Raw genomic sequence first — 72,089 nt, forward strand, 5'->3', positions numbered from 1 at the left:
ACAAACTTCTTGCTTGTTTCTTCCTGGAGATAAAGAAGAGTCCTTGTGGAATGAATGCTTCACAAGAATAGGTTTGTGATCATCTTTGCACAATATGAACACAGGCCCATGATGGGGGAAATCAAACTCCAGGTGATATAGAGAGTGAATTAGTTATGATTATTTTGGTTGTAAATGATAAAGAAAATAAACTCCATTTGTTTTATCTCAGATTATTGGCTCTCATCAACAGGTCAGGGAGAGAGTTATCATCCATGATTGGATCCAGCAGCTCAAATTGCTTCATCAATATTAATTTTTCTCTACCTCACTAATCTGTTTCCTTCTGTTTGGACTTCTCCCCTAAGAAGGGTGACTCCTCTTGGTGACTCTTTGAGTTCCAAGCTTTCCTCCTTATGTCTGCAACTCCACTGCACTCAAGCAAAAGTTCCAGGAATTAGCATTCATTGACTCTGACTGAATCATATTACCATCCCTTAGCCAAATCTCTGTGAGTGAGGAATGTGATGTTCTTGGTGGCTGAATCTGTACCACAGGACTACCTCTTGGTTTCAGAACTGCAGTCATCCCACTTAAACTATATGGGCAGAGACTAGGTGAGTAGTTGATCACCAGGGAGACAGGTTCTGCTGTAAAAAGAAAAGGATGCCTGCCAAGTAACAAAAAATGCTCACTATACTAAAGAAAGTATTGTTGTTGTTGTTGTTAGGTACCAACAAATCAGTTCTGACTCATAGCGACCCCAAGCACAACAGAACAAAACACTGCCTGGTCCTGTGCCATCCTCACAATCCTTGTTATGCTTGAGCCCATTGTTGTAGACACTGTGTCAACCCATCTCTTCGAGGGTCTTCCTCTTTTCCACTGACCCTGTACTTACTAAGCATGATATCCTTCCCCAGGGACTGATCACTCCTGATAACATGTCCAAAGTATGTGAGAAACAGTCTCGCCATCCTTGCTTCTAAGGAGCATTCTGTTTGTACTTCTTCCAAAACAGATTTGTTCATTTTTTTGGCAGTCCATGGTATATTCAGTATTCTTTGCCGACTTCACAACTCACAGGCATCAATTCTTCAGTCTTCCTTATTCAATGTCCAGTTTTTGCATACTCATGAGTCAATTGAAAACACCATGGCTTGGTCAGGCTCACCTTAATCTTCAAGGTAACATATTTCCTTTTCAACATTTTAAAGAAGTCTTTTGCAGCACATTTACTCAACACAATGCTTTTGATTTCTTGCCTGCTATTTCCATGAGCTCTGACTGTGGATCCAAGTAAAATGAAATCTTCTACATCTTCAATCTTTTATCTGTTTATCATGATGTTGCTAATTGATCCAGTTGTGAGAATTTTTGTTCTCATTATGTTGAGGTACAATCCATACAGAAGGCTGTGGTCTTTGCTCTTCATCAGTGTTTCAAGTCCTGTTCACCAATCATGTGCAGATATTTTTAAAGAACATGAATATAATGAAATATTTTATTTCCTAGACGGTGTTATGCATTTCTGTGATTTATATTGCTTTTCATTATTAAACCTAAATTTGGATGGCTGTTAGTCTATAATCTTAACTAATTGCATTTCTAAACTTGAAAAGAAATATTTATAAATGACTAAGAAATCGAAATCCACATGACATCTGTTGCTCACAGCCAGAGCATTACTCATGCACTTGTTTTGTTCAAAATCATTTACATTTAACGTAAGAACAATTAACTACACACATCATGAACGATAATCACATATTTAAATATTCTTCACAGCACCAGAACACTTTCAAAATATTACTGCAGGAAGTTAGTATCACGTTGTGAGGGCAATTTTAACAAAGTAGTACAAAAGGTGATTTTAATTTTTAAAAATGCCTTTTTCAGGTGGGAGAATATGTTTAAGGATAGGAGGAAAATAGCCATGTTTCCTTACTTTCAACTTCGGTATTTTTTTTTTAACCCTCAGTTCCTGTTTTTAAAAAAAAAAAAAAAAACGTTTTTTGAAACAAAAATGGATTATTGCTAATATCCCAGTGTTTGGGAAAACTAAGATAATATGTAAATTTAGTCATGAATTAAATCAGTGTAATATTTTGTGCTGTTGGGAAAGTTATCCAGATCTACTCGATAACTGACATTCCAATCTGGGTTAAAACCTAGCTGCCATAGCTGTCTTGAGGCCCTTACCAAAGTAATTTCCATGAGGCCAAGGGGGTGGGGACTGTGGTAGTGATGTCGTGAGTAGGAAAAATTTCACTTAGGAAGCATAAGGCTGGAAGAATCGAAAGAAGATTGGTTAGTTTCCTGCTTGTAGTCAGAATTGTTTTTAAGTTTATGGTTTTCTAAAAATCTTTAGAGATAACAACCCCATAGTATATAACCCTGACATGATTTACACCATCATTGCCAATTTTTTCTTAATGCTAAAACAAGGAAATGATCATTATTAAACCTTATTCACTTTTGTCTCAGTGAGAAAGAGCAGATGCCTAGTGAATTTCAATCAATATCTCTTACGATGTTTGGAAATTATATTTAAGTTATTGCTTCTTTCTTCTCCAGGTTCTTTAATTTTCTAATAGGGCTTTTTCCCAGACCTTTAATTATATAACTTATTTTTCTTTGACAGAGCCCTGATGGCACAGTGGTTAAGAGCTCAGCTGCTAACCAAAAGGTCAACAGTTCAAATCCACCAGCCACTCTTGGAAATACTGTGGGGCAGCTCCATACCTCCTTCAAGATCTCTGTGTCACTTTTCAGCTGTCAGAATTAAACAAAATACTGCAAATATAGTTTGCAAAAGGGAAATTACTTTGCTACATCCTGTTTTTAATCTATCATTCCCAAATATTTAACAAAACAAAATGCAATAAAAAAATGTAAAAGAATGATATTATGATGAAATAAAACACTAACCTAATTACCATATTTTAATTTTTTTTAAACTCTCACTTAAAAAAAATAATAGATTTTTAGTGAAAGTAATAGAGTAAATAAATCTCATTATTTGAAAAATTCTGGGCTTTACATTTTTAATACAATATATTATGGCTTTTAATCTTATATTTTATTATAATAATTCTCAAAAATGTAATTAACTAAGTTATGTAGATCAATGCAGGGGGAGCTATTCATTGACTTATGCACTAAAAAAATATAGTTATTTTTTAAGCCCATCTACCAAGAATAGATAATATTTCATTTTTGTTTTAAAATTGACTAGTAGATTTCAAACTTTCTTGAGAAGAGCATATCACTCTTATCACTCTTTAAACTTAAAGATTGCTATTTTTAAAATATAAAAGTATATAGATTCGTAACCCATTGAAACTCTTCTTTTGGAAAGTTGCAGAGAGTACAGATATGGGTTTCCAATTTTTGAAAATCTGCAGATATGTGAATTTTAACATGTGAAATATTTACCTTGTTTTCAGCAACAAAGAAAACTTAATGTTAGTTATATTTCCAAACATCTCTTTTTAGATGTTTTGGTCAATATCAATTTGTTTTGAAAACAATTGCTGTTGTTGTTAGGTGCCTTTGAGTCAGTTCTAACTCACAGGAACCCTAGCTTCAACAGAGGGAAACACTGCAAACTCTTGTATTATCTTCACAATCATTGCTAAGCTTGAGTCCCTCGTTGCAGCTGCTGTTGTCAATACAACTCGTTGAGGGTCTTCCTGTGTTTAGCAGGCCCTCTGTTTACCAAGCATGCTGTCATTCTCCAGGGACTGGTCCCTCCTGATAACATGTCCAAAGTACATGAGACAAAGTCTTGCCATCCTTGCTTCTAAGGAGCATTCTGGCTATACCTCTTCCAAAACAGATTTGGTTGTTCTTCTGGTAGTTCATGGTATATTCAATAATATCATCAAAACAATAATTCAAAGGCATCGATTCTTTGTCAGTCTTCCCTATTCATTGTCCAGCTTTTACACACATATGAAAGCAATAGAAAATACCATGGGTTGGGTCAGGTGCACCTTAGCCCTCAAAGTGACACTTTTTAACTCTGTAAAAAGTGTTAAACACTCTTTTACACTGTAAAGAGGTCTTCTACAGCAGATTTGTCCAATGCAACATGTTGTTTGATTCCATGACTGCTACTTTCATGGGTGTTGATTGTGAATCCAAGTAAAATGAGATTCTTGGCGACTTCAATATTTTCTGTGTTTATCATGTAGTTGCTCATTGGTCCAGTTGTGAGGATTTTGTTTTCTTTATGTTGAGGTATAATTCATACTGAAGGCTGTGGTCTTTGATCTTTATCAGTAAGTACTTCAAGTCCTCTTTCAACAAACAAGGTTGTGTCATCTGCATATTGCTGGTTGTTAATCAGTCTTCCACCAATGCTTATGCTGTGTTCTTCTTCATATAAGCCAGCTGGGATTATTTGCTCATTATGCAGACTGAATAAATATGGTGAAAAGATACAACCTTGACACACACTTTTTCTGATTTTATAGCACGCAGTATCCCCTTATTCTGTTCAAACGACTGCCACTTGGTCTGTGTACAGGTTCCTCATAAGCATTGTTGAATGTTCTGGAATTCCCACTTTTTGCAATGTTATCCATAATTTGTTGTGATCCACACTGTCAAATGCCTTTGCATAGTCAATAAAACACAGGTAAATATCTTTCTGGTATTCTTTGCTCTCAGCCAAGATCCGTCTGACATCAGCAATGATATCCCTAGTTCTGAGTCCTCTTCTGAATCTGGTTTGAACTTCTGGCAGTTTTCTGTTGATATACTGCTACAACTGCTTTTGAATGATCTTCAACAAAAATTTTGCGTAGGTGTGATATTAATGATATTGTTTGATAATTTCCACATTCTGTTGGATCACCTTTCTTAGCAATGAACACAAATATGGATCTCTTCCAGTCAATTAGCCAGGTAGCTCTTTTCCAAATTTCTTGGCACGGAGGAGTGAGCACCTCCAGTACTGCATCCATTTGTTGAAACACTTCAACTGGTATTCCATAAGTTACTGGAGCCTTGTTTCTCACCAATGCTTTCAGTGCAGCTTGGAATTCTTTCTTCAATACTATCAGTTCTTGATTATAATCTACCTCCTGTAATGACTGAACATGGACCAATTCTTTTTGGTACATCAACTATGTATATTCCTTCCACCTTCTTTTGATGCTTCCTGTGTCACTCAATATTTTGTCCATAGACTCCTTCAGTACTGCATCTTGAGGCTTGAATTTTTTTTTTTCAGTTTTTTCAGCTTGAGAAATGGTAAGCATGGTCTTCCCTTTTGGTTTTTTAACTCCAGGTCTTTGGACATTTCATTATAATACTTTACCAAGAAATTTCTTTTTTTATTTTCATTTTTAAAAAGATAGTTTTCAAGCTTATTTAATTTTAAAATGTCTCATACTTTTCATCTTGCTAGTATATACACTCTATCATAGAAAAAATGATAATTTTGGGATGGTTATATTTTAGCAGATGAAAAACAAATAATCTAACAACAAACCTGAAATACATTAAATAGTTTACAAAATATATCCTGGCTTTCCTGGGATAATCTAAACTCTATCATCACAACATCTTGTCCATTAAGGGCCATCTTTTAAGATAAAAAATGTTTCATTTACACAGTAATTATATGGTCATCACCAATAGAAAGGAATAACAGAATAATAGCATATGAGATAAAATTATAATTATTTATCACTAAGAAAATCCTTGCCTATGACTCTGGCTGTGTTTCACTTACAGAAATGTGGCAAGATATTCTGTGCTTTAACCCAGAATATATATTTGTCATAAATGCGTTATATCAGATCTTATCAGAATTCCTTAGAAGAAGCTTGAATTTAACAGAGAATCTCTTTAATCAGTATGTACTTTGCCAACACATCTTTCAAACTCTTAAGTGGCTTCCTCACCTAGTTTCTCAGTCATTTGTATAGGTTTTTATGTGCGTCCAAACTTGAGACCAGGGAATCTAACACCTAATAATTTAATACATTTTGAAATCAAGGGATTTTGAATATTTATATATATATATAAAGTATTTGCAATGAAGAAGTCATTGGTTTTGTAAAATTCTATCAAATACTTTTTCAACACCATGAACAGCAACTATACACATGGACCTAGCTAGATGGAATGCACAGGAATCAAATCAATTACATCTGTGAAAAGAGAAGATGGAGAAGCTCAATATCATCAGTCAGAATAACACCAGGAGTTGACTATGGAACAGACCATCAATTGCTATAAGCAGGTTCAAGTTGAAGCTGAAGAATTAGAGCACATCCATGACAGCCAAAATACAACTGTTAGTATATCCCACCTGAATGTAGAGACCATCTCAAGAATAGATTTGACACACTGAACACAATGACCAAAGAACAGATGAGTTGTGGAATGCCATCAAAGACATCATAGATGAAGAAAGCAAAAGGTCATTAAAAAAACAGGAATGAAAGAAAAAAAAAATGTCAGAAGAGACTCTGAAACTTGCTTTTCAACATAGAAGAAACAAAGCAAAGGGAAGAAACGATGAGACAAAAGAGCTGAACAGAAGATTTAGAAGGTCTGCTTGAGAAGAAAAAGAAATCTATTATAATGAAATGTGCAAAGATCTGGAGTTAGAAAACCAAAAGGGAAGAATACGCTTGGCATTTCTCAAGCTGAAAGAACTGAAGAAAGAACTCAAGCTTCAAGTTGTAACATTGAAGGATTCTGCAGAAAAATACTGAATGACTCAGAAAGCATCAGAAGAAGATGGAAGGAATACAGAGTGTCACACTACCAAAAAGAATTGGTCAATATTCAACCATTTCAGGAGGTAGCATATGATCAAGAACCAATAGTAATGAGGGAAGATGTCCAAGCTGCACTGAAGGGAATGGTGAAAAACAAGGTTCCAGCAATTGAGGGAATACCAATTGAGATGTTTCTACAAACAGGTGCAGCCCTGGAGGTGCTCACTCATCTATATCAACAAACTTAGAAGATAGCTTTCTTGCCAAATGACTAGAAGAGATCCATATTCTTACCCATTCCAAAGAGAGGTGATCCAACAGAATGTAGAAATTATCAAACAATATCATTAATATTACTCCTAAATAAAATTTACTGAAGATCATTCAAGAGCAGTTGCAGCAGTATATCTACAGAGAACTGTCAGGTTCAAGCTGAATTCAAGAGAGGACATGGAATGAGGGATATTATTGCTGATGTCATATGGATCTTGGCTGAACGCAGCGAATACCAGAAAGATGTTTTCCTGTCTTTTATTGACTATGAAAAGATATTTGTGTGGATCATAACAAATTATGGCTACCATTGGGAAGAATGGGAATTCCAGAACATTTAATTGTGCTTATGAGGAATCTGTACATAGACCAAGAGGCAGTCTTTTAAACAAAACAAGGGGATACCGAATGTTTTAAAGTCATGAAGGGTGTGTGTCAGGGTTGTATCCTTTCACCATACCTACTCAATCTGTATGCTGATCAAATAATCTGAGAAGCTAGACTATATGAATAAGAATGGGTGGGACATCAGGATTGAAGAAAGACTCACTAACAACATGCAATATGCAGATGACACAACCTCGCTTGCTGGAAGTGAAGAGAACTGGAAGCAAGTGCAGATGCAAATCAAAGACTACAGCCTTCTTTATGGATTATTTCAACGTAAAGAAAACAAAAATCTTCACAACTGGACTAATTAGCAATATCAGGATAAATGGAGAAAACATTGAAATCTTCAAGGATTTCATTTTACTTGGATCCACAATCAACGCCCATGGAAGTAGCAGTTAAGAAATCAGATGACATATCACGTTGGACAAATCTGCTTCAAAAGACCTCTTTAAAGTGTTGAATAAAAAGGGTGTCACTTTGAGGACTAAGGTGGGCTTGACACAAGCCATGGTATTTTCAATTGCATCGTATGCATGTGACAGCTGGACACTGAATAAAGAAGATCAAGGAAAAATTAATGCCTTTAAATTATGGTGTTGGTGAAGAATATTGGATAGACCATGGACTGACAGAAGAATAAACAAATCTGTCTTGGAAGAAATACAGCCAGAATGCTTTTTGGAAGCAAGAAGGCTAATTCCATCTCATATACTTTGGACACGTTATCAGACGGGACCAATCCCTGTAGAAGGACGTCATGGTTGGTAAAGTGTAGAGTCAGTGAAAAAGAGGAAGACCTTCAAGGAAATAGACTGACTCAGTGGCTTTAACAATAAGCTCAAGCATAGCGAAGATTGTGAGAATGGTACAGGACTGGGCAGTGTTTTGTTCTGTTGTACACATAGTCACTACGAGTTGGAACTGACTCAATGGCACTTATAACATCAACAACAATACACCATAAAAGTGAGGGAGAGCAATGGTGGTTTGGTGGTTTAGTGCCTTCTACCCTATGAAGGAGACTCAGGTTCAAATCTGGCCAATCCACCTCATGTGTAGCCGTAACCCATCTGTCAGTGGAGCTTGCCTGTTGCTGTGATCCTGAACAGATGTCAGTGGTGCTTCAAAACTAAGACAGTCTAGGAAGAAAGGCCTGCTGATCTACTTCCCAAAGCCAGCCAACGAAACCCTGTGAAATATGAGGTCCAAACCTGCTGTGCATGAATTCTCCATGGGTCAGGGAGTCAGGGTTTGATTCAATGGCAGCTGGCAATAACAACAATAATAACAACAACAGTGGAATATACATACATATATATGGATTTTTCTTTTCTTTGACTTACTTCCTATTAAAACTCTGAGAAACTGTTAAGAGTTTATTTACTGATCCAAGTATTCCTGACAATGCCATTGCCCAAAATTTCTGGGTCACTGTGTGAACTACAGTTTTGCTAAGACAGGGGAAGTTTTGCTTTTAGATGAGTTTTAGATAAGGATCAATAAGCATGTAGGCAATTTAATACAAACTATTTGGCTATAAACTGCCTCTGTAGACATATGTTTCTTTAATGTGTTCTCCTTAATGTGATAAAAGTAATTTCATTTGCATTCATATGTATTAGTTGCTGTTTTTATTTAGCAACAAATTTTAAGGACTGGGAATACTTTTATTTTGCCCTGGCTCTTCTCTCTTCCCTGAACTTGTATCTATTTATTCATAAACACACAGAGAAGACAGCAGGCGAACAATGATCCATCCTCAATTGAACATTATACTTCTACATCAAGGATAAAGAGGGTCCAGGGAAATTAATTCTTTGCCCTAGGAAGTTTATTAAAAATGCTAAATACGGAGCTGATGGCAGCTTAAATAGCTTGAAGTAACTATGGGAATTCTTCTAAAATCCTGCCTGTTAAGGTAGATTTGGTTTAAGAAGAGGCAAAAGATCAAGTCAAGAAAAATAGCACAGTCATAAAACATTGCTGACCCTTTGTATCAAAGATAGAAAGTAAAGATAATTTTTGCACAATAGACATTACATGACAATTAGAATTCTGTTTAATTCTGAGAGCCTGAATTATTTCTTTAACTTAAAAAGAACCCAAATTACCTGAACCTACCCTTGAACAGAAATATATATATATATATATATATATATATATATATATATATATATATATATATAAGTTTCAGGATTGAAAAAATGATGCTTTGTTAAACACGTACATTCATGCATTAATAGAGCATGTCTTCTGCAAATATCTGCTGTGAAAACCGCACTGATTGAAAGGCTTCTGGGAATAACACAAGGTCTCTAGGACTCTTTCATTAAGGGGTGAAGAAATAAATAAAAGGTTCATCACCTCTCTTTCTGTCTCTTTTTCTCTTAATAGATAGATGCATACAGATAAAATATATATATATATCTAAATCTTTATATACATTTATATATACTTATAAAACCGAACCTGTTGCCGTTGAGTTGATCCCAACTCATAGCAGCCCTACAGGACAGAGTAGAACAGCCCCATGTGGTTTCCAAGGAGCGCCTGGTGGATTTGAGCTGCCGGCCTTTTGGTTAGCAGCATGACCAGGGTTTCCATGTATATATACATAGCTCCCTTGAGGTGTGTGAAAAGTTGCACAGTGTGATATTAGGAAAAATACATGGGACTTTGTACAATATATAATAAGCATTTCAAGGCTGGTACAAAACTATGGTTTTAAAACTCTAGATGGTTAAGAAAAGAAAAATTTCATAATACTAAGTTCATCAGGGGAGGCTTCTTGGCTGGAAGGGCCTCAAATGCCAACCTAAAAGATGGAAAATTTCCATCCATAGTAGAGAGGGGGAGAGAAGGCATTTCAGTGGGACATTAGCAAGTATTCTAAGATACTGAAGTCAAGACATACAAAGTGTAAAGCACATGGTCCAGTAAGGTGAGTACAGCAAATTATTAGGGAAGTAATCTGGCATTCATGCACTGTGAAGACTGGAACTCTGCTAGGAATATAGTAGAATTTCGCCATCTGTTAAGAGGCTCCGGAAAGCTGGTAATCATGCAAAAAAAAGAAGATATGAAATCAGGGTTGGATCAAGTTGCTAATAAGTAAACTAAAAGGTTTCTTAGCATTTCTTATTCCTTTGCTAGAAATGTTATCTGGACAAATATTTTGCTTGACTGGTTCATCCTTATCATTCCCATGGCAACTTAAATACCACATACTTAGAGATGTCTTCCTCTTGAGCACTCTAAAGTTCTCTTACATATTTCCAGTTGTCTTATCACAGTGTTTTGTTCTAATTTCTAATTGCTTTAATATTATCTAAAATTAACTAGTTTACTTATTTAATAACTTGTGCCCCAGACCACACTCCAAGAGGGGGAAAAAAATCTTATTTAAGAATAAGTTTTTATTTTTGTTAAACACTTAGTGTCAAATAAATATTGTTTGAGAAATCATGTAAAGGATAAGAAAGAGGGAAGAATCAAAGATAATCTTGAGTTTTACATCCTGGAAAACTGGTGCCATGACCAAGAATGAAAAATGAGCTTATACAGGGCTGTGGGTTCTCAGCAAAAAACTGGCATTACTCAGTGGTGTTTTCATAAGCCTTATTAATTACAAAGTAATTAGGAGGAAGAGGAAAGGTTAAAATTTGTCTCAGGCTGGTCCCTCGGATAGGTTCTCATCCCAGGTAAGATGAAAATGAAAACCTTTTGTACACACGCATAGTCCTTCGATGTGTCATAGATGAAGGACAAAGAGGCAAAAGGACTCGAGCTTATATAACTCCGACTGGAGTAGTTTACATTCTGGGATGCATAGAAAATGGGGAAGGGGAGAAAGAGGGAGTGCCCCTTGACACGGTCTGGGCTCAGGCTGTGTAAGGTCTTATGGTCATTATTCCAGCCTTGATGGAGTCAAAGGAAGAACATTTCCTTCCCTTCTGGGATCTAAGATTAAATCTTGCTGTTATGTAATTATGTAGTTAATTGCATACCTTACCACTAAGATCCTAGGGTAGACTTTCAGCATAAGTTCAGTGTAAAGGTCACTCAAGCAGTGGGGGAGAAAATTGCTTTCTGCTGCCTCTGCAACTGGCCAAATCTTACCATTAAAACCTTAAGGACCAAAAAAGAAATTTCATTAGGGAAAAATCATAATCTCAGCTTCGGACATGAATGTGCTGAGTCTGAAAACATCTAAATTGTGATGTCCAGTAAACAGGTAAAAATGTGAGACTAGCATTTAGGAGAGTTTTGAAGCTGCAAACACACAATAAGAAGTCATTTCATTAATTGTTGAACCATTGGCAGGAATGAGATCCCCTAGAGGAAGAGGAGTCCCTGGGAGGCACAAACAGTTAACAGCTCGATTACTAACCAAAAGTTGGTTTGAACTCAGCCAGAGGAATCTCTGAGGACAAACTTAGCAAGCTGCTTTCGAAAGATTGCAGTCTTGAAAACTCTATGGGGCAGTTCTACTCTTCAACACCTGGGGTCACCATGAGTCAGAATTAACTCAAGGTCAACTAAACAACAATAAAACAAAGAAAGAAGGAGGGGCCTCCAGAGTAGGAGAAGAGAACAAAGGAAAATCAATAGGTTAGTCACATCACAGTGAGAGAATCCAATCCCAAAATCAGGAAATAACTGTGAAAATGTTTAAAATATTGGTAGAATGTGGAGAAGAAGTTAGAGAGTGACTGTGAAAAATTAGGGGCTACTAGAAAATCTTGGAATGAAAAAAACAAATGAGGAGCTAATCTTACTCAAATATAAAGCAAAAGTGTAACTTTTTTTTATATCAAGAGAAGGAACTATGACTTTCAAAAATAGGCAAAGAGAAGAGGCTGATGTAAAGTAGAGGAGAGACACGAGAGAACAAAGAAGCAAGCTTAGGAGCAATCACTCAGTTGAGAAAGGGGAAATGTGTCCAGGGCACAGGGTGCAGTTTGGTTTTGGAAAGGAAGGATCTCTTTTTGAGGCAGGTGAAAAGGAATCAATGATGAGTGAATACAAATGTGAACTACATTTGAAGAAGAAGTGCAACTGAGAAAACGTAAGCGAAATGACCTCAAACCTCAATAAATGAGGTGTGATGTCACTCTGTTGAAAGAGGAAGAAAGATACTGAAAGTGACAATGAAAAAGAGGACTGAAATAATAGATAAGTTTGAAATACTTGTACAGGGAAGGAATCAATGTAAGGTAAATAAAATTGTTGCAAGGTAGAGGTTAAGAGCTACAAGAGATTAAATACTACATTACTATAGGAGATTATACCTCACCATAAAGAAAACAAAAATCCTCACAACTGGGCCAATAAGCAACTTCATGTGAAACAGAGAAAATAGTGATGCTGTCAAGGATTTCTGCCCTTGGGAGCAGAGGTCAAGAAATAAAACAATGTATTACATTGGGCAAATCTACTTTTTGCAAAAGATCTCTTTTTAATGTGTTGAAAAGCGAAGATGTCACTTTGAGGACTCAAGTGTGCCTGACCCAAGTAATAGTATTTTCAGTTGCCTCATATATGTGTGAACGGTGGACAATGAATAGAAGCCTGAAAAAGAACTGATGCCTTTGAATTGTGGTGTTGGCAAAGAATATTGAAATACCATGAACTTTCAGAAGAAGGAGCAAATCTGTCTTAGAAGAAGGAACAAATCTGTCTTAGAAGAAGTACAGCCAGAATGTTCCTTAGAACAAAGATGACAAAACTTAGTGTGGACATGTTATCAGCAGGGACCTGTCCCTGGAGAAGGACATAATGCTCGGTAAGGTAGAGAGTTATCTACAAAGAGGAAGAACCTCAATGAGATGAATTGACACAATGGCTGAAAAGTAGCAGAAGTTGTAGGGATGCCACAAGATCAGGCATTGTCTTGTTCTGTTGTGCATAGGGTCGCTAAGAGTCATAACCCATTGGCACTTAACAACCACATAGGGGGCATGTGTCACATATTTCCATGAGCATTTCCAGCAATATCTGGCTGACCAAGAACAAGAGAGGAAGTGAAGATGCAGGGACGGTATTGGCATAGGGAGCGCTGTTTTTTTGTCTACTTGCCTGCTTTTTTTTTTTTTTTTTGCCTGCATTTGAATTCCACAAATGCCTGATCTCTTCATTGGCACTTCCTTCTAATTTTATTTTTAGTAGATACAATAAAATCAATGATCCTGTCTCTCTAGCCTTCTTGGTTGATGAATGGAATAAAAAGAAAAAAAAAATGTGTTAATGGGTAGTGTTATTTAATAATTTAATGATCTTATTTTGCTTCACATATAGGAACTGCAAGAGAATATTTTTCCACCCTTACAATGAGAAAAGCTCAGAAAATCTAGAAAACCATAACTTTTCTTGAGCCCATCAGACATATGAAGTAACTAAAGAGTCAAACTGAACTCCAAAGGGTAACAAACCCCTCCTGGGAGATACAGAACACACAAAGTTATTTATTTTTTTAACCTGGGAAAAGAGCTTGTTGCCACATAAGAGAGTAAGAAAAGATCAGCCAAAATGTAAATCAATTCTTAAAGGCCACGTGTAGGACAGAATTACATTTGGAAAAGTTGGGGGCCCCAGACGCCAAGTAAATTTATATCCCCCAAAAGCATGCTCACAAGAAGGATTGAAAGCAGGGCAGAAAACCAAAGAGAGTTCTTTTCTGCCATCCAGGACACAGGATGTGATCAGCTGCCACAGAAGAAAAACACAAAGCTGCGCCCACGTCTCTCAGACCTTTCTCTCATGGCCAAGCCAAAGCCAGTGCCATCAAGTCGATTCTGACTCATAGCGGCCCTACAGGACAGAGTAGAACTGCCCCATAGAGTTTCCAGGGAGCGCCTGGCAGATTCGAACTGCCGACCCTTTGGTTAACAGCTGTAGCACTTATAGGAAAAATTTAGGCCACCTGTGAGGAAAAGGAAACTCTCCAGTCTCCAGGACCCAGGCAAACAGTTATTGCTTCTGGGTAACTGGGTTGGGTAGAAGGAAGAACATCTGGTGAAGGATAAGAAACATGCTCTCCAACAGGACCCGAGTAAAGGTCCATTGTAGTGAGGAAAGGGTAGAAGTAGGCTTGCCAAATTTCGCAAATAAAAATACAGAATGAGCAGTTAAATTTAAATTTCAGATACAAAGCAAACAATATTTTTAGAATGTTGTTGTTAGGTGCCATCAACTCATAATGACCCCATGTGAATGAGTAGAACTGCCCCATAGGTTTTTCTACGTTGTAATCTTTATGGGATCAGATCACCAGGTCTTTCTCCCACCGTGAAGCCATGGGTAGGTTCGAACTGGCAATCTTTCTGTTAGTAGGGAGTGCTTAACTGTTGAGCCACCAGGACTCTTTGTACAAAATTTTAAATTATTTTTAGTATATGTATTTATTGTGTGTGCACATATATATATAATATATAGTATATGCATCTTCTTATATCATAAGGAGAATATATTTTATGAGAGATACTTGCAAGGACAGTATATTGCATGGGGCATACTTAAAATATATGTATGTATATATATATATACACACACTTGTACTATATACTATATATACATACACATGTACATATATAGTTTATCTGAAGTTCAAATTTAACTGGTAATCCTGTGTTATATCTGGCACCCCTCTTGTTGTTAGGTGCCATTCAGTTCTGACTTATAGCAACCTTATGTACAACATAACAAATATTTCCTAGTCCTGCACCATCCTTACAATTGTTGCTGTCTTTGAGCCCATTGTTGCAGCCACTGTGTCAATCCATCTCATTGAGGATCTTCCTCTTTTTGCTGACCCTCTATTTTACCAAGTATAACATCCTTCTCCAGAATATTGTCCCTCCTGAAAACTTGTCCAAACTATGTGAGATGAGGTCTCACTACCTTTGCTTATAAAGAACATTCTGGTTGTACTGCCTCCAAGACAGATTTGTTTGTTCTTCTGGCAGTCCACGGTGTATATTTAACGGTCTTTGCCAACACCATAATTCAAAGGCATCAATTCTTCTTCAGTCTTCCTTATTCGTTGACATGTGGTACAACTGACAAACCTACCTAGTAACCCTAGGTAGAAGCAAAAGACTTCTGTCCATAGGGGAGAAGCAGAAAATACTCTTGTATTTTCTAGAATCTGGCCAATTTTCAAAACTGAATTTGCTGCAGTCATCTCTCACCTAGATTATTGGGCTAGTCCTTTAACTGATGTAACTACTGTCTTCTTTAGTCACATGTAGTCAATTCTCAACACAGGACCCAGTGTTGCTGGTGAAATCTACATCATATCATGTTATCCTCAGTTCAGATCTTCCAACGGCTTCCAGACCGCCTTGCTGTTATTGAACGTGCCAGGTATAGTCACATCTCAGGGCCCTTGCGCTTGATCATCTTTCTGCTTAGAAAGCTCTTCTCCCAGTTAGTTATACATGGATCTTTTCTCCAACTGTAGTCCTCTGTAATTATGTTAACTAATGGTAACCTTTCAGAATCATGTTAACTAAAATTGTATCTACCACACCTGCCTACGTCTCCCTAGCCCAATATGCTTTATTTTTAACCACCTAAGATATCATATGTTTTAGTTACTTGTTTGGCTTATTTTTTGTCTCTGCTCACTAGGATACTAGGATTCACAAAGATAGAGATTCTTGTTTATTTCATTCATGGCTATATCCCCCAGGACCCAGAAGAGTACCTAGAAATATAATTGATGCTCGATAAAAATATTTTGAATTAATGTATGAATGAATATTTGAATTTAAAACAGAAAGTTGATCAAGTGCTGATATCAAAATGAAAATGCATTATTTTATGATTATATTGTGATGCTCTTTCAGATCCCCACGTGTCTGTCAGTTTGTCTTACTGTGGGGGCTTGCGTGTTGCTGTGATGCTGGAAGCTATGCCACCAATATTCAGATACCAGCAGGGTTACTAATGGAGGACAGGTTTCAGCTGAGCTTCCAGACTAAGACAGACTAGGAAGAAGGACCCAGCAGTCTACTTCTGAAAAGCATTAGCCAGTGAAAACCTTATGAATAGCAGTGGAACATTGTTTGATATAGTGCTAGAAAATGAGCCCCCCAGGTTGGAAGGCACTCAAAAGAAGACTGGGGAAGAGCTAACTTCTCAAAGTAGAGTCAACCTTAATGACATGGATGGAGTAAAGCTTCTGGGGCCTTCATTTGCTGATGTGGCACAATTCAAAATGAGAAGAAACAGCTGCAAATATCCATTAATAATCGGAAACTGGAATGTACAAAGTATGAATCTAGGAAAATTTAAAATCATCAAAAATAAAATGGAACACAAAAACTTAGATATCCTAGGCATTAATGAGCTGAAATGGACTGGAATTGGCCATTTTGAATCAGGCAATCATATAGTCTACTATGCTGGGAATGACAACTTGAAGAGGAATGGTGTTGCATTCATCATTAAAAAGAACATTTAAAGATGTATCCTGAAATACAGTGCTGTCAGTGATAGGAAAATATCCATACGCCTACAAGGAAGACCAGTTAATACAACTATTATTCAAATTTACGCACCAACCACTAGGGCCAAAGATGAAGAAATAGAAGATTTTTAACAGTTGCTATAGTCTGAAATTGATCAAACATGCAATCAAGATGCATTGATAATTACTGGTGATTGGAATGTGAAAGTTGGAGACAAAGAAGAAGGATCAGTAGTTGGAAAATATGGCCTTGGTGATAGAAACAATGCTGGAGATCAAATGGTAGAATTTTGCAAGACCAACGACTTCTTCATTGCAAATACCTTCTTTCACCAACATAAACGGCAACTGTACACGTGGATCTCACCAGATGGAACATACAGAAATCAAATTGACTACATCTTGTGAAAGAGACGTTGGAAAAGCTCAATATCATCAGTCAGAACAAGGCCAGGGACTGACTGTGGAACAGACCATGAGTTGCTCATATGCAAGTTCAAGCTGAAACTGAAGAAAATCAGAGCAAGTCCATGAGAGCCAAAATATGACCTTGAGTATATTCCACCTGAATTTAGAGACCATCTGAAGAATAGATTTGATGCATTGAACACTAGTGACCGAAGACCAGGTGAGTTGTGGAATGACATCAAGGACATCATGTGTGAAGAAAACAAGAGGTCATTGGAAAGACAGGAAGGGAAGAAAAGACCAAGATAGATGTCAGAGGAGACTCTGAAACTTGTTCTCGAACGCCAAGCAGCTAAAGCAAAAGGAAGAATTGATGAAGTAAAAGAACTAAACAGAAGATTTCAAAGGGCCTCTCGAGAAGACAAAGTAAAGTATTATAATGACATGTGCAAAGAGCAGGAGATGGAAAACCAAAAGGGAAGAACACGCTCAGCGTTTCTCAAGCTGAAAGAACTGAAGAAAAAAGTCAAGCCTCCAGTTGCAATAGTGAAGGATTCTATGTGGAAAATATTAAACGACGCAGGAAGCATCAAAAGAAGATAAAAGGAATACACAGAGTCATTACACCAAAAAGAATTAGTCGATGTTCAACCATGTCGAGAGGTGGCATATGATCAGGAACCAATGGTACTGAAAGAAGAACTCCAAGCTGATCTGAAGGCATTGGCGAAAAACAAGGCTTCAGGAATTGATGGAATATCAATTGAGATGTTTCAACAAACAGATGCAGCACTGGAGGTGCTCACTTGTCTGTGTCAAGAAATGTGGAAGACAGCTTCCTGGCCAACTGACTAGAAGAGATCCATATTTATGCCTATTCCCAAGAAAGGTGATCCAACCAAATGTGGAAATTATCAAAGAATATCATTAATATCACACGCACACAAAATTATCCTGAAGATCATTCAGAAATGGCTGCAGCAGTGTATCGACAAGGAACTGCCAGAAATTCAGGCTGGTTTCAGAAGAAGACATGGAACCAGCGATATCACTGCTGATGTCAGATGGATCCTGGCTGAAAGCAGAGAACACCAGAAGGATGTTTGCCTGTATTTTATTGATTATGCAAAGTCATTCGACTGTGTGGATCATAACAAGCTATGCATAACATTGTGAAGAATGGGAATTCCAGAACACTTAATGGTGCTCATAAGGAACCTTTACATAGATCAAGAGGTGGTTGTTTGGACAGAAAAAGGGGATACTGATTTGTTTAAGTCAGGAAAGGTGTGCGGCAGGGTTGTATTCTTTCACCATACCTATTCATTCTGTACGCTGAGCAAATAATACAAGAAGCTGGACTATATGAAGAAGAACGGGGCATCAGGATTGGAGGAAGATTCATTAACAACCTGTGTTATGCAGATGACACAACCTTGCTTGCTGAAAGTGAAGAGGACTTGAAGTACTTATTAATGAAGATCAAAGACCACAGCCTTCAGTATGGATTGCACCTCAACATAAAGAAAACAAAAATCCTCACAACTGGACCAATGAATAACATCATGATAAACAGAGAAAAGATTGAAGTTGTCAAGGATTTCATTTTACTTGGATCCACAATCAACAGCTATGGAAGACGCATTGCATTGGGTAAATCTGCTGCAAAAGACCTCTTTCAAGTGTTGAAAAGCAAAGATGTCACCGTGAAGACTCAGGTGCAGCTGACCCAAGTCACGGTATTTTCAATCACATCATATACATGTGAAAGCTGGACCATGAATAAGGAAGACTGAAGAAGAACTGATGCCTTCGAGTTGTGGTGTTGGCGAAAAATATTGAATATACCATGGGCTGCCAAAAGAACTAACAAATCTGTCTTAGAAGAAGCACAACCAGAATGCTCCTTAGAGGCAATGATGGCGAAACTGCATCTTACATACTTTGCGTAAGTTGTCAGGAGGGATCATCCCTGGAGAAGGACATCATGCTTGGCAGAGTACAGGGTCAGCGGAAAAGAGGAAGACCCTCAAGGAGGTGGATTGACACAGTGGCTGCAATAATGAGCTCAAGCATAACAATGATTGTAAGGATGGCTCAAGACGGGGCAGTGTTTCATTCTGTTGTGCATAGGGTCTCTATGAGTCGGAACTGACTTGATAGCACCTAACAACAACACTGTTTCAGAGATATTGATGAAAATATGGTATATTTATGTGTTATTCCTTCAGAATATTCATTGCATTACAGTATGACTTTTCCTGATTCCTTAGGGTGCTTCAGTAACCCTCATCTTCATGCTGCTTCCATATTGATGTAAAATGCTGTCTGAGATAGGACAGTGTGTAGCCTTTTAATACCAGCATTCATCATACTAAAATATATGCATGGCCTATAACTTCTGTGGAATAGCCTCCAATGTGGAATAGGAGTGATCCCAAGGTAGAGCTTAAAATAAGCAAATAGGTCAAACGTTCAACTTACCTGCAATATTTTTAATTACTTGACATATCTTTTTTGATAATGTTCAGGCCCTATAAAACTATCATGACACTAAACTTTAAATGAGAGAGATACCAGGAGCCCCATGTGTTTCATCTTTTTAATGCTCCAAGTAAAATGAATCTTTTGATTTTTTTTTTCATCTTGAAAATGTCTCTAAAGAGCCAATAGTTTAAATGCAAAGTTCTTCCCTTAAGGAAAAGGTTCGAAGTTTTCATTTTTCCAAGTGTAAAATATTACTTTCTCACATGGAAGTTTTGTCTATTTTATTGCCAAAGTTGGAAAAAAAAAAAAAAAAGTCTCAGAACTTCTTTAATATAGCCCTATTCATCAAACTGATTCTTTCTTGCTCTAGGTTATTTCTCTTTGATATTCCCTTTGGTTGCTAGAAATTTCTAAATTAGTGTTCCATACATCTATGTTGTACACATTATTTAGCTAACTATTACCTTTCATTTGTATTCATTATGTGTGTATGTGACTTTATCGTTGCTCAGCATTATAATAACCATAAAGGAGTAATTTACATTGCCATAGATGCAAAGATAAAAGTATTCCATTTAAAAATCAGCATCTTTTCTTATTACAATCTGTTGAAGTAAGTAACTTCATTAAATATAAATGTCACTAATTATTTTATATTTGGGTATACTACAATATCAGTGAACAACAGCATCCAGCTCTTTTTTGTTTTGTTTTATTTTGTTTAATTTTTAAATTGTCGTATTTTTTACCCCTCAATTTATTATCTTCTATTATTGGGAGAGAAAAGAAGCAATGCCATCAGCAGTACATGCTTACTCTAGGTAAAGAAGTTCCTGTTCTGTATAAATTAAGTGCACTGCCAAATTAATCAGAGCCCAGATCTGGAATCTTTTTTTTCTATTTTTTGAAGAAGAATGTATATAAGTGTTTTGAATTGTGCCCAGTTAGGATTCAAAATGTTACAAAAGGTTAACATACTCTACTCCTGTATTCATCTCTCTGGATGAAGTAACTACAAGATTCACTTTAAGACGTATTTTCAGCATTTGACTAATTACTATGTGAATGTATAGTCCCTATATATTTTGAGGGTACAATGGATGTAATCTCTATCAAATTCACAGATGAAAAAGTACAGCTATCAAATGACAGTAATATTAAAAAATAATAAATTCTGTTTCCTATTAAAAAAAAATTTTTTTTTATTAAATATTAGTACTAAATTTCAGAAAAAGTAATTGGCTTATTTTTTGTCAATTTTTTTTTACTTCATAAAATTTCATTAATTAATGTTCCTATATAACGGTAGCATTGCTTACTTTAAAATAGGAGTAATTATGCTTATGTTTAAATATACCTAAAAACCAAAACATAATTTTTGCAGTTCTGGAAGTCTCTGTCTTACAGTGGTCTCTACTGTGAATATCATTGTCTAATTGTCTGAGACCACCTCCCTTTTCCTTAACCCACAGTGCCTCCCACCCTTTCCTGGACGACAAAGCCCATCGTTTCAGCCACAGAAGCTCTTGTGGGAGGGATAGAGGGGTTGGAATTTTTGGTAATCCTCTGAATTCAGAGATGGAAGAATGAGAGAAACAGGAAGAGTAATGAAACAAATAAAATCCAAACAAATCTACAAAAATAATCCTGAAAAAATTGGAGCCGATTTCAAGAGAAGATTGCCTATAGACACTATGACTATAAATTTTAAAAAGTATGTCCCATTGAGAAAAATATTTAAGGGTTTCAAGGGGCAATACTTCTATATTAGTTTGAAATAGGTGAATCACATTACATTCTTCTGAAAATGTAGCTAAGACAGCAAAACTTAGTAAAAGGAATTTTGATCACATGGAAGGGCAGTGCCTTTGGGCTGTGAAACACTTTGAAACAGGTGAGTGGAACGGGCTAACTGGAGGTTCCAAGGTGGGTGCCTGTCTTAGTTTGCTATGGCTACGGCAACAAAATATCACAGAGTGGGTGGCCTTAAAGAACAGAAATTTATTTTCTGATAGTTCTGGAGGTTGGAAGTCCAAATATGGGGTATTGGCTGTTTGGATTCCTTCTGAGGCCTTTTCGAAAGAACTATGCCAAGACTCTCTCCTAGCTTCTGGTGGCTGTCAGCAATCCTTGGCGTTCCTTTGCTGCTAAAGATGCATCTGACTGTCATCACGTGGTGTCTGTCTTCCACCTGAGTGTAACTCGGTTACCACATCTGGTGTCTCCTTGTGTAAGACACCAATCAGAAGGGCTAAGGATTAGTACACTATTCTGGTATGACCTTGTTTAACTGATAACAAAAGAAAAAACTCATTTCCAAGAAAAATAGCATTCATAGGCCCAGGGGTTAGAACTTCAACATATCTTTTTGGGGGACACAATTTAATCCATAACAGTGCCTTAGGGAATGATGAGGCACTAAACATTGTAAAGGAAGGAAAATGAGTAAGAAAAGAAGACACCAATAATAATAATATCAGAAATAATGAATATTTTCCGAACTTTCTTTAATATTTACACTATCTTAGGGGAAATAAGGAATCTCTGCTTCTTCTTTTTTATATTTCATTGTCTTCTCATTCTAGACTCAGAATTCAGGACAGCATATTAGCATTGTGTTTTCACTGCATTAGAGTTTTTAGGCATTTAAGAGCTATCTAGGAACTAAACAATTTTGAATCATATTATCCCCACTGAAATATATGTTCTGAGTGATAAATAACCAACTTTAAATTGAACTTTTAGAATACAATGCATTTGTAATTTTGAGACCTGCCAATATTATTACATGTGTCATCAGTTGTTTATAAAACAATGTAAAGTTTACAATGTTTTACCGAAAATTTTGTTTATCTCCTACAGATCTGGATCCATAAAGACTTTCCAAGATGGTTTAATTTCTTCAAACCATAAAAAGATCAGAGAATGTTTACCAATGGGATTTTAAACTGAACAGTATTTTTTCTGCTTTGTGATTTTTAAAGTTTAATTGACTGCTATTGGGACACATTTTCAGTTAGTTGATTGATATGAGAACTTTTGAAACATTATAACATTCCATTTAGACCATAAATTATATAAAATTGTCCCTTTATAAAACCAATAAAAATAAATATTTTTCAAAACAAGAATACATCTAGAAAAAATTTTAAACTTTTTGAATATACATAATCAAATGAAATAAATTGTTATTTACTGAATATCTATTCTGGGAAAGGAATAAACCACTGATTAGGCAAAGTATCAGGATAGTTAAAGAGAATACCTTCACTTAAAATCAAGACCTTGCATAGACAAGGTTTAGGACTTAACAAGGCCTCCAGTGATCTTAGAATTGAGCATGTCTCCAAGTTTAATTATTACTACATTTAGTTATCTGATTAGTTATTATCTGATTATCACTTTTCCATTTTTTTATATTACTTAACAGTTATATTATTTTAAAATTAATATTTACTTTTAAACCTAATAAGGCTGATGATCACAATCTATTTCTGCTTCCTTCTTGAAAGTAATAACTGTGAAATCAGATTCAACATGTTAGTTTTAGTTTTGAATACGTATTAACGTATATTAACATATATACATATGTATATATACTTATGTAACATCTAAAATTATCTTGTAGACCTACTGTTATATACAATTCACGCATTGGAGAGATGCTGTCATATAGGAATTCTGTCTGAAATAGCTCAAGGAAACAGAGTCATGCTTCTAGAATGTAGAATTTCATTGCTTAACTTTGGAGTTCGTTTCACAGGAGAGCCCTAGTTTTTTTTACTTTTTTTTTTTTTAATTTCTTACTCAAACAGAACTGAAATACCAAAATCTGTCTCTTGATAATGCCACATGGAAACTGTAGATAAGAATTAGATTGATTCTACCTCCTTTGGAAATGATACTGACGACCATGGATCCCTAAGGATTAAAATATGACCTTAGACAATTTTTATTATTATTTAGTATTGTAGATTAAATTGTGTCCCCCCAAATAAGTTCTGAGGTCCATGTACCTATGCCAGTTGTTGTAGTGCTGTTTGGAAATAGGTTTTCTTTTGTTATGTTAACGAAGCCATGCCAGAGTAGGGTGGATCTTAAACCTAATCACCTCCAGTAATATAAAGAGCAGATTAGACACATAGACACATAATGGTCGTATGAAGACAGATACACATGGCAAATGCATCCACAATCCTGGGGAATCCAAGGATTGTAGGCTACTAGAAGCTGAAAGAGACAAAGAAGAACTTCCCTCTAGTTCCAGACCCTGAATTTGAACTTCTAGCCTCATGAACTGTGAGAAAATAAATTTCTGTTATTTAAAACCACCCCTTTGTGCTATTTTTTGTTAAGCTAGAGAACTAAGAAGAAGCCCTGATGGTGCACTTGGCTGCTAACTAAAAGGTTGGCAGTTTGAACCCACCAGTCACTCCATGGAAGAAAAGTGTACCAGTCTGCTTCCATAAAGACTTACAGTCTAGGAAAACCTATAGGACAGCTGTGAGTCAAAATCCACTGGTCAGCAGCCAGCAATGGATTTTTTTTGGGGGGGTGGTGGTAACTAAGACACTTAGTATATGGATTTTAAATTTTAATAAGCTCATATGAGTTCTAGCAGGTCTTGGACAAGTACTTTCTCGTCTGAACCCCTGCTGAGAATTTGCATTTCTACCCCAGATATCCTGAATCAGAATCTACATCTTAACAAGATCCCCAGTTATTCTTATGCATAACTTCCTGGAAACTTGTTAGAAATTCAAATTCTCAGCAAGGATTTCAACTGGAACAAACCAGTTAGAAGCTCTGGTTATAGCAATCATGTTTTTGTTAGTTTTCTCAAATAATATGCTTCATCAAGTTTAGAATATTTTCAGAATGTGTTGTTTAGCTTACCAATTTTTCTCATTTCTTATCTTTTTCTTATAATTAGAATCAGGAAAAAAAACTGGATTGTTTATAATTTTTTGTAATTTCACAAAATTTCTAGATTTCTCTTCTATATCTGCTGACTCTACAATTTCATCCATAAGTACTCTTGGTTTTTTCAGATATAACTCATATGGATTAAGAGACTTAATATCATTTATAGACACTCTCCTTACCATCTAATCAAACTTTGACATTTTAAGTCTAGGTTATTAGGAAAAAACCACAACCAGTAGAAGAAATAAAAACAAAAACCATCTAGAGACTAGTAAAATGAAGTTATTAAAACTTAATATTATATTTGTTTATATTATCTTAGCTGAAAACATTTCCAGGTCTCAGTAGATATTATGTAATTTGTTCAGTAACCAACACTTTTAAACACATCTGATTTTGCTATTTTTCTCTTTAAACTTCAATGTCTTATTATGCTCAATGCACCAACTCACGTATATGTACCTTATGTGTATACAAAACATACATAAATGTGTATTTTTCACGTTAAAGGAAAATTACAAATCTTTCCAGTTGAAATTTCCTGGTATGCAAGCAATTAGCTGGCATGGAAACTTGATTTTAATTAGGTGACAGATGTTAAGGGCAATGTTTTGATCAAACCTCCTGAGTACAATGAATCTTGAATCAAACAGAAATACCCTCAAAATATCTTTTATAAAGTATACATATAAATTTCTCCTAGAAAACCTTGGGATTTATGAGAGTTAATACGTTTAGTGATCTTTAGAACTAAGCTATATGAAAGCTTAATAAGAGCTTCAGGAAAATATTTTCAGATTCACAAATCTCAATGAAGTTTTTGACTTAATACTACATAAGAATTGCAATCACCTAGTTGTTTTTAGTTGCTGTGGACTTGATTCAGACTCATGAATGGTGTTATAGTAGAGCTTTTCCACAGGATTTTCAAGGCTCTGACCTTTCAGAAGCAGATCACCAGGCCTGTCTTCTAGGCTCCTCTGGGCGGCTAGTAATCTACTGCTACCTATCAAATAAACATACTAAATGCATTACTTTTGCTTAGTTGAATAGGTATTGCAGAATAAAAAAATTGTATCAATGTCTCCGTTAAAAGCCTGATTGACTTATGTTGTTATTGTAGTTAGGTGCCGTCGAGTCACCTCCGACTCATAGCGACCCTATGTACAACAGAACGAAAAACTGCCTGGTCCTAATCCATCCTTACAATCGTTGCTATGCTCGAGCTCGTTGTTGCAGACTAGTGTCAGTCCATCTCATTGAGGGTCTTCCTCTTTTCCACTGACCTGGTACTCTGCCAAGCATGATGTCCTTCTCCAGGATGGATCCCTCCTGACAACAAGTCCAAAGTATGTAAGATGCAGTCTCACCATCCTTGCTTCTAAGGAACATTCTGGTTGTACTTCTTCTAAGACAGATTTGTTCATTCTTTTGGCAGTCCATAGTATATTCAATATTCTTCACCAGCACCACAATTCAAAGACGTCAATTCTTCTTTGGTCTTCCTTATTCATGGTCCAGCTTTCACATGCATATGATGTGATTGAAAATACCATGGCTTGGGTCAGGGGCACCTTAGTCTTCAAAGTGACATCTTTGCTCTTCAACACTTTAAAGAGGTCCTTTGTAGCAGATTTACCCAATGCAATGCATCTTTTGATTTCTTGACTGCTGCTTCCATGGCTGTTGATTGTGGATCCAAGTAAAATAAAATCCTTGACAACTTCAATCTTTTCTCCGTTTAGCATGATGTTGCTCATGTTGGTCCAGTTGTGAGGATTTTTGTTTTCTTTATGTTGAGGTGCAATCCATACTGAAGGCTGTGTTCTTTGATCTTCATTAGTAAGTGCTTCAAGTCCTCTTCACTTTCAGCAAGCAAGGTTGTGTCATCTGCATAACACAGGTTGTTAATGAGTCTTCCTCCAATCTTGATGCCCCATTCTTCTTCATACAGCCCAGCTTCTCGGATTATTTGCTCAGCATACGGATTGAATAGGTATGGTGAAAGAATACAACCCTGACACACACCTTTCCTGACATTAAACCAATCAGTATGCCCTTGTTCTGTACAAACAACTGCCTCTTGATCTATGTAAAGGTTCCTCATAAGCACAATTAAGTGTTCTGGAGTTCCCATTCTTCGCAATGTTATCCATAATTTGTTATGATCCACACAGTTGAATGCCTTTGCATAGTCAATAAAACACAGGCAAACATCCTTCTGGTGTTCTCTGCTTTCAGCCAGGATTCACCTGATATCAGCAATAATATCCCTGGTTCCACGTCTTCTTCTGAAACCAGCCTGAATTTCTGGCAGTTCCCTGTTGATATACTGCTGCAGCCCTTTTTGAATGATCTTCAGCAGAATTTTGCTTGCGTGTGATATTAATGATATTCTTCTATAATTTCCACATACGGTTGGATCACCTTTCTTGGGAATAGGCATAAAGATGCATCTTTCCAGTCGGTTGGCCAGGAAGCTGTCTTCCATATTTCTTGGCATAGACAAGTGAGCACCTCCAGTGCTGCATCTCTTTGTTGAAACATCTCAAATAACATTCCTTCAATTCCTGGAGCCTTGTTTTTCGCCAATGCCTTCAGAGCAGCTTGGACTTCTTCCTTCAAGACCATCAGTTCCTGATCATATGCCACCTCTTGAAATGGTTGAACACTGACTAATTTTTTTTGGTATAACGACCCTGTGCATTCCTTCCATCTTCTTTTATGCTTCCTGTGTCATTTAATATTTTCTGCATAGAATCCTTCACTATTGCAACTCGAGGCTTGACTTTTTTCTTCAGTTCTCTCAACTTGAGAAATGCCGAGTGGGTTCTTCCCTTTTGTTTTTCCATCTCCAGCTCTTTGCACATGTCATTATAATATCTTACTTTGTCTTCTCGAGAGGCCCTTTGAAATCTTCTGTTCAATTCTTTTACTTCATCAATTCTTCCTTTGCTTTAGCTGCTCGAAGCTCAAGAGCAAGTGTCAGAGTCTCCTCTGACATCCATCTTGGTCTTTTCTTTCCTTCCTGTCTTTTCAATGACCTCTTGCTTTCTTCATGGATGATGTCCTTGATGTCATTTCACAACTTGTCTGGTCTTTGGTTACTGGTGTTCAATGCACCAAATCTATTCTTCAGATGGTCTCTAAATTCAGGTGGGATATTTTCAAGGTCATATTTTGGCTCTCGTGAACTTGCTCTGATTTCCTTCAGTTTCAGCTTGATATTACATATGAGTAATTGATGGTCTATTCCACAGTTGGCCCTTGACCTTGTTCTGACTGATGATATTGAGCTTTTTCATTGTCTCTTTCTGCAGATGTAGTCAATTTGATTTCTGTGTGTTCTATCTGGTGAGTCCCATATGTATAGTCACCATTTATGTTGGTGAAAGAAGGTATTTGCAGTGAAGAAGTCATTGGTCTTGCAAAATTCTATAATTCAATCTGCGACATTGTTTCTATCACCAAGGCCATATTTTCCAACTACCAATCCTTCTTCTTTGTTTCCAACTTTTGCATTCTAATCAGCAGTAATTATCAATGCATCTTGATTGCATGTTCGATCAACTTCAGACTACAGCAGCTGATAAAAATCTTCTATATCTTCATCTTTCGCCCTAGTGCTTGGTGCATAAATTTGAATAATAGTCATATTAACTGGTCTTCCTTGTAGTCGTATGGATATTATCCTATCACTGTCAGTGTTGTACTTCAGGATAGATCTTGAAATGCTCTTTTTGATGATGAATGCAACACCATCCCTCTTCAAGTTGTCATTCCCAGCATAGTAGACTATATGATTGTCTGATTCAAAATGGCCAATACCAGTCCATTTCAGCTCACTAATGCCTAGGATATTGATGTTTATGCATTCCATTTCATTTTTCATTATTTCTGATTTTCCTGTGTTCTTACTTGCTACATTCCGGGTTATGATTATTAATGGATGTTTGCAGCTGTTTCTTTTCATTTTAAGTCTTGCCACGTCAGTGAATGAAGGCCCCAAAAGCTTTACTCCATCCACGTCATTAAGGTTGATTCTACTTTGAGGAGGCAGCTCTTTCCCAGTCATCTTTTGACTGATAGAAAGCCCTATATAGATTGATGGTCTATATTAGAGAGAAAAAAAAAAATACAAGAGACATTATCATCCCAGAGCCTCAAGCACACTATGCATCCTCACCTCCTACTTTCAAGAGAAAATGGAAGTCATTATGTGTAAACCTCTTTTGAAAGCTGCATTTTACTCAAAGCCCCTAGGTGGCAAAAATGGTTTGTTCTCAACTGCTAAACTAAAGGTTGGTGGTTCAAAACCATCAGAGGTACCGTGGAAAAAATGCCCAGTGATCTGCTTTTGTAAAGATTAAAAAAATGGCCGTCTAGTTGATTTTGACTCATAATGACCCTATAAGACAGAGTATAACTCCCCAATTGGGTTTCCAAGGAGCAGGTGGTGGATTCAAACTTCTGACCTTTTGTTTAGCAGCTATAACTCTTAACCACTGCACCACCTAGGCTCCTTGTAAAGACTAGAGCCAAGGACACCCTATGGAACACTTTTACTGTCTAACACGAGTTACATGATTCATAATAATCTACCCGACAGCAACATATTGCTGATTACAACTATAGCAATATCCTTACATCTTTTCCTCTGATTTGCTTTTTCCAAGCCCCCTCTCTATGTACTTTGCATCTCACTTACTCTTTCTGCCTCTAGAATCTTAACCATTTTTCTTTTTTCTTGTTTTGATTTACATAATTAAAACCACAAACACAAAGAAAAGTGAAGCCAAACAAATATCAAAAACACATTGCCTCTTCATTTTTTTTTAATTTCTTCTTTTTGTCTTATCATAACATGAATTTCCTAAAGGCATAGAAAAGTACAGGTGATCAACAGTTGTTTGTTTAATGAACAAGTGTTTTCCCTTTAGGTAATCTATTTATCTTCATTATTTCCTACATGAGACTTTAGAATAAGAAAACATAACTTACATGGCTAGGCCAGAGTCCCTACTTCCCCCTTCAAACACATTATTTTGCTAGGCATATACAAAATATATATAAAATATTGATAAAATTATTATTACAAATATTAACACAAATACAATTGATTGGTAATAAAACTCCCTTGTGTATGAAGCAAACATTTTACCACTTTACTCTAGACAATGCACTCTTTTTTACTTAACAGTGGTAAGATTTCACCAGCTTTCGATTACTCATTTCCCTCCTGTGTCTGTGACAATTGAGAGTAGGAAAGAATAAATTAATGTAAAATATTAGTACATCCACGGACTAGACATTAAACTGTTAATATGGGAAAAAAATTGAAGACATTGTATAAAGAATTTTAAAACATTGTATACTTTGGCATGATATCATATTTCTAGATAAAATTTATATTTATTTTTTTAAATGATGCATTATTAACATAACATAAAATAACAGATATAAGATGTCAAGATTGAAGAGGTTTGGGAATTGTGCATACTTATATGGCTGCTAACCAAAAGGTCAGCAGTTCGAATCTATCAGTTGCTCCTTGTAAACTCTATGGGGCAGTTCTACTCTGTCCTATAGGGTTGCTTTGAGTCAGAATTGACTTGAAGGCAACAGGTTTGGCTTTTATTGGTTTATATAACCACTGTAGGGTCACTATGAGTTGGAATCAAATCAAAAGCAATGGGTTTTTTGTTTTTTGTTTTTTGTTTTTTTTGATACAACCACCAACCAAATCAAGAAACAGAAATTGTCATGACCTTGTAAGTTTCCTTCTGCACCATTCTAATGAATTCCTTGCCCCACCTTCAAATTATGTTATTGTTAAGTGCCTACGATTCCTTTCGGACTCATAGTGACCCTATGCAAAACGGTTCCAAGGAGCATTCCAGCTATATTTCTTCCCAGACATATTTGTTGGTACTTCTGGCAGTCACTTTGTATTCAATATTCTTTGCCAACATCATAATTCAAAGGCGTCAATTCTTCTTCAGTCTTCCTTATTCGTTATCATGCTTTCCTATGCATATGAGGAGACTGAAAACTCCATAGCTTGAGTCAGGTGCGTCTTAGTCCTCAAAGTGAAATCTTTACTTTTTAACACTTTAAAAAGGTCTTTTGCAGCAGATTTGTCCAAAGCAATATGTCATTTAATTCCTTGTCTGCTACTCCCATGAGCATTGATTGCAAATCCAGGTAAAATTAAATCCTTGACAGTCTTTTCTCTGTTTATCATGATGTTGCTTATTAGTCCAGTTGTGAGGATTTTTGTTTTCTTTATGTTGATATGTAACCCATACTGAAAACTGCAATATTTCATCTTCATCAGTAAGTGCTTCAAGACCTCTTCACTTTGAGGAAGCAAAGCTGTGTCGTCTGCATATTGCAGGTTGTTTATAAGCCTTCCTCCAATCCTGATGTCCTTTTCTTCTTCATATAGTCCAACTTCTCTGATTATTTGCTCAGCATACAGGTTGAATAAATTTGGTGAAAAGCTACAACTCTGTTGCACAGCTTTCCTGATTTTAAACCATGCAATACTGCCTAATTCTGTTCAAATGACTGCCTTTTGGTCTATGTACAGGTTCCACATGAGTACAATTCAGTGTTCTGGGATTTCCATTATTTGCAATGTTAATCGTAATCTCTTATGATCCACACAGTCAAATGCCTTTGCATAGTCAATAAAACACAGGTAAACATCTTTGTGGTATTCTCTGATTTCAGCCAAGATCCATCTGACGTCAGCAATAATATCCCTGGTTACGTGTTCTTTCATGAATCTGACTTGAATTTCTGTGAGTTTTCTGTTGATGTACTGCTGCAAGCACTTTTGAATGATTTTCAACATAATTTTGCTTGTGTGTGACATTAGTGGTATTGTTCGATAATTTCTGCAATCTGTTGGATCAGATTTCTTTGGAATGGGCACAGATATGGATCTCTTCCAAGCAGAATTGTGCTCATGAGAAACCTGTACTTAGACAAAGAGGCAGTCATTTGAATAGAATAAGGGGATACTGGATGGTTTAAAGTCAGGAAAATGTGCGTCTTGGTTATATCATTTCACCATACTTACTCAATCTGTATGCTGAGCAAATAATTTGAGAAGCTGAACTATACAAAGAAGAATGAGGCATCGGGATTGGAGGAAGGCTCATAAACAACCTGCAATATGCAGATGACACAACTTTTCTTACTGAAGGTGAAGAGGTCATGAAATACTTACTGATGAAGGTCAAAGACCACAGCCTTCAGTATGGATTACACCTCAACATAAAGGAAACAAAAATCCTCACAACTAGATCAATAAGCAATATTATGATATAAGAAAAAAAGATTGAAGTTGTCAAGGATTTCATTTTACTTGGATCCCCAACCAATGCCCTTGGAAGCAGCAGTTAAGAAATGAAAAGATACATTTCACTGGGCAAATCTGTTGGAAAAAAATCTCTTTAAAGTGTTAAAAAGCAAAGATGCCACTTTGAGGACTAAGGTGCACCCTGACCCAAACCATAGTGTTTTCAATCCCCTCATATGCATGTGAAAGCTGGACAATGAATAAAGAAGGCCTCAGAAGAGCTAATGCCTTTTAATTGTGGTGTTGGCAAAGAATATTGAATATACCATGCACTGCCAGAAGAACGAACAAATCCGTCACGGAGGAAGTACAGCCAGAATGCTCATTAAAAGTGAAAATGGGAGACTTCATCTCACCTACTTCGGACATGTTATTAGGAGGGACCACTCCCTGGAGAAAGACATCATGCTTAGAGTAGTACAGGGTCATCAAAAAAGAGGAAGACACTCAAAGAGATGGATTGACACAGTGTCTGGAACCATGGACTCAGCCATAACAATGATTGTAAGGATAGTTCACGACCAGTGTTTCATTCCATTGTACATAGAGTCGCTATGAGTTGGAACCATCTCTTCAGCACCTAACAATAGTAACAGCTAGTCTATTAATTTTTTAATTGTAATCTGTGGTAGCAGATGTTTTAACGCTGGTAGTTCAATTTATCATGCTCTTTTCCTCTTTAATTGTAGATGCATTATATGTCCTCTTCAATAAATCTTTGCATATGCTAATTTCCCAAAAAATATTTTATTTTTAATTTATTCTTCTAGAATTTTATGGTCTGGGTGTTATATTTCTGTCTATAATTTATCTCAAGTTGTTTTTGTTTATGGAGTGAAAAAGTGGTTGAACTTATTTTTTCCTTCTAGATATCTACTTTTTTCATTAACTTTTCTTATAAAAACTGTTGTCCCTATTTGATAGTAGACTTAGCATCTTGATTTGTTAACTATATAAGTTTGAATCAATACTCAGACATGATTCAACTGATTGATTTGTTTATCCTTATGCAAATATGATGTATTGATTACTGTAGCTTTATAATCTTGAAATCCTATGTACGTCCTCTAATTTTGTTTTTCTTTCCCAAATTCTTTTTGGTTATTGTAGATCCTTCAATTTTTTATGTAACTTTTAGAAATAGTTTATTTTTTCAATAAGCATAGTGAATTTCCCATCTGATAATTCAATTTAGTAAAAACTGACTTCTGAACAATATTGAATCCCTATACCACTTCTTTATTTAGTTTTTTTCCTAGCAATATTTTGGAGTTTAAAGTTATTTGATGATATTGTGAACTGTATATTTTCATTTTCAAAACAATCTATTTTAGCAAATTTACTTATTATGAGGATTTTCTTGTTCTTTCAGCAATTTAATGTTGTCTTTTCATTGTTTTCTTTCTCGCATTATTTCTGACAAAAGTCAACAATATTCATATTTTTGTATTCTGCTGATATGATTTTTTTCATTAGCTGATTTAAAGACCTGCTCTTTAAGTGTTCACTAATTTAACTATGATATCTCTAGGTGTACTTTCTTTTCATTAGTCTAGATTGAAATATGTTGAGTTTGTTGAATCTATTTTGATCCTTCATCAACTTTGGAAAGTTCTCAGCCATATTCTTCTCAAAATTTACCTTCTCCATACTTTCTCTTCACTTCTTCTCAGACTTCAATTATTTCTTCACTTCTTCTCAGACTTCAATTATAGTATATTAGACAGTTTGATATTATTTCACCCATTTTAGACTCTGATTTTTTTTAACTTTTTTTTAATATATGGATATTTTTCTATTAACTTTTCTTCAAAATCATCATCTATTCTTCAGCTACTGATGGTGTAGTGGTTAAGAGCTCAGTTGCTAGCCCGAAGGTTAACAGTTTAAATCCACAAGACGTTCTGTGGAAACTCTATGGGGAAGTTCTATTCTGTGCCATAGGGTTGCTATGAATCAGAACAGACTAGACAGCAACAACTTTTTTCTGGGGTGGGGGTTATTCTCCAGCTAGGCCTAGTCTGCAGTTAAGTTCATCAAATGATTTCTTCTTCTCTTCTGATAGCATATATATATTATATATATAACATATTATATACATATACCTTTTTTTTTAATTCAGGACAGTTTTACAGTGGCCATATCTCTTTTAAAGTTTCTAGCTATTCACACGTTTTGTCCATCTTTTTCATATTCATATTTATTTTAAAGTCTCTGCTGATAATTCTAACATGTATACCATCTCTGGGATGCTTCTATTTACTGTTTACTCTTTTGACATTGGGTTTTTTGGGTTTTTTGATATACAGTGTAGTATTTTATTTTCTTTTTTTAAAATAAAACTACAGTTGATACTTTACCCCATGTGTCTGTCAATTTGTCGTACTGTGGGGGCTTGTATGTTGCTGTGATGCTGGAAGCTATGCCACCGGTATTCAGATAGCAGCAGGGTCACCCATAGAGGATAGGTTTCAGCTGAGCTTCCAGACTAAGACAGACTAGGAAGAAGGACCCGGCAGTCTACTTCTGAAAAGCATTAGCCAGTGAAAACCTTATGACCAGCAGCAGAACATTGTCTGATATAGTGCTGGAAGATGAGCCCCCCAGGTTGGAAGGCACTCAAAAGATGACTGGGGAAGAGCTGCCTCCTCAAAGTAGAGTCGAACTTAATGACGTGGACGGAGTAAAGCTTTCGGGACCTTCCCTTGCTGATGTGGCATGACTCAAAATGAGGATAAACAGCTGCAAACATCCATTAATAATTGGAAAATGGAATGTATGAAGTATGAATCTAGGAAAATTGGAAATCATCAAAAATGAAATGAAACACATAAACATCAATATCCTAGGCATTAGTAAGCTGAAATGGACTGGAATTGGCCATTTTGAATCAGACAATCATATAGTCTACTATGCTGGGAATGACAACTTGAAGAGGAATGGTGTTGCATTCGTCGTCAAAAAGAACGTTTCAAGATCTATCCTGAAGTACAACACTGTCAGCAATAGGAAAATATCCATACGCCTACAAGGAAGACCAGTTAATACGACTATTATTCAAATTTATGCACCAACCACTAGGGCCAAAGAAGAAGAAATCGAAGATTTTTATCAGCTGCTACAGTCTGATATTGATCGGACATGCAATCAAGATGCACTGATAATTACTGGTGATTGAAATGTGAAAGTTGGAAAAAAGAAGAAGGATCAGTAGTTGGAAAATATGGCCTTGGTGATAGAAACAATGCCAGAGAACGAATGATAGAATTTTGCAAGACCGACTTCTTCATTGCAAATACCTTCTTTCACCAATATAAATGGCAACTATACACATGGACCTCACCAGATGGAACACACAGAAATCAAATTGACTACATCTGTGGAAAGAGACGATGGAAAAGCTCAATATCATCAGTCAGAACAAGGCCAGGGGCCAACTGTGGATTAGACCATCAACTGGTCATATGCAAGTTCAAGCTAAAACTGCAGAAAATCAGAGCAAGTCCATGAGAGCCAAAATATGACCTTAAATATATCCCACCTGAATTTAGAGGACATCTGAAGAATAGATTTGACTCATTGAACACTAGTGAATGAAGAATTGATGGATATCAATTGAGATGCTTCAACAAACAGATGCAGAGCTGGAGGTGCTCACTCGTCTATGCCAGGAAATATGGAAGACAGCTTCCTGGCCAACTGATTGGAAGAGATCCATATTTATGCCTATTCCCAAGAAAGGTGATCCAACTGAATGTGGAAATTATAGAAGAATATCATTAATATCACATGCAAGCAAAATTCTGCTGAAGATCATTCAAAAATGGCTGAAGCAGTGTATCGACAGAGCACTGCAAGAAATTCAGGCTGGTTTCAGAAGAGGACGTGGAACCAGGGATATCATTGCTGATGTCAGATGGATCCTGGCTGAAAGTAGAGAATACCAGAAGGATGTTTACCTGTGTTTTATTGATTATGCAAAGGCATTTGACTGCATGTGGATCATAACAAACTATGGATAACATTGCGAAGAATGGGAATTACAGAACACTTAATTGTGCTCATGAGGAAGCTTTACATAGATCAAGAGGCAGTTGTTTGGACAGAACAAGGGGATACTGATTGGCTTAAAGTCAGGAAAGGTGTTTTAGGGTTGTATTCTTTCACCATACCTATTTAATCTGTATGCTGAACAAATAATATGAGAAGCTGGACTATATGAAGAAGAACGGGGCATCTGGATTGGAGGAAGATTCATTAACAACCTGTGTTATGCAGATGACACAACCTTGCTTGCTGAAAGTGAAGAGGACTTGAAGCACTTACTAATGAAGATCAAAGAACACAGCCTTCAGTATGGATTGCACCTCAACATAAAGAAAACAAAAATCCTCACAACTGGACCAACATGAGCAACATCATGATAAATGGAGAAAAGATTGAAGTTGTCAAGGAATTCATTTTACTTGGATCCACAATCAACAGCCATGGAAGCAGCAGTCAAGAAATCAAAAGACGCATTGCATTGGGCAAATCTGCTGCAAAGGACCTCTTCAAAGTGTTGAAGAGCAAAGATGTCACCCTGAAGACTGAGGTGGGCCTGACCCAAACCATGGTATTTTCAATCGCCTCATATGCATGTGAAAGCTGGACAATGAATAAGGAAGACCGAAGAAGAGTTGATACCTTTGAATTCCGGGGTTGGCGAAGAATATTGAATATACCATGGACTGCCAAAAGAATGAACAACTCTGTCTTGGGAGAAGTACAACCAGAGTGCTCCTTAGAAGCAAGGATGGCGAGACTGCATCTTACATACTTCGGACATGTTATCAGGTGGGATCAGTCCCTGGAAAACGACATCATGCTTGGCAGGGTACAGGGTCAGTGGAAAAGAGGAAGACCCTCAATGAAGTGGATTGAGACAGTGGCTGCAACAATGAGCTCAAGCATAACAACAATTGTAAGGATGGCACAGGACCGGGCAGTGTTTCATTCTGTTGTGCATAGGGTCGCTATGAGTCAGAACCGACTCAATGGCACCTAACAACAACGGTTGATACTTAAGTATATAATATTAACCTCAAGAAATGGACAGGTCTGTTTTTGTTAGGCCAATACAGTAGGACAGAGTCAATATGATCTGTATTTAATCTGTGCTTGAGCTTTCTTTTAGCTATAATATGGTTCAGATCACCATTGTTTTCAAATATTTTGAGGTTAGAACCAGGGCTAGCGATCAGATCACTGCAGACATTCCAAAGATCTTCCTTGCTTCACAGTTAAACCTCTAACTTTCAAAAATGTGTTAGATCTCATGAGTTCTCACTGCTTCACTGCCAAATTTTGGACTTCAGTGCTTGTTTTGTTTTGCTGTGTTTTTAGCTCTTGTTCTTTTACCTTTCTGCCCAATTGCTTCTTTCCTAGCCTTTGCAGAGCCACAGGAGCTGTGGAATTCATGGAAGCTTGGAATTCTTTAGGATCATTTCTCTTGGTTCTCTTGCCACTATCTCAATCTGTTGTATGTGAAAGCCCAGTTTACCTGGTGGGACTTACTGGCTGCTTTTTTTTAACTTTGGCCAAAGCCTTTTATAGCTGGAGATATAGAATCCTCCTAATGGATTGCTTTTAGCATCCTGCCTCCTTCATCACCAACAAACACTGTGAAGAACAATGAGTAATTATTACAGGTAGGTACAATTTCCTCTTTTGTAGGATATTCTGTATTCCATTCTACTACACTAGCTCATATGCCATGTTGAAAAGTTTGTAAAATTCACCTAATTTTTCCTCATTCTTCTCTTTCACTGATTAGTCTTCCTTATGCATTCTGCCAAGGATGAGGACAGTCGTGACTCTGTTTTCTCCTGGGAATGATCTGGAACTTTCTGAGGTTTACTTGGTTTTATATTCTGTGGGTCATTGATTTTCTAATGAGTTTTCCAAAACTATGATTTTGTACCTTATTTAGGTTGTTTTGGTTCTTAGGTTAGGAGTGTTTCGCTTATGTAACATCCATAGCCAAACATGAAGTAGAGTTAATTAATGTTCCTCAAAACTTATTGATAAAAATATATTTCATCCAAAAGATATCCATTACTATTAACACAATAAATAGAGGAAAATTATGTATTCAAAAATTGTATGTGGCTCTGTCTTTATTTGAATAAGCACACAGATATAGAGAGAGAGAAAATGGGAAAATATTGAATCAGACAATTTTAACTTTGAAATGTATACTACTTATAATCTTGCAAACATCTATATTTTTATCAATACATCTAAAAATATTGATCTACACGTAATCAAAGCATAATGCTAAGGTAACTAAGATGATATTGGCTACATATTGAATACCCACAAATGCACTATGATTAGTTACATGTTATTTGCATATACTATCATATTTAATCCTTATAAATTATATGGGGTGCAATTGTTATTTTGATTTTACAGGTGAGAAAACTGAGGCAATAGGAAAGGCAACATTTAAATAATCTGATTTTACTACTGAGCTTTCTTTAGACTGCAGCATTGCTGCCAACTTTAAGAAATCATTCTTAGGTAATAATTAAAATAATTTGAGTAGGTCTACTTTACAGAATAATAGCAAATGCACTTGTTTGAATATAACATAGACATGAACAGAATTGCTTTTGGTAAGTTTTTCTGAAAATTCATACATTCGATTTAATTAATTAAGCAATATCATTGTCATACAAGGTTCCTGGGCTGTGCATACATTTTGCAATCAATGTAAAATGACTCATGGCAACCCCAAATTTGTAACGTATGGAGTTGCCATGAGTCGTAATCAACTTGATGGCAGCATGTTTTTTGTTTTTGTTTTTTTAATTGTCATACAGCATAATTTATTAAACCATTTATATTAAATAATGAAACTACCACACCTACTCTGTCGCTCTCTTCCAAAGAATTATTTTCCACAGCAAAGAATTGTATTGAGTCACTAAAGTATATTTCTCCTGACAGAATAACACCATTTTGAATCAATAACATCAGTTAAAATCCTTTTATCCTTTAAACAAAGTTGTATTTTTTTTTTTCTAAGATACAGGCAAAGAATATAATTTTGTACAAACTGTATCTTAGACATTCTGTGAGCTAAACTCCCAGCTAGGAAAGCTAATGGCCTCTTACATTGTTCTACGTGTGCAGGCATATTATATACTAAGTAACAGATTGTCTTGAAGCAAAAAATAAAATAACCTCAGTAATAAAGCCCAATGAGATGGCTATGGAAAGAAAATATGTTGATAAAAAATTCTCTAATTTTTATAGTATACAGTGCCATATAGTAAATCGTTATCTTCTTTTTTCCCCCAGTACACTTAGATCAGTGTTTCTCAAACTTTTGCAACTGAGGGCTGATAAATGATCTTTAACAGAGAAATGAAGACTCCCTTCCCCCCATTATAGGTAAATTTTAATAATAGAATATATTTTCAAGTAAAAAAAATGTTAATATGATAGTAATTAAAATTAACGATTTCATTTCTGTTAAAGGAATTACATGTTTTACCCAATGAATGCTAAGAATCTTTACGTGAATTAGAGATTGACAGATTGAACTTTAATTCAGCTTCGTTATCTAGTTAGTTTCTTTTCTTACTCTCTGTATAATTCTTTACAAATTCTAACTCACAATTGCAGTTGAGGAAAGACAGCAAGTGTTTAGTGGATTCATAAAGTAAATCTGAATATTTGCCATGGACCCAGATAAAGGCTTTTTCTCCTGAAAGCCTTTAACAACCTTATGCAATATGCTAACATGATGGGTAGTCAGGTGCAAAATGACATACGTCGAAATTTCAATTTGCAAGCTACAGTCTAATGAAACTTTAATCCATCTTTATATTTAAGCAGTGGAGTTTCCTCCTTTCTATGGCATATTTAGATGATCTGTTTTATTTATTATTTTTTAAGTAAAACCCAATAATGCATCATGAATTTATCCCCCACAAAGGAGGAATGATTCAAGCTCTTAGTGTTCAAATTACTCATATTAATAATTTGGTCTTTAAAAAACATGAATATTTTATCCTCAACATTAAAAAGAATGATTTTTATCTAATAAATTATAGGTTCTGCATTTACAAGATATTAAATGTATCCCTGACCACACAATGTAGCAAGCCACATGAGGTAATTGAATTTGATTTATTTTTTTTATTTTTGGTGTTATCCATGCCATGGTTGAATACTATTATGTCATTTCTTCTTAATAAAATGCATATGAGCACTTTTCCCTTCGCCTCCAGGTTACTTATGGTAATATTGCTATAACTCTATTATTAGATATATAATTTTTTTCCAGTAGCTCATATTTTCTCTGCTAGCAAAGTTTGTCATGATAACAAGTTTAACTTTTTTTTTTTTTACTTTTGGGCTTTTCTTGCCATTAGTAACATAAGTTTATCAACTTTGTACTGAAAAATATTTCTTGATTATTCTATGCAACACACACACACAATAAATAAATAATTTTAACAATAATCCTTTTGTTTTGTCCTAAAATTATTTGAGACTTAATAAGTATTGACAACATTGTGTAATATACAGATAAATAGGAAAAAATCTGTATGGTCTAACGCTTACAATAACCATTGTTTTCTTTACCTAATTTTATGCATAAATATTTGTTTTCCTTATTTTCTCATTTCAGCACATACAGATTCACATTCCATGTGTGCTGAGCCCAGTTTACTACTTACGTCTATACTCTTTTGTAATATAATATTTTCATAAATATGGCTATTTCATTAATATTATTATCACCATATTTTATGCTTATCTCAATAAACCAAAAAACAAACAGACAAAAAAAAAAACATTGCTGCATGTTGATTCCAACTCATAATGACCATATAGGATAGAGTAGAACTGCCCCAGAGGGTTTCCAAGCCGCAGCTGATGAATTCGAACTGTCGGCCTTTTGGTTAACAGCTGAGCTCTTAACCACTGTGCCACCAGGGCTCCATTACTCAATAAGATATACTAAATAGCTTATTTTAAAAATAAACTGCTACGGTTTGGTCCTATGTTTGGTAATAAAGGAAATCTACTTGGAAACTAAACACCCATCACTCTTACTGCTCAACATATATTTTAGTTCTATTTTTAATACCTCAAAACATGATTATTATTGTTACTTAACAGCAAATAATTGCTGAGAACTACCCACCCATTTAATATTTTCTTCCAGTCTCCTACTTTCTCCTAACTCATGATCAAATCTACTATTAACTCTTTCATTGTGATTTATTTACAAGTATTATAGCACTCATTTTCACCAAATATATTTAATATTTTCAAATCATATGCTACAAAATGACCAAAAAAATCACTGAGGAAAAGCTGGAATGAGAGAAAAATGGTATACTTGCCTGCACACAAGTCAATTAATACCAAGAAATTAGTAGTTCACTATTTTTTAACCATACTCATTAAACAGTAGAGCTAAAGCATCATGACTGACTTTTTAACACCATATTTGGTTCAGGATTTTGAGACTACATGTTGTTATACTGCTGTTCCATTGATTATGAGGTGAATTTACAGGAAAATGAAATCACATCTGTAATCATTAAAGGGACAATATCTTTAGGTAAATCCCCCACACCTATAAAAGAAACAGAAGGACTCTTTTCTTTCCCTCCTTTATTTTCTACTGCAGTCAGATTTTCTTTTTATGATTTATCATTACTAGGTATTATTTTAAATAATAGTTATATGAACTGGTTTTCTTTGTAGGTGTATGGAAATTATCTATTACTGACATTATTGTACTTCTGGTTAGATCTTGACATATTCTTTTGATAATGACTGTGATTCCATTCCACTCCAATTTGTCATTCCTGACATATAGACCATATCATTGTTGTTGTTTTTGTTAGGTGCTGTCGAGTCAGTTCTGATTCATAGTGACCCTATGCACAACAGAACGAAACACTGCCCGGTCCTGAGCCATCCTTACAATCTTTGTTATCCTTGAGCTCATTGTTGCAGCCACTGTGTCAATCCACCTCATTGAGGGTCTTCCTCTTTTTCCATTGACCCTGTACTCTGCCAAGCATGATGTCCTTCTCCAGGGACTGATCCCTCCTGACAACATGTCCAAAGTATGTAAGATGCAGTCTTGCCATCCTTACTTCTAAGGAGCACTCTGGTTGTACTTCTTCCAAGACAGATTTGTTTGTTCTTTTGGCAGTCCATGGTATATTCAATATTTTTCGCCAACGCCACAATTCAAAGGCATCAATTCTTCTTCAGTCTTCCTTATTCATTGTCCAGCTTTCACATGCATATGATGCTATTAAAAATACCATGGCTTGGGTCAGGCACACCTTAGACTTCAGGGTGACATCTTTGCTCTCCAACCCTTTAGAGAGGTCCTTTGTAGCAGATTTACCAAATGCAATGAGTCTTTTGATTTCTTGACTGCTGCTTCCATGGCTGTTGATTGTGGATCCAAGTAAAATGAATTCCTTGACAACTTCAATCTTTTCTCCATTTATCATGATGTTGCTCATGTTGGTCCAGTTGTGAGGATTTTTGTTTTCTTTATGTTGAGGTGCAATCCATACCGAAGGCTGTGTTCTTTGATCTTCATTAGTAAGTGCTTCAAGTCCTCTTCACTTTCAGCAAGCAAGGTTGTGTCATCTGCATAACACAGGTTGTTAATGAATCTTCCTCCAATCCAGATGCCCCGTTCTTCTTCATATAGTCCAGTTTCTTGTATTATTTGCTCAGCGTACAGGTTGAATAGGTATGGTGAAAGGACACAACCCTGACGCACACCTTTCCTGACTTTAAACCAATCAGTCTCCCCTTGTTCTGTCTGACCATATGATTATCCAGTAAAAATGGCCAATTTTGGATCATTAATGCCTCATATTTAGATTTTTATGAGTTCTATTTCATTTTGACTACTTACAACTTTCTGTTTCTTCTCATTTTGAGTCGTGCCATACTGGCAACTGAAGGTCCTGAAAGGTTTACTCCATCCATGTCATTAAAATCGACTCTTTTGAGAAGGGAGCTCTTTCCTAGTTTATTTTGTGTGCCTTCCAACCTGAGGGGCTCACCTTCCTGCACTGTGGCAGGCAACATTCTCCTGCTATTCACAGCAAATTTGCACACCAACCACTAAGACAAAAGATGAAATTCAAAATCTTTACCAACTTCTGCAGTCTGAAACTGATCAAACATGCAGTCAAGATGCATTGATAATTGCTAGTGATTGGAATGTGAAAGTTGGAAATGAAGAAGGATCAGTAGTTGGAAAATTTGTCTTCAGTGGTAGAAATGAAGCAGGAGATTCCATGATAGAATTTTGTAAGATCAAAGACTTACTCATTGCAAATACCTTTTGTCAACAACACCTGGACCTCACCAGAGGAAATACATAGGAATCAAATCAACTATGTCTGTGGAAAGAGACAATGGAGAAGATCAATATCATCAGTGAGAACAAGGCCAGGTGCCGGCTGTGGCACAGACCTTCAAACTGCTCAAACACAAATTCAGGTTGAAACTGAAGAAAATTAAAACAAGTCCACAAGAGCCAAAGTATGACCTTGAGTATATCCCACCTGAATTTAGAGACCATCTCAAGACTAGATTTAATGCATTGAACATTAATGACTGAAGACCAGGCAAGTTGTGGAATGACGTTAAGGACATCATACATAAAGAAAGCAAGAGGTCATTAAAAAGACAGGAGAGAAAGAAAAGACCTAAATGGCTGTCAGAAGAGACTCTGAAACTTGCTGTTGAACATCAAGTAGCTGAAGCAAAAGCAAAAACTGATGGAGTGAAAGAGCTAAACAGATTTCAAAGGAATCCTTGAGAAGACAAAATAAAGCACTACAATGAAAGGTACAAAGACCTGGTGTTAGAAAAACAAAAGGGAAGAACACACTTGGCATTTCTAAAAATGCAAGAACTGAAGAAAAATTTATAGCCTTGAAGAGCAATATTGAAGGATTCTATGGGCAAAAATTTGAACAACCCCAGAAGCATCAAAAGAAGCTGGAATGAGTACACCAGAACCACTGCACCAAAAAGCATTAACGGATGTTCAACCATTTCAGGAGGGAGCAGATAAGCAAGAGCTGATGGTATTGAAAGAAGAAGTCCAAGCTGCACTGAAGGCATTGATGAAAAACAAGCCCTCAGGAATAGATAGGATAACACCTGAGATGTTTCAACAAACTGATGTCACTTTGGAAGCACTCACTAAACTGTGACAAGAAGTTTGGAAGATAGCTACCTGACCAACCAAAAGGAAGAGATCCATATTTGTGCCCACTTCAAAAAAAAAAAAAAAGCAAATGAACAGAATGTGGAAATTATTTAAGAATATTATTAACATCACACACAAGTAATATTTTGCAGATGATACTTCATAAGTAGTTGTTGCAGTATATCAACAGGGAACTGCCAGAAATTCAAGCCAGATTCAGAAGGGACATGGAACTAAGTATATCACTGCTGATGCTATCCGGTCCCTGACAGAAAGCAGAGAATACCAGAAATATATTTACCTGTGTTTTATTGCCTATGCAAAAGCATTCAATTGTCTGGATTATAAAAAATTATGGGTAACATTGTGAAGAATGAGAATCCCAAAACACTTAATTATGCTCATGTGGAAACTGTACATAGACCAAGAGGCAGTCATTCCAACAGAACAAAGTGACACTGCAGGGTTTAAAATCAGGGAACGTGTGCATCAGGGTTGTATCCTTTCACCATACTTACTCATTTTGTATGCTGAGCAAATAATCCAAGAAGTTGGACTATATGCAGAAGAATGCAGCACCATGATTGGAGGAAAACATATTAACAACCTGTGATATGCAGATGACACAATCTTGCTTGAAGAAAGTGAAGGGGACTTGAAACACTTACTGATGAAGATCAAAGACTACATACAGCCTTCAGTATGGATTGCACCTCAACATAAAGAAAACAAAAGTCCTCACAACTAGACCAATAAGGAACATAATTAAAAATAGAGAAAATCTTTAAGTTGTCAAGGATTTCATTTTACTTGCATCCATGATCAACGCCCAAGGAACAGCAGTCAATAAATCAATTGACATATTGCATTGGGCAAATCTGCCGCAAAAGACCTCTCTGAAGTGTTGAAAAAGCAAAGATTTGTCATTTTGAGGGTTAAGGTGAGCCTGACCCAAGCCATGATATTTTCAATCACCTCATATGCATGCAAAAACTAGATGGTGAACAAGAAGACTGAAGAAGAATTGATGCCTTTAAATTACGGTGTCGGCAAGGAACATTGAATATACCATGGACTTCCAAGAGAAGGAACAAATCTGCTTTGGAAGATGTACAGCCAGAATGCTCCTTAACAGTGACCATGATGAGACTTCATCTCACTTTGGACGTGTTATCGGGAGGCACCAGTCCCTGAAGAATGATATCGTGCTTGGTAAAGTAGAGTGTCACTGAAAAATTGGAAGACCTTCAATGAGAAGGATCGACACACTGGCAGCAACGGTGGGCTCAAACATAGCAAGGTTGTGAGGATGGTACAGGACTGGGCAGTACTTCGTTCTGTTGTACATATGTAGCTGGAACCAATAAGATGACAACAAAAACAACAAGGTACTGTTTTAAGATTATGGACTTCATTATTTGGTGTCAATGTTCAAATGTTTCTTTTCCCCTGTTTTTACTTTAATTCATCTATTTTTCATATTTAATGCTCTAAGAGGATATTATCTTCAGCCTTTTTCACATGTTCAATTAGCTCAAAACAGTGGATTTTTCAGCCATTCTTCCTACTCTGTGAGTGACTCAGTGGATGTTACTTAGATTAAGAACATTCATGCCTTTTATAATGGCAATTTCTTTCTCTGTATAATATCAGTGTAAGTGTTGTTTTCCATTTAAAGCTTATCAAATAGTCCTCTTTGAAAGATTTTTTTTTTCTTTTGCAATTTATGTTTCCAAGAAAGCACATTGAATGTAACTTTAAAGGAATTAAACATTTGAAGTAAGAATAGCTTTTCTTTTTATGAAAAGAGATGATCCAGTATTGCCAATAGAAAATGTTCTAGGATTAAGTTTCTGTACAATTTCTATCATTTATATATATGTGTGTGTGTAATCTTCTTGTTATTTCTACCAAACAAGAGGAGGAAAAGGAAATGATTTGCCAAGCTGACAAAACTATCTCAGCATTCAGTTTGTAAGTTGGCTCCATTGTGAGAGGATTGCAGCAGAGAAGGCAGACGGGCTGAAATTGTAGCAGAATTAAAAACCATGTTGTTTCTTGAAGCACTGTGATGTTAATTTATCACTCAATAAATGCAACAAGATTCCACTGAGGCTTTAAGGCCTGGAGAGAGATGCAACATGAAGGTACCTGAGCGAATAGTTGCTTAGCTAATTATTAACTCTGGCTGATTAGAGATGTGCAGGGTGACTTTTCTACCAAAGTTTTATTCCCTATACCTGTACCTCTGAGTCCAAATGTTGTCAGTGGTATAAAAACCCAATCATTTATAAGATAACTTGTGAATGTATAATACCATCAAAATATGATTAGTGCCCATTAAAATTATAAGTACATTAGAATTTGACAGATGGGATTTTAATCAGCTGGGCTCTCATAGGATTTCTAATACTCTGCTGTTTCTAGCTATGGATAGCATAAATCGCATGGCACATTTTTCTTACTAAAATTCTCCAGTGGCTTCCCATTGCAGCCAGAATAAATGTATCAACTTATCATGTTCTGCAAGATCCTACAAATTCTGACAGATGCCTACCTTTCTGATCTCCTTCCTCTTCTCTTTCTTACTCAATCATTACACTCTTTTCACTGGCCTTTGTAGTGTCTATTAAACACGCTCACGTACCCTTGTGATTTTTTCTCTTGGATTATTCTTCAACTAAACCAGCTACCATCGAGTTAAGTCTAACTCAAGTCAACCCGAAGTGTGTCAGAGTACAACTCTGCTCCATATGGTTTTCAGTGACTGATTTTTTACAAGTAGATGTCCAGGCCTTTTTTTATGAGGCACCTCTGGGTGGAATCAAACCTCTAAGCTTTTGGTTAGAAGCCAAGCACAGTAACCATTTGCAGTACACCAGGACTCCATCTTTCTACTTGATCTTGACTGGCTTCTTTTTATCTTTTAAGTCTCCAGAGAGGCCTTCTTTAATTTTCATGGCTAAAGGAACTCCTTCATTCATCTCCACCTCCATGTTGTTCCTTATTACATTGGCTGGCTCTATTACTTTATAGTACATATCAGTATCTAAAATTTTATTTGTTAATATTTTTCTTGTCTGTATCCTGCACCCTTACCTCTGCCCACCAAGACGTAAACCCTAAAATCTGGTACTTTAAGTTTCACAGGCAAGAAGTTATTCACATTTGATGGCAAATAAAAGAGTATTTTGATTAAAGAAATCATGAAAAGTCTAATTTATACTAATTTCCATCATTATTGTGATTATTAAGGTGAGAAGAGGGAGCATAGATAATAATAATGCCACCATACATTTACATAGGGTTTTACGGTTCATAAAAGTATTCATAATCCCTTATTTAGTCTACCAGATAACATATTTTAAAATACTGGGCATGAAACTTTTAATACTTAATGTGTTTTTTATTGTAATTTAGTTTTTAAAGTTGCATTTCAAGTGACAAAAATGAAATGTAGTTTTGACAATTGTTACGAGATAGAGATGTTTTCCCTCAGAAAGGAAATGCATTTAAATTTGAAGTAAATTCTATGATGACATTTAAAAAGAAAGAAAGAAACAGAACATGGATTAGTAGAAGCAATAATAATAAATACAAATACATTTGCTAGAAAATATGCTAGGCACTCAGTGTTCGGCACTAGTGATTGATATTAATTAAGTTCTTCATAGCAACTCCAGATGAGGAAACTGGGACAAATTAATTTACTCACATTTACAGAGGTGGTAGGTGTTAAAACTGGTATTTGACTTTACACAGGCTAGCTCCTGAGTGTAAAAAGCTGATTTCAGAAAGAGAAACCAAAGAGAAAGAATCCCATATTTCTTTCAAGGAAAAAAATCCAAAAAAAAAAGTGAGTTTATAGGCTTTTAAATCTTTAAATTTCTACTCTTTGTTTTTATTCAAAATATGTAGAATGATATCTCAATTAATAAGTAAATAAAACTTACCATTTTTTTTGAAAACCAAGCCAAACCCATTGCTGCCGAGTTGATTCCGACCCACAGCAACCCTAAAGGACAGGGTAGAACTACCCCATAAGGTTTCCAAGGAGTGACTGGTGGATTTGAACTGTGGAGCTTTTGGTTAGCAGCCATATCACTTAACCACAGCACCAACAGGGCTCCTTTTTTTTTGAAAAGCAGAATTTAAACTTGATATAATCATACACATCTCTTCTATCAATGATACCTTTTGGTAAGCAGATAATTTTCCTTTTATACACCTTCTCCTCACTTATTGACTGTCTCGTTATCTGACAGTTAGCATTTACAATAGTAAAAAATCTACTATCTGACTGTTTTGCTCATTAATGATGTATTCTAATAGTAACAAACACAGAGGTGTGAGGCAAGAGTACCACTGGCTATGATGGTTAAGATTCTGTGTCAACTTAGTTCGGCCATAATTCTCAGTAGTTTGGCAGTTATGTAATGATGTAATTTGGCAGTTATGTGATGATGTAGTCATCTTCTATTTTGTGATCTGATGTGGTCATCCTCCATTTTTGTGTAACACAGATTTCACATAATAACCTGGTTTTTGGATACTAACCATGTCAATAAATGAGGAGAGGGTGGATAAGCCTTTTGAATATTTTTAACTTATTGCACCAATACATTTATTTGGATAAAACTTAAATTAGAATGTCTCCTATATGAACAAATAATAGATGAATTGACAGTTGCCGTTGAGTCAATTCCAACTCATGGCAACCCCATGTGTGTGCTGCATAGTGTTTTCAATGGCTGATGTTTTTGGAGGTGAATCATCAGTATTTCTTCCAAGGTATATCTGGATGGACTTCAAAAGTCAGCCTTTTGGTTAGCAGCTGAGTGCGTAATCCTTTGCACCACCCAGGGACTCCCAATAGAACAATACCTACAATTAATAAGCTGCTGCTGTGTAACACATCCTTTGCTATTTCCTAATAAATTCTCCTGAGTTCTGCAGCAATCTTCTACTTAAATGCATATTTTTAAATATTTTTCCTGATGTGGGACTATGAATTAAACTTAGCAATATAATTTACCCTGCATGTAAAATGGAGTCCTAATAGCTCAGTGGTTAAGCATTTGGCTACTAACCAAAAGGTGGGTGGTTTGAACCCACCAGCCACTCTGTGAGAGAAAGATGTGGCAGTCTCCTTCCATAAATGTTTACAGCCTTGGAAACCCTATGGGGCAATTCTGCTCTATCCTAAGGGTCACTATGAGTCAGAACCTACTTGACAGCAATGGGTTTTATCTATTTATTTATTTTGGGTTTTAGGTAATCATGAAAGACTTTATTTTATGTGTATTTCTTAGACCATAACTTACCATGGCCATGTAACCACATAAAACACAATTGTGTATACATGTGTGTGTGTTTTCTGTTTCTTTAGAGATGTGAAAGCTGAGAATGTGTACATTACTGGACAGAAATGTAACCACATCACAAGCAATTCCTTCTCTCCTGTAATACACTAAGTCTTATGTTCATTGAATTTATTTACTGAAGTCTCTCATTGATCTTGTGAAATGATTCCCTCTACTTTCCTTAAGAAGCTGCCTGAAAACAAGGACAAGAGAACCCCTTTCCACAAAAATTTCTCAAAATTAAGCATAAATGCTTATCTGTTAAATGAATAGTGGTTACTCTACCTCAGCCCAAAAAAAAAATTATCAGAATAAAAACAAATTACATAAAATGTGTAAATATTTGAACATCACAGAAAGGAAAACATAGAATTTTGCCAAGAGTATATCATTTGGTTAGTAATTATAACACAGACAGGCTAATAAAATTCAGACACAGTTTCTTTTTCATATTTCTTTCTTTCTACATTTATAGTCCTAGAACTACTGCCAGAAGGTATATTCAACATCAAGTGTACACAGATTTATTTTATAGATAACATCTCTATTAAGGCAAGCTGATTAAGTTTGGAAATATGAGCTTTAGCTTATCTTATCTGAAAGGTCAATCAATAGAGCTTCTCTTTCTACTCAATCCTAGGTGGAGGGGAGAGAGAGAAGTGAAGGGAAGTAATAAAGCCCCAAAATAGGGGTTTCTTTTGGCTCAGTTTTTAACCAATTCTGAGCATCTGCTCATCCAAAATCTCAGTTCTGATCACAAATCAATGTTATATTTATAATCTGGCTTCCGTTTAACATATCTAACAAATCAAGGTTAAATGTCAACATTGCTCTAATTGAATTAATGAGTATAAATGTTTTTGATTAATAAGAAGAAAAAAAAAGTTTGCTTGTGTTAGGTCGGGTTTCCTAGAAGCAGAGACCGAGCTTCCAGTTCAAAGGACATATTAGGGGGAGGATGTGGTTCAAGAAAGTCCTTTAGGTGAACAAAGATAGCAATACAGTGAAGGGGGAAGAGCTAAACAAGACTCTGGACTCAGAGAACCCCTGTTCTTGGTCTTATCTATACAGGGAGATGACTTCTGAACAAAAATCTCACCGAAGAATTATTCTACATTTTTCATAACCCTTGGGCCATTCTCATGTAACAAGTCATAACCACCCAGGTAAGGCCAAGTCCCCTGATCTAGTCACCAAAAGCCTAGTTTCCAGACCAAAACTCACAGGTTTACATCAGAACTTGTTTAGAAATGTAAGTGCCCGTGCTCCACTCCATACTTGGGAGTGGAGCCCAGAAACCTGTGTATTTACATTCCCTTTGGAATATTCTGATGATCCTTAGAAGTTGAGAATCCATGGCTCAGAGTAGTTTTCTGGGAAAATTTTCAGGAAAAGAAAAGCTACTTTGAGCCAGTAGCAACTAAACTCTCAGCAACAATGGGATGGATTTACCAGTCTAGTGAAGGAGCTCTAAGGCACCAATAATACCCACGACACTTCTAATGTCACCTATTTTTCAAAATACTACAGAAAAAGAAAAGAAAAACATTTTGGTAAGTGTGGATAAAGATTAGAAAATACAGCTCTAAGAGATAAGAAGTTTAGGACTTGGAAATTAATATCAGCCACCATATCTGTCACACTGTTGTCATTCTAAAGGAGTTTGAATCTTTAGCTGTAGAATTAACCACTGGAGGGAACACATACAACACTCAGTGATTATGGCTGAAACATTTTGAAATTGAGAAAGAGTAAATAATTAAAAACTAATTTTCAAGAAAGCTAAAATATCAAGTAAAAGGCAATCTACAGCCAGAACTCACTTTATACATATGTGTCCACAAAAAAGCCTCAGAGAAGTGTAATAATGTATGACCTCACATGACTGTTTAAAAAAATAATAATAACTTTTAAGAAGACTAATATACTCCTTGAAACCCACATAAAGTTTGCTTTCTGCATTAGCTGAGGGGAAAAAAAAAAAAGGGAACAAGTTAGTTTTAACCTAGTCTCTATCTTTTCTCACAAAGTAAATAGGAAGGACTTCATTACTTTGGTCATCTTCTTGAGTGCTACAACATAACTAATGTTTTAGTGGCCAATAAGGAAACTTAAAAATTTGGATAATCTTCTGGTACCTTTAAGCTGCAGTAGCAAATGTGAATATTTCCTTCTTCCAAGGGTATTCGTGCACATTCTTCTGTTTGTCTCAAATACTTACCAGTTTTCCACACCACTCTTACCTGTTAATTCAGTGTGTTCAACCATTTCAAGAGGTAGCATATGATGAGGAGCCTATGGTACTAAAGGAAGAAGTTCAAGCTGCTCTGAAGGCATTGGTGAAAAACAAGGCTGCGGAAATTGATGAAATATCAACTGAGATGTTTCAACAAATGGATACAGTGCTGGAGGTGCTCACTCCTCTATGCCAAGAAATATGGAAGACAGCTTCCTGGCCAACTGACTGGAAGAGATCCGTATTTATGCCTATTCCCAAGAAAGGTGATCCAATTGAATGTGGAAATTATAGAACAATGTTATTAATATTAGACGCAAGCAAAATTTTGCTGAAGATCATTCAAAAACGACTGCAGCAGTCTATCAACACGGAACTGCCAGAAATTCAGGTTGGTTTCAGAAGAGGATGTGGAACCAGGGATATCATTGCTGGTATCAGATGGATTCTGGCTGAAAGCAGAGAATACCAGAAGGATGTTTACCTGTGTTTTATTGATTATGCAAAGGCATTCGACTGTGTGGATCATAACAAATTATGGATAACATTGTGAAGACTGGGAATTCCAGAACAGTTAATTATGCCCGTGAGGAACCTTTACATAAATCAAGAGGCAGTTATTAGGACAGAACAAGGGGATACTGACTGGTTTAAAGTCAGGAAAGTTGTGCGCCAGGGTTGTATCCTTTCATCATACCTATTCAATCTGTATACTGAGCAAATAATCCAAGAAGCTGGACTATATAGACAAGTTCTATATAGTTCTAGGCTGGCAAGAAGTATGAATCTTTTTCCTCATCATCATTATTTCTAGTATTGTATGTGAGGCCCAGAATTTGGAGGCCTAAAGCTAGTAAATATAAAATGATGAGTGAAAAACGAATACAAACGTTTAAAATTTTTAAAAGGGTGACAAATACTAGTACATCCCAAAATCCAGGAAAATAACCTATACTAGCTGCTCATAATGTAATTTTGAAGTCATGTTTCTCTTCCACTGCTCCTTTGCATCTACTACAAGGCCCCATTGAAAGTGCTCATATCAGAGGCTGTCCAAGATGGCAGTGTAGTCAGATGCCACATAATGTCCCCCTTGTAACAAAGACTTGAGAAAACAAGTGAAATGGATATAGATGACAACTTTGGAACTGTGAGCATCAAATGCAAAGTTGAAGAATTGAACTGAGTGTCGAGTGTAAGGAGAGGCTATACAAACACAGCAGATATGGAGAAATATGGATTGTTGGCACCCTGCCAGCTGGACCTGCCCCACATAGTATATTGAGACAAAGCAAGCAACTTTCCCAGGCGAGGAGCACAGGAAGGCAACACCACAGAACTCACAACAATATAGATAATAGGTAAACAAACCTGAATGAAACAAGGTGAGCAGGGCATGAGCTGGATCAAAAAAGGGAAAGTACAGAAAGGCAAGCGAGATCCAGGTCACCACAGAGAAGGGAGGGAGCCAGGAACAAAGGAAGAGACTACTCACCAGCTATGGTGTCTGACTATTTGGAGAGGAAATGTGCTCTGAATAGTAAATCCATACAGTAACACCTAAAGGTTCCCACCCACACAGCCTCCATACAGCCCCCCCCTTACATCTAACCAGCCAAAGCCCCTTTCACCTAGTGCTGCCAAGCAGGTGCACCCCCACAACTACGTCCAGAATGAGACAGGAGATCTTCTTGCCCATTGAAAGTTAAGGGCACTCACCAGACTCACCACATACCCCACGCCACCCCCGTCAGGGGCCCATGGACCAGAGTTGTTCGCCCATCCCCATCCCTTCTGTGCACTCATGGACCAACAGCACCACCACCACCCTACCCCCCAAAACAAGGGACCACTGACCAGAGGCACACCCTCAAAGCCATGTGCCAGCAGACTAATGGCACTCACTCCCCCGCTCAGCCATCTGTGCCTGGAGAATGCAGATCGGCAGTGACCACAACATCATGCTGCACACCCTCAGACCAATGGGTCCCCCCAGACCGAACCCTCCATGTTGGGTTCCCATGGATTGTCTGTGCATCCATCAAGCCACGTGCCCATGGACCAGCAGCAACCTCCTCACCCTATCCCCCATGCCAGGGGTCCATGGATCAGTGGCATGCCTGCCAATCCATCCACCCACTGACTGGTGGCAGCTTTTACCCCATGCAGCATATCCAGAGACTGGAGGCACATGCTTCAAGCCATGTACCCACAGATTGGTAGCATCCTCCTGCCCCTTCCCCCTTGCTGCCAGGTGACTGATTGGCGTGCCCACTGCAAAGCAACTGGTGGGAGCACTTCCACAACCCTGCCCAGTGAAGTCTCATCACCCCAGTGTTCCCCCTGCTCCATCAGGTGATCTACAGGAGCACCCATTGTGTCAACCTCTGGGTGACTGGCAGGAGTGCTTCCCATACCCCCACCCACTGATAAGTGGACTTGCCCCTGCCCAGACACAGGCAGGTGGCTCACTACCCCCCCACCCTCCCAACATTTCCTGCCCAGATACTAGCAGGCATGAGTCTCCCACACCCACACTGAGACCCCTTGATCTCCCCTTACCTACTGAGATGCTAATTTGAGCCTGCACAGAGGGCTTTCCCTAGCCATTTAGGTAGCACCATCTCCTTGCAGCCATGCAGAAGATCTGCCCTGCCCTCCAGTGGACATACTAACTGCTAAAACCTATACAGAGGGACCATGCTGTCCCACAAGAGTAGTGAGGGGATCCTGACTAACCAACAGTTACTTCAGAAAAGGGAAGTGCTCTTGTATCTCCACTCAATTCTGTAAGGGAAGATATATATCCAAAAAAAAAAAAAAAAACCCTACTGCCACCAAGTTGATTCCGACTCATAGCAACTTTATAGAACAGAGTAGAACTGCCCTGTAGAGTTTCCAGGGAGCTCCTGGTGGATTCAAACTGCTGACGTTTTGGTTAGCAGCCATAGCACTTAACAACTGCAGCACCAGGGTTTCCGAAGATATATATATGCACGTATAAATAAATAAAATAACACCTTAATGCCTCGGAGACAGTAAGCAATAAAAACCATATGAAGAAATAGGGGAAGATGGTGCAAACAAGTGAGATAAAGAAAAAGGGACAAAACTCTTCCATTAAAAGACTTGATAAAAAAAAAACTACAAGACAAAGAATTTAAAAGACTAATATTTGGAACACTTAATAGGATTAAGTATAACACAGGAAAAAAACTAGGAGAATTCAAGAACACAACTCAAGAACAAAAGGACAAACTCAATAGATAAATAGAAACAATAAAAAACCCTACCCAGTGCCACAACAACTGGAAATTTAGAAGCTTAAAAATCAGAAATAAATATTGGAAATAGATAATGGAAGGGCATAGAAGTAGGATTGAATCAATGCAAGAAAAAAAGTAAAATACAGGACAAATCTCTTGATACTAATTTGTTTGAGGAACAATCAAAAAAAAAAAAAAAAACCCTGAATAACTTTGAAGAAAGCCTAAGGATTATGTGGGATGACATCAAGAGGAATAATTTACGAATGATAGGAATTTCAGAAGATGAGGAGAAAAATAAAGTACAGAGAGAATTTTTGAAGATATATTGACAGAAAATTCCCTGAATCTCATAAAAGATGAGACAGTTTATACCCAAGAAGCTCCATGAACAACATATAGGATACAACACAAAAGAAATTTACCAATACATGTCATGACCAACTTTCCCAAATAAAAGACAAAGAATTTTGAGAGCAGCTCATAAAAAGCAAAATATCACCTACAATGGGACATCAGTAAGACTAAGCACTGATTTCTTGTCAGAAACCATGCAAGAAGGATGGCAATGGGATGACATATACAAAGACCTGAAAGAAAAAAAATTGTCAACAAAGAATCCTATATCCAGCAAAGGTGTCTTTCAAAAATGAGGGGAAAATTAAGATATTTCCAGACAAGCAGAAATTAAGGGAATTTGTAACCACCAGACCAGCCTTATAAGAGATATTAAAGGGAGTCCTTTGGACAAAGATACAACAACCCAAGAAACACACATGACAGAATCACCCAGATATAATGCAGGTAAAGACTTCACTAAAGTAAAATTAATCTCTAAAATTGATTAAAGATAAGCAGAGATGTTAAGCTGTAAATGCCAACAACTTCTGAACAAAAGGGGGAATGAATGGCGTAGTTAAAGAATTTCCATGTGGAGAGGAAATCAATGTGATTTCAAGATATAACAGACTTTTAAATAGAGAAGGATAAAGGTAAACTTCAGGGTAACCACAAAAGAAAGTAATAAACCTACTCAGCAAAATAAATAAGAAGAAAATAAAAACACTTAGTAAACACAATAGATGACAAGAAAAGATACATATACAAAAAAACTCAGCAGAGAAAATTAAGTACAAAGAAACTGCTAACAACACACACACACTATATATATATATACCCCATTCCATATATATATAATGATAATCACACTAATGTAAATGGATTAGAGGCACCAGTCAAGATGCAGAAAGTTTGAGAATGCATAAAAAACATGACCCATCATTATGTTGTCTATAAGAGACATATTTAAACACAGACATAATTAGGTTAAAAGTCAAATGATTAAAATATATATGTATATGTATATGTATATGTATATGTATATGTATATGTATATGTATATGTATATGTATATGTATATGTATATGTATATGTATATGTATATGTATATGTATATGTATATGTATATGTATATGTATATGTGTATGTGTATGTGTATGTATATGTATATATATATATATATACCAAGCAAACAGTAACCAAAAGAGAACAGGGGTGGCAATATTAATTTCTGACAAAATAAACTTTAAGTCAAAATTCATTACAAGAGAAAAAGAAGGACACTGTATAATGATTAAAGTGTCAATTCAACAAGGACGTAACAATATTAAATATTTACGCACCCAATGCCAGAGCTCCAAAATTTATAAAACAAACTCTTGTAGAATTCAAGAGAGATATAGACAGTTCTACAATTATAGTAGGGGATTTCAACAATCACTTTCAGCAATGGACAGAACTAGAAAGAAAATCAACAAAGACACAGAACAACAATCTAAACAACACTACTAATCAACTTGGCATCACAGACATATATAGAACACAACACCCAACAGCAGCACAATACACATTCTTCTCCAAAGTACATGGAACATTCTTCAGAATAGACCATATTTTAGGGCACAAAGCAAGCCTGAATACATTTTAAAAGATCCAAAATTATTCAAAGCATCATCTCTGAACATAACAGTTTAAAACAAGAAATCAATAACAAGAAGATCAGAGAAAGTAAACTAAATACATGGAAACTAATTAACATTACTAAAAAAAATATTGGGTCATAAGCAAATCAAAAGTGAAATTAAAAAAAAAATACTTAGAATCGAATGAGAACAAAAACAGCACATAACAAAATCTTTGGAATACAACAAAAGCAGTGTTCAGAAGAAAATTTATACCTGTGAGTGAGTACATTAAGAAAGAAGAAAAATCCAAAATCAATGACTTAACCCAGCAACTTAAACAAATAGAAAAGGAAGAGCAAAAGAAGACCAAAGCTACCAGAAGAAAGGAAATAATAAAAATCAGAGCAGAAATAAAAGAAATAGAAAAACAAAAGAAAGAACCAACAAGTTTTAGAAGTTGGTTCTTTGAAAGAATCAGTAAAGTTGACAAACCACTGGCCAATATGGCAAAGGAAAAAAATGAGAAGGAAATAACCAAAATAACAAATGAAACTGGAGACATTACAGCAGATCCACCCCCTGAGATAAAGAGTATTATAACAGAATACTATGAAAAATTGTACACCAACAAATCTGAAACCTAGAAGAAATGTGCAAATTTTTGGAAACACATTACCTAACTTAACTAACTCAAATAGAGGTAGAAAATCTAAACAGATACATAACAAAAGAAGAGGTTGAAAGTATCATTAAAAAACTACTCCCTCCCAAAAAAACACACTCAAAAAAAACCCTGACCCAGATGACTTCACTGGAGAATTTTACCAAACATTCAGAGAAGAGCTGACACCAATTCCACTGAAACTCTTCCAAAACATAGAAAACGGAGAAATACTCCCAAAAGCTCTCTATGAAGCTAGCATCACCCTATTACAAAAGCCAAGTAAAGACATCACAAAAAAAGGAAATTTACAGATCAATTAAAAAAAAAAAAAAGATCAATAGCACTCATGAATACAGATGCAAAAATTCTCAAAAAAAATTCTATCCAACAGAATCCAATAGCATATCAAGATAAAATACATCATGATCAGGTGGGATACGTACCAGATATGCAAGGGTGGTTCAACATTAGAAGATCAATCAATATAATTCACCACATAAGTAAAACAAAGGAAAAGAGTCATAATCATCTCAAATGATGCAGAAAAAGCAGTTGATAAAATCCAACACCTTTTTCCGATAAAAACTCTCAGCAAAATAGGAATAGAAAGGAAATTTCTCAATAAAATTAAGGACGTATATGCCAAACCAACAGCCAGCATAATTTTCAATGAAGAAAGACTGATAGCCTCCTCCTTGAGAATGAGAATGAGACAAGGATGCCCACTATCGCCACTCTTATTCAATATTATAGTGGAAGTCATAGCCAAAGCAATAAGGCAAGAAAGGGACATAAAGGGTATACAACTTGGAAATGAAGAAGTGTAACTATATTCACAGATGACATTATCCTATACATGGAGTATTACAGAGATTACACACAAAAGCTACTGGATCTAACAGAAGAATTCAGCAAAGGGGTAGAAAACAATACCAACACACAAAAATCAGTTCAGTTCCTCTACACTAACAAGAACTCTGAAGAAGAAATAAAGAAAACAATACCATCTGCAAAAAAAAAAAAACCCATTGCTGTGCAATTGATTTTGACTCATAGTGAACTTATAAGATAGGGTAGTTTCCAAGGCTGTAATCTTTGTGGAAGCAGACTGCCGCATCTTTGTCCTGCAGAAATGCTACTGGGCTCAAACCACTGACCTTTCCTTTAGCAGCCAAGCACTTTAACCACTGCACAACCAGGGCTCCTAACATAGTTAAAAATATTCGTTAAATGAAAAACTGAATTTTGAAGTGGTATGACATACAAAGAATAATTTGAGAACGGATAGGGTATTGTAAATTTTACAAGGTTTTATGAAGGTGGATGGGATTTTGAGTCAGGGAGGGGCATTTATAAACAAAGGAACCAATCTAATTTCATGCCAAAGTCCACACAGGTCAATTTGATGAGGAAGAAAAAACAAAGCAAAATACTAGATGGGAAGTCTTTTACCCATCATCCATTCCTACCCAGTTATTTTACAGATGGGAAAACAAAGACCCAGAGAAGTGACTCACCCAAAGTTTTTAGAAAATTAAAACTCTACTGAATCCTTGCTTCACAAATTCTTGTGTAGTGTAGCTTTGGGCAGCACTTTTCAGATACACCTAGGTCTCATACCTTGTGCCAGAATAGGCATTAGAAAAGTTCTTCGCCAGAATTGAATACCATTTTTATTTTGGGGGCTATTGTAAATACCACTTTACAATAGCCCCCAAAAGAATAAAATACGTAGGAATAAACCAAACAGAGATTGTAAAAGTCTTATACAAGGAAAACTATAAAAACACTGCTACAAGAAACTGAAAGAGTTCTATATAAATTGAAAAAATACCATGCTCAGGAATCAGAAGACTCAATATTGTGAAAATGTTAATATTACCCAAAGTGATCTATAGATAATAATGCAACCCTGATACATATCCCAACAACATTCTTTACTGAAATGGAAAAACTAATCACCAACTCTATATGGGAAGGAATGATGGAACTGAATAAGCCAAAGCAATATTAAAGAAAAGTAGGAGGCCACACACTTCCATATCTCAAAACATACTATACAGTCACAGCAATCAATACAGTTTGGTACTGGTTCAATGACAGATGCGTAGAGCAATGGAATAGAATCAAGAAACTAGAAGTAAATCCGTCCACCTACAGGCAGCTTATCTTCGACAAACGGCCAAAGTCAATTCAATGGGGATAAAACAGTCTCTTTAACAAATGGTGCAGGCAAAACTGGTTATCCATTTGCAGAAAAACGGAAAAGGTAATACCCAGCAGAATTCATAGCTCACACCATACACAAAAACTAATTCAAAATGGATCGAAGACCTAAATGTTAAAGCTAAAATTATAAAGGTTTCTGGAAGATAACATAAGGACGAAACTAGGGGAGCTAATTTTTTGCATAAATATTCTATCAAACACAACCACCAATGTATGAACAACAGAAAAAAATTTGATAACTGGGACCTCCTAAAAATTAAATACTTATGCTCATCAAAAGACTTCATCAAAAGAGTGAAAAGAGCACCTAAGACTAGGAAAAAATCTTTGGCAATGACATATCTAATAAGGTTATAATATATGACCCTTCAACAACTCAACAACAAAAAGACAAACAATCCAATCAAAAAAATGGACAAAGGACATGAACAGACACTTCACCAAAAAGACATCTAAAAAAACACATGAAAAGATGCTTGCGATCATTAGCCATCAGAACAGTGCAAATCAGAACTACAATGAGATACTGTCATGGATTAGATTTTGTCCCCCAAAAACATCTGTCAGCTTGGATGGGTCATGATTCCCTTGTATGATTATATGATTGTTTACCATTTTATCTTCTGACGTGATTTCCATAGGTGTTGTAAATCCTATCACTATGGTGTAATAAGATGGATTAGTGGCAGTTACATTGATGAGGTCTACAAGATTAGGTAGTGTCTTAAGCCAATCTCTTTTGAGATATCAAAGAGAGAAGCAAGTACAGACACATGGAAACCTCATACCACCAAGGAAGCAGTGCTGGGAGCAGAGCATGTCCTTTGGACCTGAGGTTCCTGCACTAAGTTGCTCCCAGACTAAGAGAAGACTGATAAATCATAAGGACCTCCCTCCAAAGCTGACAGAGAAAGAAAGCCTTCCCTTGGAGCTAACGCCCTGAAATTGGACTTGTAGCCTACCTGACTGTGAAAAAATCAACTTCCCTTTTTTGGCACCATCTATTTGTGGTATTTCTGTTGTGGCAGTGCTGGATGACTAAGACAGATACCATCTCATTCCTGCAAAAATGACACAGATTGAAAACTAAGAAGACAAACAACAAAAAAAGCAAACAACAAAACAACAAATGCTGGGGAGATTGGAACTCTTATACACTGCTGGTAAGATTGTAAAATGGTACAACCACTGTGGAAAATATTATGGCACTTCCTCAAAAAGCTAGAAATAGACATACCTTATCATCCAGCAATACCATTCCTAGGTATGTATCCTAGAGATATAAAAGCAGTGACATGAGTAGACATATGCACACCTATGTTCATTGCAGCATTATTCACAATAGTAAAAATATGGAAAAAACCCAAGTGCCCATCAAAGGATGAATGGATAAACAAATAGTGCTACTTACATACAATGGAATACTATGCAAGTATAAAAAATAATGATTACAGTACAAAACATTTTATAACATGGATGAATCTGGAGGACATTATGCTGAGTGAAATAAGTCAATCACAAAAGGACAAATATTGTATGGTCTCACATTTGTAAAAAGTCAAGAATAGGCATACACACAGAAAACAACTTTCTTTGATGGTTAGCAGGAAAGGGAGGGGGAAGGAGGAGAAATGACTTTCTAGATAGTAGATGCTTGTTATTTTTGGTGATGGGAAAAGTAATACCCAATATGGGTGAAGTCTAGCTGACACCAGAACTAGACGCTGCCTGGCTACCACTATCGACTGTTCTTACCCAGGATACAATAGAAATTCCTAGATAGAAACAGAGAAAAATATAGAAGAAAACTTAAATTCCTAAAAAAGGCCAGACTTAATGGACAGGTAGAGACTACAGGAACCCCAAGACTATCACCCTAAGATACCTTGGAACTGAGGCCACTCCTGGAGGTCACCCTTCATCCAAATAAAAGAGTAGCTTATAAAATAAACAATATCACCCATGAGTACTGTGATCCCTTAAATAAAGAACTACAGAGGAACAAATGATCAACGTTTACCCTAAAACAAAGATCAGAAAGGAGGGGCAAGGACACTAGATTAATGAAGCAGAACAAACAGAATAGAAATAATGAGAATGTTGACACTTTGTGAAAAATGCAACCAATGTCATTGAGCAATTTGTATAAAAATTATTAAAGGGGAATCTAATTTACCGTGTAAACTTTCACCTAAAACGCAGTAAAATATATATTTTTTTAAAGTAAAAAGACTGAGCTCTGAAGTACCAGAGAGAAGTCTGAGTTCTACCTCCTGGGCTATTTCACACATGACAAAACACCTACTCTGCATAAAGAGAGACACATTGATGATCAGAGGTCTGGAGCCAGAGTCAGAGGTCTGGAGACAGAGTCAGTGTGAATCTATTTCCACTAAGTCTCAGTTGCGTTTCTTGAGGCACTAAAAGTTACCAAAAGAATGAGTTGAAAGAAAGGATCATGACTTATACTCTATGTTCTTTAAGCCTTTTGCTTGTAGACTTCTAAAGATGACCCTTTTGAGAATTAGCCTCTCATTAACAGATCACTCATATAGAATTTGTCTTCCCTTTCAACAAGCAATATCAACTATGAGTATCTCCTCTTTGGCCAGTAGCTACCTAGTAAACACCTCTTAAATCACACAGGCACATACACACAAAGAGTATGAGACCAAGAAAATGCAAAGCCTACATCTTCATACTCAAGATAAAAATTAAAAACTGTAAAAGAGGGCAAAAGAAAAAAAAAGTGTTCATATCAAGATATGGCAAATTGCGGGAAGCTAACACAGGTTGGGAGAAGTTTTCCAGGAAGCTGAACAGTAAGCAATAACTTATCTCTATATGGACGTGGGGGGTGGGGGTTGTGCATCAAGATTGTATCCATTAACCGTGCTTATTCAATCTGTATGCTGAGCAAACCTGGACTGTATGAAGAAGAACAGGGCATCAGGATTGAAGGAAGACTCATTAACAACCTGTGTTATGCAGATGACACAACCTTGTTTTCTGAAAGTGAAGAGGGCTTAAAGCACTTACTGATGAAGATCAAAGACCACAGTCTTCAATACGGATTACACCTCAAAATAAAGAAAACAAAATCCTCACAACTGGCCCAATAAGCAACATCAAGCTAAACAGAGAAAAGATTGAAGTTGTCAATGATTTCATTTTACTTGGATCCACAATCTACACCCATGGAAGGAGGAGTCAAAAAATCAAAAGACTCATTGCATTGGGCAAATCTGCTGCAAGGGACGTCTTTAAAGTGTTGAAAAGCAAACATGTCACCTTGAAGACTAAGGTGGGCCTGATCCAAGCCATTGTGTTTTCAGTTGCCTCTTAAGCTGCAAAATCTGCAAGATGAATACGGAAGGCCGAAGAAGAATTGACACCTTTGAATTGTGGTGTTGGCGAAGGATATTGAATATACCATGGACTGCCAAAAGAATGAAGAGATCTGTCTTGGAAAAAGTATAAACAGAATGCTCCTTAGAAGCAAAGATGGCGAGACTACATGTCATACTTTGGACATATTATCAGGAGGGATCAGTCCCTGGAGGACATCATGCTTGGTAAAGTGGAGGGTCAGCAAAAAAGAGGAAGAACCTCGAAGAGATGGATTGACGCAGTGGCTGCGACAATGGGCTCAAGTCTAACAACGATTGTGAGGATGGCGCAGGACCTGGCAGTGTTCTGTTCTGTTGTACATGGGTTCACTATGAGTCTGAACCGTCCTAATGGCACCGAATGACAACATATGAATGTGACAATGAATTACTTAAATTTGCTTCTTAGATCTCCCAAAATCCCAGCCACTCCTGTGCTACTTGTTAGGAGAAGTAATGTGGACAGGCAGTCAAAATAAAAAAACACAGTGGTCTTTAGTGAGGTTGAGATAGCTTAACTCTACAAATTTACAACAAAGGTATGATCAGGTAAACTCAATTTTAGGGGCTTGGGTAGAGTCCTGGGCAGGTGGGGGGCACCAGGCATGTGAGAAGCTTAGGTATTTAACATCTCACCTCCAGCATCTCTCACAGTGCCCACTCCATAGTAAGTTTACAATAAATATTTGCTAAATTAAAGTCAAATAATAGCAATGCTTTCTTGTCCCACCCCCTTGCCAATGTGCCCATCACACAATACACATATGTGGTTAAATAATAAAGTTAACTTCAAAACTATTACTCTTTTGTATGCTATTTTGTTTCCCAGTAGGAGGTTTGTATTTCCCAGTAGCCAGTTTTTTGGTCTAATGACTCGTGCAATCCTAGCCATAAGTTAAAAATTATTTGTACTTTTAGAATCACTGCTTCATGTAAAGATTTATAAAAGAAACACATTTTACCACAATTTTTTTTAATATTACTGTTTATTCCCTAGTTGTGCATGCTATAATTTTATACCACCAATAACCTACTGTCTTGCCTGCTGATCTTGGGATTCATTGATCTTCATAGCCTGTGAGCAAGAGTCCTGCCCCCTCACCTGCTGATCTTGGGTTTGCCAGCCGCTGGGGCTATGAGAATCAGGAGAAGTTTCCACCTGAACCACGTACTTGGGACATTCTAGCCTCTACAACCATGTGAGCAATTTCCTAGATCAACTAGAAAAAAAGTCTTTTACGTACTTTTAAGAATTATGCTATAGATTTACCTGAAAGGAAATATTCCTGATTTTTCTCTTCTCTAAAATTCAAAGGAGCACAATTTCCCCCTTGTGCTAAATTCAGAGTTCACCTTGTGAGATGCCTTCAAAGGGCATTCATCCAGTTAGAACCTGGAACTGGACTCACAACCAAGTGTTTATTTCTAAGTTCAAAGGCTACCTTCATTACAGATATTTCTTACTAAATAAAATTCATGAAATTTGTGAAAATTAATGATAAAGCCTGAGTTTAATTTTATCTGTGCACAAGTTAGCTTCAAAAATAATAGATTAGAAAATGTGACAAATAAAGCAGAAGTTTTCAAATCAATATTCTAGGAAAATAATTGTAGAACATTTGGTAAGTACTGAGTATCTATTCTTCTCTCCCACACGAGTATTTAAGACAGCCAAAGAGTTCATTTTGTCTCTTTTTTAGAGAAATAAGAGCTGATACAATAATTATTTTTAAAAACAGGACCTCATACCTCACACAACTCCCGTTCTAATCATCTAAAACATCTTATTCTGAAATATTTCATATTCTTACACATTCCATATGCTAAAAACCTGAAAATCACTCCAACATAGTTAATTGTCTTAATTATAAAACATGAACACAATATCCATGTAAAGTATTTTCAGCACTGATACTAAATTTTTTTTTACTTAGGATCTGTGAAAAGAGCGTCCAAACAACAAGCTCACTAACTTAACTGTGTTTCTGAAGGAAAATAAAGAAAGCACATGCTAGGAAATAATTCTTTGAGGATCTTTTGTGTTTCTACATGTATTGCAAGCGCAACGCCAATCATGCTTTTTTTCCAGACTATCTTTTCAAAGATCTTTGTATAGTGAGGACCTTTAGAAGATATAGTGTCTTCCTCCTAAACAAAGGGCTGTCATGTTTATTGCCTACTAAAAAGATTGGAAACTCTGGTGGCATAGAGGCTAAACCCTATGGGTGCTAACCAAGAGGTAAGCAGTTCAAATCTGCCAGATGCTCCTTGGAAACTCTGTGGGGCAGTTCTACTCTGTCCTATTGGGTCACTATGAGTCGGAATTGACTCGACAGCAGTGGGTTTGGTTTTTGAAAATAGATTGACGTTTTTAAAGCTTTGATGTTGTTGTGTGCCGTCAAGTTGATTCTGACTCATAGCGACCCTATAGAACAGAGTAGAACTTTTCCGTAAGGTTTTCAAGGATTGGCTGGTAGATTCGAACTGCCAATCTTTTAGTTAGCAACCTGACCTCTCAACCACTTCTCCGCCAGTGCTCCATTTTAAGCTTAGGGTTCCTCTATTGTAACACGGTCCACAATGTATGTGAAAGTGTCAACGGTTCATAGTGTCCTGTGGAAATTGGGCTATGACAAAAAAATCGTTTTTTTTTTTTTTTTCCAACCAATTTCCATGAAATTATGGCAGACTCACTTATTGGGGCTTGACAGTTTATCAAAACCAAATATTGACAAGACTCGGTAACCTTCTTGGCTTATGGAATATGATTCCCATTGAATATAAAGAGTAGGGGCTGAATGGGGGATAACCCTGAGCAAAATCATGATGAGATCCTAAGGGTCTGAATCCAATGTTTCAGAGTATTGGGGACCATCACAAACTGAATTCCAGGTCATGACATTTGGTAAGCCAAATAAGAAGGCAATATGTAATATTTCAATAGATATTTTAAAATGCTGTTGGAAAAAAAAAAAAAAAAGCATGCACTAATTCATTTGAAGAACTTAGGTTAAAAAAAAAAGTATTTTTCTTCTACTGTGTTATCCTCCACGTGACCATAAAAACCTCTGATATTTCATCATTATCATGTATTGCTGTGAGCTCAAGGGAAAGGGGAAGAAAGTAGCAGAGGCTATTTTCTTGCATTATTTTACCAAAGCCCATGCCAAAAACTCAACACATACCAATGCATACACACATGGACTTGTGCATATACACAAATGGGCATGTGCAGACACATACAAACACATATGTACAGGAAAGGCAAGAATTCGTCATTCTAAACTTTCAGATAGCTTGTTCATCTTACCTTGCTGCTCAAGCTAATAGTCAAAATTCTAAGCAGAAAGGAATGACCAAACATATCTTTCCCTCTAAGTCCATGAATGTCTTTTTGTATTTTTTCTCTTTATTCTATCTTGCTACCTCCCATTCCCTTTGTCATGATAACCAATATTAAGCTAATTCAAGACTATTTTACTGCCCAAAATACAGGTAAGACCTGATAATACCACCTGGTCAGTGCTCGCTGGCTACTGTAGAAACAATATTAGTATATGCTTCAATTTAAAAATAGGTGGTGGGAGCCATTGTTCATGACACTGTTCTAGTTTTACAGAAATTATTACACATTTTTGGGAATTATGTGAACTAACAGCTTTAAATAGGCTTGTAATCTCACCAGCACATCCCCATGGTTTCATTCTGGGATAGATATGCCAAGTTATCAAAGATGAGTCCCTAGGCAGGAAGAGGTGGGTGAAAGTGAGGCAATGGCTGTTTACTGATGGCTGTTTACTGGTGCCACCATATGCCAAGTCCCATCTTTGATAAGAAGTCCTTAGACCAATGTTAAAATCAATTTATATATTCAGAGCACATTTCAATAGGTAGCAAGAAATATTTCAAGTGGAATAGATATAACAATCTGGTATACAAAGTGGGTAGGCAAAATTCAATAGCAAGCATTTCTCAAAGTGTATTCCATGAAACCTGTGCATGAAATGTCCCTGTTTGAAAAGTATTTTTTGGTTAAAAGCAATAAATATCTTTCTTTTTAAGTGGCAGTTGTTTGGGATCATTACTATTGCATTTAGCCAAGTCTCAAAAGGAAAAGAAGACTAGTTGGCTGGAGAGAATAAAGCAAGTAAACTATTGAGCATTAGACCTACTCACTTAGCAAGCTGACTTGAAAAGACAAATATTCTAAGAGATAAAAAAAAAAAAAAAAAGCAGAGAGATAGATAGCCCATAAGAGCTACAGCTAACTCAGTAAGTGGCTGCATTTTGGATTGGTTTAAAAAATCCCCTAATAATACTTGCTTGCCCTTGACTTGGGGACATATATTTCTCCTTAATAACTTCTAGAAGTGATAAACCTTATTTAGTTATCTATATCCTGGTCATTTCATTCTTAATCTCCTACCTTAAGCAATGCTCCTGCATGTGAAAAATGTATGAGAGAGTACCATGAGCTGAATGAATTACTAAGTAATTCCTCTTAACATCTTGATTTTCCGCTAATTTCCTTAAAAGAGCAAATAAGTTATTTGATTAGATTTCTGTCTCACCACGTTGCTGTTTAGGGGTGACACTCATTCCCATCTCCACAAGAAGTGTCACAGAGACTGTTAGCCTACTGAATGTCGCTGATTCTCTATACTCAATCATAGCAAAATAATAAGAATTTTGTTCTTTTCAGTAGGTAGTTTGCATTTTTGGGACCTTAGGCCTAAACTATTCCCAACGGACACCTTCGTCTTGATCAGAAATAATTTTATCAGGACATTTACTCAAAATTTGTCAATTGAACTAGGAAAGACCTAAAGGTGGTTTTAAATTCTAGGATCCAGTGAATTCATATATATCCATTAAGAAGGCTCCCTGTGGCTTATAATAACTGTGCTTCCATCATTTTTTATGCAATTAGCAGTCAATTATCAATGATAGGGAAGGAGGAGAGATATAGGAAAAATAAGCCAAAACAGAATTAATTAAAAAGCCTTTGTTGCAGAAGAGTTGTAGATATTCTTGTTTCCATTAACAAAGCTTTTAAGATCCACATTTATTTTCCCATTTTTGGTTTCCTTAGACCAATATTAAACTCAGTTTATATATCCAGAGCACATTTTGATACAAACATTGATAGGTAGTCAGAAATATCCTCAGCAGGATAGAGAAAACAGCCAGCTATTCAAGTTGTTGTTGCTGTTGTTGTTGTTGTTAGGTGCCATCAAGTCTCTTCTTACTCATAGTGACGATATGTACAGCAGGATGAAAGGCTGTCCAGTCCTTCAGTATCCTCGTGATCCTTGTTATGCTTGAGACCATTGTTGCAGCCACTGTGTCAATCCATCTCATGAGAGTCTTCCCCTTTTTCACTGATCCTCTACTTCACCAAGCATGATGTCCTTCTCCAGGGATAGGCCCCTCCCAATAACATGTCCAAAGTATGTGAGACACAGCCTCACCATCTTCGTTTCTAAGGAGCATTCTGGCTGTACTTCCTCCAAGACAGGTTTGTTTGTTCTTCTGGCGTCCATGGGATGTTCAATATTCTTTCCCAGCACCATAATTCAAAGGCATCAATTCTTCTTCATCTTCCTTATTCATTGTTCTGCCATCACATGCCTAAGTGGTGATTCAAAATACTATGGCTCAGGTCAGGTGAACCTTAGTCCTCAAGTTGACATCTTTGCTTTTGAACAATTTAAAGAGGTCTTTTGCAGCAGATTTGGCCAAGGCAATTAAGTCATTTGATTTCTTGACTGCTGCTTCCATGGACATTGATTGTGTAAAGAGACAGTGGAAAAGCTCAAAACAAGGCCAGAGGCCAACTGCAGAACAGTTGCTCATATGCAAGTTCAAGTTGAAACTGATGAAAACTAGAGCAAGTTCATGAGAACCAAAGTACAACCTTGAGTTATATTCCATCTGAATTTAGAGATCATTTCAGGAATAGATTTGATGCCTTGAAGGCTAATGATCGAAGACCAGACAAGTTGTGGAATGATACCAAAGACATCATACGGGAAGAAAGCAAGAGGTCATTAAAGAAAGGAAACACCAAAATGGATGTCAGGAGAAACTATGAAACATGCTCTTGAACGTCAAGTAGCTAAAGCAAAAGAAAAAAAAATGATGAAATAAAAGAACTGAACAGAAGATTTCAAAGGGCAGCTCAAGAAGACAAAGTCGAGTATTATAATGACATGTGCAAGGGCCTGGAGATAGAAAACCAAAAGCGGAAAGAAGTGAAGAAAAAATTTCAAGCCTAGAGTCACAATATTGAAGGATTCTACAGAGAAAATATTTAATGATACAGGAAGCATCAAAAGAAGGTGAAAGGAATACAGAGTCATTGTATCAAAAAGAATTGGTAAAAGTTCAACCATTTCAGGAGGTAGCATATGATCAAGAAATGATGGTACTGAAGGATGATGTCCAAGCCGCACTGAAGGCATTGGCAAAAAACAAGGCTCCAGGAATTGACGGAATACCAATTGAGATGTTTCAACAAAAGGATGCAGTGCTGGAGGTGCTCACTAATCTATGCCAAGAAATTTTGCCAACTACCTGGCCAACTGACTCGAAAAGATTCATATTTATGCCTATTCCAAAGAAAGGTGATCCAACTGAATTTGTAAATCAAACAATATTATTAATATCACATGCAAGTAAAACTTTGCTGAAGATCATTCAAAAGCAGTTGTAGCAGTATATTCACAGGGAACTCCCAGAAGTTCAAGCCAGATTTAGAAGAGGAGGTAGAATAAGAGCTATCATTGCTGATGTCAGATGGATCCTGGCTGAAAGCAGAGACTACCGGAAAGATGTTTAGATGTGTGTTACTGACTATTGATTTAGAATATAATATTGGAATCATTATTGCCTGTCCTTGAGCATAGAGAATGTGACCCAGCTTGAGCTGGGCCCACAAGGGCTCACAAGGACTCACAAGGACACATCAACTGAGTCCTGAGATAAAGACAATATCCTATCAGGTAATTTTGGAAATTATCTTTTAGGGAAGAAATATATCTTTCAGGGAAGCTTTCACATAAACCAATGAAACAGAACACAAAAGATTTTCCATTCTTACCCATTTCTGTTAGCATTTAGTGAATAAAAAATTGTTGGACTGATGAAGACCTTTCTCACTGTCATTACTGAACCCTGTACCAGTGATTGTTAGCAAAGATGATTCAAAATGTAAGATCACAATATCTAGGCAATCTGTGAAAAGGTGAAGCTTTCAATGATTCTACCCATTAAAAAAAAAAAAAAAATCATTATATACTGATAATTCTGTAACCTTTTTCAGATTCATGCAGGCATTAGGTCTGGCAGCCTGCTTGTCTGCTTCCCACTTTTGCCTTTTGGAATATATGCCAAATTTAATTTTCTTTTTGCTTTACTAAACTTTATGATTTTTTTTTTTTTCTGTACAACACTACGCAAAGGCATTTGACTGTGTGGATCATAGCAAATTATGGATAACATTGCAAAGAATGGGAATTCCAGAGCACTTAATTGTGCTCATGAGGGACCTGTATGTGGATCAAAATGCAGTTGTTCAAACAGAGCAAGGGGATGCTGCATGGTTGAAAGTCAGAAAAGGTATGCAACAGGGTTGTATCCTTTCACCATATCTATTCAATCTGTATGCTGAGCAAATAATACGAGGAGCTGGACTATACATACGAAGAAGAGCTCTGCATCAGCATTCAAGGAAGACTCATTAAGAAACTGTGATATGCAGATGACACAACCGTGTTTGCTGAAAGTGAAGAGGACTTGAAGCCCTTACTGATGAAGATCAAAGACCACAGCCTTCAGTATGAATTACACCTCAACATAGGGAAACCCTGGAGTTGTGGTGGTTAAGTGCTGTGGGTTGGCAGTTCAAATCCACTAGGCGCTCCTTGGAAACTCTATGGAGCAGTTCTGTTCTGTCCTATAGGGTTGCTATGAGTCAGAATGGACTCGATGGCACTAGGGTTTTTTTAATAAAGAAAACAAAAATCTTCACAACTGAACCAGTAAGAAACATCATGATAAAAGGAGAAAAGTTTGAAGTTGTCAAGGATTTCATTCTACTTGGATTCACAATCAACACCCATAGAAGCAGAAGTCAATAAATCAAAAGATGCATTGCCTAAAGCAAATCTGCTGCAAAAGACCTCTTTAAAGTCTTAAAAAGTAAAAATGTCACCTTGAAGACTAAGGTGCGCCTGACGGAAGCTATGGTGCTTTCAATCACCTCGTGTGCATGCCAAACCTGCAAGATGAATAAGGAAAACTGAAGAAGAATTAACACCTTTGAATTACTGTATTGGCAAAGAATATTGAATATACAATGCACTGCCAAAAGAAAGAACAAGTCTGTCTTGGAAGAAGTATAGCCACAGTGTTACTTAGAAGTGAGGATGGTGAAACTATGTCTCACATACTTTGGACATATTATCAGAAGAGATCAGTCCCTGGAAAAGGACATCATGCTCAGTAAAGTAGAGGGTGAGCGAAAATAAGGAAGACCCTCAATGAGATGGATTGACACAGTGGCTGTAACAATGGGCTCCAGCATAACAACGATTGTGAGAATTGTGCAGAGTGTGGCAGTGTTTTGTTCTGTTGTACATAGGGTTGCTGTGAGTCTG

This window comes from Elephas maximus, chromosome 2, assembly GCF_024166365.1.
Source record: "Elephas maximus indicus isolate mEleMax1 chromosome 2, mEleMax1 primary haplotype, whole genome shotgun sequence".
Taxonomy (NCBI): domain Eukaryota; kingdom Metazoa; phylum Chordata; class Mammalia; order Proboscidea; family Elephantidae; genus Elephas; species Elephas maximus.